Source organism: Sceloporus occidentalis, unplaced genomic scaffold (assembly GCF_023333645.1).
Source record: "Sceloporus occidentalis isolate IW3139 unplaced genomic scaffold, rSceOcc1.0.p SCAF_247, whole genome shotgun sequence".
Lineage (NCBI taxonomy): Eukaryota > Metazoa > Chordata > Lepidosauria > Squamata > Phrynosomatidae > Sceloporus > Sceloporus occidentalis.
The window spans coordinates 472,130-544,218 of record NW_028317227.1 but is presented as its reverse complement, the minus strand read 5'-3'; the positions used below and the strand labels follow the sequence as shown (position 1 = coordinate 544,218).

The 72,089-nt window shown below is 40.7% G+C and overlaps 1 protein-coding gene across 1 annotated transcript; it reads left to right on the top strand.

Annotated features, from left to right (window-relative positions):
• Positions 1 to 17,999: 17,999 nt before the first annotated feature.
• On the top strand, positions 18,000 to 45,195 carry LOC149276097 (TSC22 domain family protein 3-like). The gene is made up of 3 exons (XM_089503907.1): positions 18,000 to 18,319; positions 43,548 to 43,599; positions 44,947 to 45,195. Exons 1-3 carry the CDS (start codon positions 18,000 to 18,002, stop codon positions 45,193 to 45,195), a joined length of 621 nt encoding a protein of 206 aa, XP_089360033.1.
• Positions 45,196 to 72,089: the final 26,894 nt, after the last annotated feature.

The following is a 72,089-nucleotide window of genomic DNA, read 5'->3' as shown; positions in this document are numbered from 1 at the left end:
TATAACAAGGGGACATCCTCTACGGCTGGAGGAAAGAAGGTTTCTACACCAGCACAGACGGGGGTTCTTTACAGTAAGAGCGGTGAGATTATGGAACTCTCTGCCAGAGGAAGTGGTAATGGTAAACTCAATAAAAGAGTTCAAAAGGAGCCTGGACGTGTTTCTTGAAAGCAATGATATTACAAGTTATGGATATTAGATTAATAGGGACAGAACGTTGATCCAGGGATTTATTCTGATTGCCATATTTGGAGTCGGGAAGGAATTTTCCCCCTGGTATTAGGCAATTGGCATCTGCTTCATAAGGGTTTTTTTGCCTTCCTCTGGATCAACACAGTAGGGACACAATATGTATATAGGTTGAACTTGATGGACTTTGGTCTTTTTTCAACCTTATGAACTATGTTACTATGTTACTAAGCAGAGTAACGGCAGAAACATTGCAAGCAAGGGAGACAGAGCAAGAAACATAGCCAGACAAGTCATATATGATACAGGACACAGCAAAGGACGGAACAAGGAACGCAAGGGATTGAGTGAGGAGCCGGGATCCTCAGACGCTTCTCCTTTAAGCAAGGATAGGATATCTTAATTGGGACATGGGGAGAGGAAAGAGGAACCAAAATCCTCAGATGATTCAGGGAAAAGAGGGCAAAGGCACATAAAAGACTAACACACAGAAAAACAGGACTAGCCTAGGACATTATGATAACAATTGGAGATTTAGTCACATCTTATGGCCATAGTATGCTTAGCCCACCACTATGCCAATGTACTCCAATACACGGAGTGTAATGCCTACTGAATCACTAATAAGCTAAAACTAAACATTAAATCTATACACAGAACAGAGCATACTTTTAGACTGCAGACTGAGACAAACATAACAAACAGGTGGAGCACACCTTATAAAGGAAACAGCAAGCTAAGAGCAGGACTGGAACCAAAGAATCAGAAGTGCAGGACAGAGCATAAAGAAATCCAGTAATGGATTACAGCAAAGGAGTAACAGTAACAAAACAGGGGAACTGTAGCAAGACAGGGGAACCTAGAGACAAGCAGCTCCACAGCCTGATTGGGGCACGACACCCCTGCACTGATCACACTATAATCAGCAAGCAGGGCTCCAATGATTTGCATTGCTGATCGTAATACGTGCAACCAGCCAGCAGGGCTGGTTGCAATCTGAGACCACACGGGGTCTAGACCAGGGGTTCTCAAACTGCGGCCCTCCAGCTGCTGCAGGACTACATCTCCCATACTCCTCAGCCAGCCCCTTAGCTGAAGGAGTATTATGGGAGATGTAGTCCTGCAGCAGCTGGAGGGCCGCAGTTTGAGAACCCCTGGTCTAGACAGACCATGGTGAGTCTTTCCTGTCCTTCAGTGACCTTCCGGTGAGTGCCTGCAATGACACCTGCCAGAAGTTTATGCTCCATCATGTCCAGGTATTCCTTACATAAAGGTGGACCTTTTATTTATTTTTTTAGAAAAACTATTTTATATTATTCGCATGCATAGTACATACATTTTAGTCTTTACATAAAATTAACTATGGTTAAATGAATCTAATGGTTAGAGCAGATTGCCAGAAATTTTCCATCTTAGAGTTTAATGTCTCATGTGACAAAATGTTTAGGCATGGCCCTCCCTAAGCCACACCTCTAATCACACCCCTAAAAAAAAGTCTCCCTCTGTGGTCATTCATAGCTATGGACACATACTGTACAACATGATGTGTTTTTGCACTACCATTGTGTGAACTCTCCCGGTCCACACAGGTTCTGACGACATGCACAGGGTGTTGGTAAAGTGCCTTCTGTGCTCTCTGAGGGTCTTCACAAACACCTTATCTTCAAATGGAGACTTATTGTATCCCAGACAACTTAATCATATAACACTAGCAGATTTACAGAGTTCCATCTCTGGGCAAAGGTGTTTTTCATGCATCCACCACCCTTTATTTAAAGAACAGTTTAAAGATTTTTGTCCTTTTTAATATTTTGTAACATTTTCTAATATTCACCCTAAATATTCCTCCCATAAAACTTATAAAATGTTTCTCTAAAATGTTTCTGAAACATCTCCTTTCTATTAAAAAAATCAGTTTCTTGGTGTACTAATTTTGCTATTTGAAAGATTGCTTATTATTATTATTACTACAGTGTACTTGCACCAATCCGCAAGTTTTCCATTGTCTTTTTCAGCCAAACACTGGCAACACATAATCGGAACAGTCAATGTGACAGCCCCATCTATTTTTCCCCCATGTTATGCTGGATGGCCGGTTTCCCCCTGCTCTACTTTGCCCTGGACAGTATGAGAGGGTGTCAGGGCCCTGTTCCTGTTTGTGTGGATTTTATCTGGTTCCTGTATTTTACATCAAAACAGTCCTTTCAGTCAAAGGAGTATATTGACTGACTTTCCCAAGGGTTATGGATTCCTAGACTGTGTTTTCCCATTGTGTTAGCTGGACTCCGTTTCCTTCCTGCCTGGCGCATGACCGGGACAGCGGCAAGTCCATAGAACTGTGTGTTGGCTAGGAACCGCGGCGATGCCCACCGAACTTTGGAACTGAGTCGCTATGGACATCCTTTTGCCTTACCACTTCGCTCTTTTGGATTTATGCTGTACTTCTGGTGGGTCACATTCGGAAGTGGTTACTGAGAGGGAGCTCATTTGGGAAACCTGGTTTTACTACCCATCTTTAGAACTGAGGTTTACCCAGCTGTGGCTCTGGAATTCTGGCCCAGCACTGAGGGTCCCGACTAGTGATCAAGTTGCTGTTTGCATGTTATATCCTTGGATCCTGGGCTCTTCTTTGGTACCCTGGGATTGTCACCACTCCCTCTGGATCACCCTGAAATAACTCGTTACCTGGTGGACATTGCTGACTATGCAAACTGTATGGAGGCGGCCGGCTGTCTGGTAGTTGATGGGATTGTACTCTTTATCTGATTGTGCTTGTGTATAAATACTAGTGCTGTTCTCAAAAAACTCAGTTCTGTTTTGCACTCTACACAAGTCTCGACTAGTGTTTGGGAAATTACAAAGGGTTAATCCCTTGAGCAATTGAGAAACAATCAGATTCTATAGAACGCTAACCAAGGCAGGGCTTACTAAATAAACCTCCATGGATACTGACTACCAAGCTTTGATTTAAACCAGTCACTGCCAATCGTTGGTTTACTTATGCTTTTTCCAAGTAAGGTGGAATCATCATGACAATTTTAAGATATAGAATCATGGTGGCACCCACATTTCTGCAAAGAAATACACAGAAAACTTGGACGTTTCTACATTTTTACATTGTCAAGATGAATGTGGGTTGAGAATAGGGTTACCAGTGACATGGGACAGTTCCTTTGATTTAGGGAATATTGTGAGAGGAGTTGTATTAAACAACAGGTTTTTAAATGTTTGAAACATAACAAATGTGGCAGTATATAATATAATGTGACAGATGTGTGTCTGGCTAAAACTGGTATGGGGCTGAAATTGGTGTGTGTAGTAGAGTGTGATCTGTATTACTGACAATGCTGTGTATGTTATCCATGTGACGTAGAGTGATCTTTTTGGGGAACGAAGTGGGCAAAGGAGGATTGGAGCGAGTCATCATACAATGGATTCATCGACTGATCTCTGAAACCGGGCTGTTATGGAGCTACTGATGAGCCCATTTCTGAGGAGGGCCGGTCATGAGGAAAATGGCCACTCTGACATTGATGTAGTTGGTAGCTTAGGTCCGAGATCTGAGGGAAAACAATAGTTCACAGGAGGTGATAAAGGCTCTGTAGGAGGCCCTTTTCCCAGAGAATTTGTCAACAAGGCAACTACGGGTTCTGAAGCTACGTGGCCATTACAGGAACACTGGTTGTAGGAGGAGAAGGTGGCAAAGGTGTAGCCACAGCCTGTTGTTTCTCTCTCTCTTTCTCTCTGTAGCACAGCATCCTGCCCGGCCTGTAGATTCTGTATCATAGTAGCCAGGGAGGCCAGCTGTTGTACGATAGCGACAAGAGGGTCCCTAGGTCCTGCGGGTTCCATGGAGGCTAGGTTATTATGTCACACCCGGAGGATAAGTTTGTGGCGTTTGAGGATGGAACCCAATGGCAAGGACCCAAAACAGGAGGAGTAGACAAGCCGTACTCGTGGACAGAATCAAGGTCAAGGCTGGCAGCAGGTAGCAATATCAAAAAGGATAGCTGAGGTGAGGTACCGAGTAAGCCATATAGAACAATTGGGGATCAGGAGCAGGAGCAGGAAAGGCACAGGAGCAGGAACAGGAAACAGCAACCAGGAAATGGTGTAATAATGCTGGGATATCTGTGCACAAAGGCTCAATAACCTAGCACCGAAGGCATGGTGCAGAGGGTTTTTATACGTCCTGGTATCCAAGGCATGCCAGGGGGATAGGAGGAGGAGCTGTTGTATGAAGACTCCATCTTGGATGGTGGAACGCATGAATCCGCATGCGTTTCACTATCCAAGATGGCAGAAGCAGAATCTACAATCTTGTCCCTGACATCCTTGGACAGCTCTTTGGTCTTGGCTATGGTGGAGAGTTCGAAATCTGATTGATTGCTTCTGTGAACAGGTGTCTTTTATACAGGTAACAAGCTGAGATTGGGAGCACTCCCTTTAAGAGAGTGCTCCTAATCTCATTTTATTTCACTGAGTAAAATGCAAATCAATTCATAACTTATTTGATGTTATTCTGGATTTTTTTTTCTTATTCTGTCTCTCACTGTTAAAATAAACCTACTATAAAAATTATAGACTGATCATGTCTTTGTCAGTGGGCAAACATACAAAATCAGCAGTGCTGCAGGGGACCCGGATCCTCCTCTATGGCAGCATCTGCTGTGGCCGGCACTTCCTCTGGGGGCTTCTAAGATGGAGCACCAGCATCACATGACCTTCCGGTGCTCTACCATAGAAGTGCCGGTAGCAGTGGAGGTTGTCTGTGTGCATCCCGCAGCCAGTGAACGTTTGCGGGATGCGCACAGACAACCTCCCCTGCTGCTGGCACTTCCGCTGGGCTTCTATGGTTTAGCATCAGAAGGTCATCTGATGCCCGCGCTCCATCATAAAAGCCCCGGCGGAAGTACTGGCCACCAGCAGCAGAGGTCTACATAGCACAGACCTCCACCGACTGCCCCACTAGACACCAGGGAGTATGAAGCACAGGTCACAAGTAAAGGGATGCACTGGTAAGTCGGGGGAGGGGTTAAGAGTGGCATGGGGAGGGGTTCAATGGTTTTCTGGAGGCAGAGTGGCATATAGCAGGAGTGTCCAAGTTTTTTCTGCAGTGGGCCACTTCATCAGAATTGTATACGTGCGCGGGCCGCACTCATTTTTCACTGTGACAAAAAATATGGCCTTTAATAAAATATGCAGATTAAAATAAAGTAAAATGACACAAAACCTTTACTCTTCCTCTCACTGATTTCTGGGCCTTGAAAGTTTTGCGACTACAAATTCAGGATTCCCTAGATTTATTCTAGGGATGAACTAAAATGAAAATTCTGGACCAAAACATTCAGGGTTCACTTAGCCAAAACCGAAAATGACCCCCACCTTTAAAAATAATAATTAAAACTCACATGTTTAATAAAAGTAGGTAACACACAATTGGACAAAATTAGCAATATGACTTGGCATGATAGGAGTGTGATTGCTAACAGCAATCACACTCCTATCATACCCAGGCAACCAGTAAATGCTGGTACCTAGGCATGATGGGACTGTGCTCGCTGTGATTGCTGTTAGCAATCACACTCCTATCATGCCAAGTCAGCCAGTACATGCTGGTACAGGGTGGCTGTAAGTGCAGACCCCATACTGCTGGCAGCATCACTACACAAGGGGGGCAGCTGGCCAGGTTTCAGCATGTACTGGCTGACTTGGCATGATAGGAGTGTGATTGCTAACAGCAATCACAGTCCCATCATGCCTAGGTTCCAGCACTTACACATCCATGCTATCACACACACACTCATTTATTCATATAATCATTCATTCACAGATTCATTCCCTCAATCACAAACACCCTCCCCACCCCCTTATCTGCACTGCAGCTCCTCGATGCCGCTCACAGTCTTCAGCAGGGGGCGCGGCCTCCCTCTGCCTTCTCTGCTAAAGCACAGAGGAAGTAGGATGTCACGTGAACTCCGCTTCCTCTGTGCAGTCCAGAAGACCCTCCCACAAGTAAGTAGCAGGGCTTGAGGTGCGGCTCGCGTAAGATCGGTTGCCCTGGCTGCCGATCTTACGCGGGCCGCACCTCGAGGTCTCGCGGGCCGCATGTTGGACGTCGCTGGCATATAGGTTGTTACAAGGTATATCAGGGAGGCAGAGTGGCTTATTTGGGAGGCAGAGTGGCATATAAGGGGGTATAAGGCATTTCTGGGTGGCAGATGTGCAGTGGCAAATAAAAGGAAATAAAACCAAAAAAAATAATGTGGTGGAACGGGAGATTTGCATCATGGGTCTGCAGCCGTCAAATCTGCAGCAACTGCATGATACCATCGTGTCCATTTGGACCAAAATCTTTGAGGAATGTTTCCAGCATCTTGTAGAAAGTATGTCATGAAGAATGAAGGCAGTTCTGAAGGCAGAAGGGGCCCAACCCCAGGGAATGGCTGGTAGCCTAAGGCTAGTCAAGTGGCCCATTGCGCCACCGAATCAGGCCACTATCCACGCCCATCTTTCTAATGCATATTGCGGTAATGTGATGGGATTGGGAGTACACCAATACACCAGACACCTGAAGCTTTACTGCGACTATTACTAGACTATTACTACTCTATAACACCTAAATAAAACCTTTACTTTTCTGCTCACTGATTTCTGGGCCTGGAAAGTTTTGCATCTTGACCACGTCTACATGCCTAAATGCATTGAGTTGCTGCCATGTGATTGGCTGATTAGCTAGATGTGTTAACAAGCAATTGGACTGGAGTACCTAATAAAGTGGCCAATGAGTGTATATGTATGGATGTGTGTGTGTCAGCATGGAAGTGTATTTGTGCGTGTGTGTGTATGAGCATGGATGTATAATTGTGTGTATCTGTATGAGCATGGATGTGTAATTGTGTAAGTGGGTGAAATGGAGTGGATGTTAGTGAGTATGAGTGTGTGTTATGTGACAGGGAACAGGGCATTGTGGTGGATAACATGTACATTTCCCACAAAATACTGCAGTGCAATGTATTCGATAACCCCAGGGAGAATGTTTTGTTACCAGCAAAGTAATGGTAATGTTGTAGTTATGTTTGGGTCCCTGGGGTGGAGCATTTGGAGAGAAGGGAGGGCCAGTGCTCCACTCCACAGTTTACTTGCAGCAGGTGATGCAGCCAGTCCAGGAGTTCTGGTTCAGAGATTTACTCACCTGTTACCAATGAGCAGCAGGGGGCTGCTACAAAAAGGAGCCCTGTAAGTTAGTCAGGTGAGAAGCATACAAGCAGTGAGTGAGACTGCATTTTCTCCTAAACAAATCTGCTGAACGGTTCCTAAACGAAAAAGGTCTGTGCTAAATGTTTTGTGGTATTGTTTCCTTTTCCAGACTATCAATGTGGTGCCCGCATTCTCCACCATATGTGAGCTGGGATCATGTAACCACACAGTCTTAAGGTTTGAAATACCACATAAGGCTGAATTATTTTTAGAATTGTAGTCCTTTTTATTAAAAGGTCTGTAAACAAACATAAATAAAACAAACAAAAAGAAAAGCCTTGCTCTCTGACAAACAAAAACTAACTATCGTTGGACGGCTTACCCGCTACCAACAAAAAAACATTTAGCACAGACCTTTTTCGTTTAGGAACCGTTCAGCAGATTTGTTTAGGAGAAAATGCAGTCTCACTCACTGCTTGTATGTTTCTCACCTGACTAACTTACAGGGCTCCTTTTTGTAGCAGCCCCCTGCTGCTCATTGGTAACAGGTGAGTAAATCTCTGAACCAGAACTCCTGGACTGGCTGCATCACCTGCTGCAAGTAAACTGTGGAGTGGAGCACTGGCCCTCCCTTCTCTCCAAATGCTCCACCCCAGGGACCCAAACATAACTACAACATTACCATTACTTTGCTGGTAACAAAACATTCTCCCTGGGGTTATCGAATACATTGCACTGCAGTATTTTGTGGGAAATGTACATGTTATCCACCACAATGCCCTGTTCCCTGTCACAGTTATCTGTGTGTGTTTACATATGTTGTATGTTGGAAGCGGGTGCAAAGAAGGCACAGACCACTTTTGTGGGAGCAGTTGTATATCAGTTTGTCTTAGTCTGTCAATTCAAGTCTTGTCATACCGCTTGTGTATATGTATGGTAAGAAGTGCTACGTAAATTGTTGGCGCTATGAATAGAAGATAATAATAAAGAATATGTAAATTCATAAGTATACATATACGGCTACGATTGTATATGTATGAATGCTTATGAGCAAGGCCCTCTAATGAATCGCTTTGTCATGTCTGCACTATATAAATAAAATATATTAGTAAATTAATGCATATTGTATATAAATGTAATATAAGCAAGTCTAAAAGAAAACAGATTAATGACACATGTACTGTACATATAAATTCACATTTCCACCATGTCTGCAGGTAAAACGTTGTATATGTTAATGTTCACATTTGTGTGCATGTGAAAATGTATATATATTTCAGTAAAATAAGAAAGTTTAAAAAGTAATGGACAGAGACATCGGTCCAACCCTCCATAGTGTGAATTTGCTAGCTGGGGAGATCGGTGATCTCCCTTTTAACCTGCCCATTGAGTAGTGGTGTTATAGGGAGCCTGAACCCAGTATACTAGTACATTATGTAAGTAAAGCAACGTGATGTTTATTTGAATGCTCAGTATTCTCCTTGGAAGCTTTAATCAGTCTGCCAGTGTTCTGGACATTTTTTTTAACTTCCTAACAAAGAACTCCACCATCGCCTTTCCGAGTTAGATCACTGGACATTCCTTGAAGCTGTCAAGGCCTCACTTTGCCTATTATTTTATTATTATATTTTGTTTATAGAGGACAAGCAGATTTAATAGTGGTGTTCGAAGAACACACATGCTTTTGGTCTATTAGGAGGTTAAGAGGTGATGAGATGAGGAGAAGCACTGCTAGGACAAGTTTAATTTGATTGCAGCAAAGGTCAGGTGGAGAAATTTGTGGTCTGGAGAAAGTGTGGAGGTTGCGGGTTTCCTTCATCATGCAGATTGTTGGTATTTAGAGGATTGATTGTATGCTTCTGTGAACTGGTGGGTTTTGGATGATAAAGCAAAAAAAATAGTACAAGTAGGCCAGAGTCTTAGAAAATGAGGCAAAGAAAAGGGAAGCAGTTTATAAATGAGAGAAGATGAGATTCCTCTAATCATTTTTGTCTAAATCTCTGGAGGACTTATTTATTTTAGCATGGATAAATAAGGCCCCTCTCCATCACGACTTTCCATTCATGCTACCAAAAGCTTGTTAACAAAGGAACACTTCGTTACAGAAACTCATTGAAGCCTCTCTGTTTCTGAACCCCTGCTCTCTCAGAGTAGAGAAATTACTGGATTTCCATGGCAACGCCAATTTTTTTTTAGTTCACTTATCTTCCACAACATCCCTGGGGATTTCTATCTTTTTCTTTTTCAATGTTCAGAACAAGATGTTCATTTATCCATGGTTGTGCACAAGTGTTTTTTTCAGCAGAATTCTGTATTAAAACGAACAAAGGGTTGAGATGAATGATACATGTTTCTGTTTTGCAAAGGCATAATGTCTTATTATTTAAAAGGCATATAACAGATATTTAGGTATTAGCATGTTTGTAAATTAGTACTGTATGTCCAGGTTTCAATGTGATATCACAAAATCCACTACAATTAAAACAGATATTAATCTATCACTTCATAAATTTTTTTACAACCAAGATAACACTGAAACATAATAAATGCTGTAATATGTTATAGTTACGTGCAAAACAACAAGGAAGCTCACATTTTTTCCAATCTGAGATACACAGTGCTAAGGCAAGTCTAAAACTAATTTGCCTGAAATAGCCACCTATTCAATATTTCAGTCCATTGTAGTTGGAAGATACTAGTAGTTGGAAGTCATAGTTGGAAGATTCACTTATATGGTCCCCATCAGAGTCTGTGGTACCAAAGCAAGTCAATGTATCCTCCGGGCGCTTGATGACAACAGTATATAGAATGAGCCTTTTTCTGGGTGGAACATGAGGAGTCGAGGGCATCATTGATAGGACCTTAAAAAGTAAGTGACCATGATTTTTCCCATTACATGCACCCTTTAAATGCCATGGGATTGGGCATTAATTTTTACCCTCCTGGCACTTGAGAATAATACCCTCTTTGAGGTTCATTTTATTATTCCCCAAAAGTTTGTGTGGGGAGAAATAGAGTTATCTTTAGCTCTAACTTGTTTTTTATTAGGGGCCCTTCAGTCCTGAGCTTTGCGGTAGTTGTGTCCTTCATTTACAAGTTTTAGGTGAGGACATGTACGTTTTTATTCACCTTGCATATCTACACCTGAAACCGACAAAATGTAAAGTCTCAAACACTTGCATATTAGTGAATATACAAGTGTAGCATCAAAGGGCATGAAACATTTATTGAATATACTCAAGTGAGGTGTGCTTTAAGAAGCTTGGCAAAAGTTTGTAGGGTACTCAGAATATAATATTCATCTATGTTTGCCATAGATATAAATGTGGATACAAACGCTATTAAAGACAAGAATGGTAATGAGAGGCATTTCGCAATTTAACTGTGAAGGACCCTCCGCCTCGAATGTGTTCTATGTCAAATACAAATAAATATATTTCCATTTTCATTTATTATGGTTCCAGTAATCATTTTTTGTGTTTTTCAATGAACATTTTTGATAAATAATCTTTTTAGCAGTAATACGGTAATAATAAATCTTGATCATTTGCTCATTAATAGTTACTGGTTGATTTTATAATAAATGGAAATGTGTAGAAGTGGATGTTCTGTTGCAATGTTCAAGGGCCGTAACTTACCACACAGTGCAAGCAGCCTCACTTTTACCATGGGGTCACTTACCGTGATCATTCTGTGTCTCCCCTTGCCCGTCCAAAATTGTTCCCCTGGAGAGAAAGCTGTGGCTGAGGTAAGGGGTGCGAGAGGGAAGGAGTGTGTATGAATGTATGTTAGAATGAGATTGAATGTATAAGTGTGTGTGTTAATATGAATGAATATGTGTATGAGGCAAAGATGGACAGGCAGGCTGTTTGGTGAGAAAGATGGTACATTTTGGCTGTTGCAAAGATGAAACTGGCAGGGTATTAGAGGGCAATGACAAGATGTTTGGGGACAGGTTCCGGGCATAACATGGGGAAAAGCTGGCACTCCCAACTGTTGCTTGTGAAGTCGGGGGGCCGTGTGGTTTCTAGTTACGCCCCTACAATTAACTATACATTATGCAGGGTCATCAAGCGCTTCCTGCAGCAGAGGGTCCTTTTGTTTACATTTAACTTCACATTGCTCTGCTTTTTATGAGTCCCTAAACATACATTTGCTAAAGTTCACTTTAGCAAATATAGTGTAGACTAGTATATAACGTATGCCTCCCAAACAACTGCAAAAACCTGGACCCTGGATTAAGCAGTGGCAGGGAAAAGTTTAACCCCCAATCTGCCACAATATGTAAGGGTGGTTATACTCTGGTTTTGAAAAACAAAAATGGAGAAAAGAGTGTGAAGAGATTTGGTGCCAGTAGATACACATGTTTATTTTTGTATGTGCAAGATAGACTTGACGACTGATAGACCTTTTGTTTTTTTAGTAGTCTGTGTTCTGGTTTACTCGTGCTATTAATGCAGTTTTTGTAACTAATGTACATGTGTGTAAGAAGATAAAATGAAACTGTCAGAGCATATACCGGTATTGTGAACTTATTACTGCAGGATTTTAGTTTGCTGATACAAGGCAATAAATGTGTATAGTTTCCATTTATATAAGAGGTGTAACAAGATGGTAAGTAAATAATGGTGTTCTAATGTGATCATGAAGTATTCACGCGTGTTCTTACACAGCACACCCCAGCCCATCCCATACTGATTAGAGGTGTGAAGCCTACTGCAACATAATTCATATGCATGTTCCAGATGAACAGCATTATGCGAAGCGGGATCCACACACCCAAGCCAAGTCCGCAAAGCATGTTTACTTCACATCAAGTTAATCTGCTAATTGTTTAATGTTTTAATCTTCTTCCCTGTGTCTGTTTGTTTAGGCTCAAGGTACATCACGTTGACCTTAAAAGACTGGTTCCTCTTTAGGATTGGAAAATATGCAAAAAAAAGAGGGCTATCATAGTGGCAACTAAGTCCTTACATCTTTATAATGATCATGAGATTAATAAATAATTGTGAAAGGTTATAGATTGCTGATGGAGAGGCAGAAGCGAACAGAAAAAGTGTGTGTGTGTAGTATAGGGTGAGCAGATGGCTTAAGGTTTAATTCAGCCATAGGCGATGTTCTTTCTCTGAGTTGGATAAATAAGCTTATTCTTCCAAGAGTGATAGTTGAACAGGTCAGTTATTGGATGAAATGGCCACTTTTTAGAACAAAAAAAGGTTTGATGACTGGTATAAATATTCAATACCCTATCGAAAGATGTGAAAGTCTTCATAACAACTTTGTACATTGGTGCATATTACCTACCACCCCTCTATTTATTTATTTTTTTAAGGTAGTTATATCTCTGCAATAATAAAAGAAAATAGATTTTTATATTTTATTATTGCATTAGTCTGTGCAGTTGCCATCTTCAAGGAGTGGCCATAGAAATATAAAAAAATGTTTAAAATGATCTATTCAATATCCTAGTTTCTAATACATATGTTTTGTCATCTATCCATACAACTGATCCAACTGGTAAAATTAAGAGATTGCTGAGAGAACAGCCTTCTATTTCTGAACATGCAAAAGCTGCATTGCCAGGACCACTACCTTCACCACCACAGCACTAACCACCCCTGTCTTCCCGTGACAGATCATTGATGCCTCCATTGCCAACCCCATGGGACCGGTGACAATAGTTTATGTTAATGTAGGTGTTTCTTGCTTGTATATCATATTTTTAACCTACTTCGCTATTTCGGGTGATCACGAGGAAGAGGCATCAATCCCAGGGTACCAATGGAGAGCTCAGTGCCCAAGGATGTTATGTTCAAAAAAGTGACTTGATCCATCGTTGGGATCCTGACGGACATCATCTGGAACATCTCTGGGAATAGTCCACGCAATAGCCGTGCCAGAGTTCCAGAACCCCAGTTCTAAGGATGGGTGATAAAACCAGGTTTCTCAAATGAGATGCCTCTCTGTAACCACCTCTCATTGTGACCTACCACGAGCCCAGTATAACCCCAAAAGAGCAACATGATAGGGCAATAGACGTCCATAGCGACTCAGTTCCAGACGCCGTACAGCCATGGATTCGAGGCTAGGTACTAGTCAGACGCGTGAAGGGATTTTGGCCATGTAGTGGCTAGTCCATGGTGTGTGTTGTATACTGTCATGTAGTGAGAGGAGCTCGCTGTAGCTTACAAAACCTATACATGTGGGGTTTTATATGCAGCTGAATACGTTTAGTGAATTGCTCTGTACTGGCATGTATGTATGTATGTATGAAAATTGCTAACCAACATTAAAGTGGTTTTGAAAAAATTTCATATAATGGCTAACTTTGGCAGATATTGGTGACCAAATGTCAAGTGCCTAAATGCGCCTACCCTGAATTACCTTGAGTTGTCTGCTTTCCATAAATATATACTTTGTGGGTTATTCATGGGTTATTTTTGTTCATGATTATTGTTACAAACCAGCATACTACCTATAAAAAAAATGCAATTAATGGCTTTAAAATATGAATACACTGTATACCTTTAATATTTGTCCTATCATTGCAAGAAAGATGCAAAATTCAATAAATTTTTATACGTCAATGTTAACATCTATAATAAGAGATAAAGATCTTTTTTTGAATTACAATGGGCTGAAGACCTGGCCCTATATGTGTTGTTAATGTATTGTATTGTGCTCCTAACAGTTAGGAGTGACTTCCCTAATAAAACTGCCACTGTTATGTGAGGTATCACATAAAATGGTTATGGTTAGTAATCTAGGCCTCTGTAGTTAATTTACGGGCATATTATGTAACCAGTTATAATATCTTGGGCTGAGCAATCTTTAAAACTCCTTATCCAACGTGTACTATAACTTGAAGACACGGGTAACAATTTTGTAGGCATTTGGTTCAAATATAATAACTCAGTAAGGGTTAGACAGGTACAAAAATGCTTACATAAATGTATATTAATAGTATTAAACTATCTGATATATGAGTTATTAAGCCCTTCAGGACCATGATTCCCCTTTTTCATTTGTAGTATACCCACCTTCTTTTGAAACCACATAAATAAAATGTGATAATTTGTTGTACTAATATGCACAACATGTGCTATCATTTTGGTTTACAAATTCTTCAACAGAGTAGGTGCTGCTGAAAAATAACCCAATTTATGTTCAGCAACATTTCACTTAAAGACATGTTTTTTTATGTCCGACAGGTCTGTATGGATCCCTGGGTGTAGCAAACATGTTTTAACATAATTTTCTGCTTCTAGTGGTAGGTATAAAGGGTATTAGAATAAATTTATATAAGGGTTTTTTGACACTGTCTCTATCCAATGCAACATGGATAGAGATCCACTTGGGCTCGTATTCTTTGCTAAGGCCAGTGATGTAATGCTGACACCATTTGGCTCAATATACATTTTTTTATGTTTTATTTTATGTATTTTTGGCACAGCAACTGTGGTCAGCCAGCAGAGTGATCTTTTCAGCATTTACACCTGCTGGAAGAGAATGCCAAGTCTTCCGACAGCCTGATTTCCATCATTGAATACATTATTGTTTCATTTATGCCCTATTTACATTATCTAGCTCTGGCATCATTTGCCTAAATACAGATGGGGCATTTCATAGAACTATCACCTTCTTTTCCCATGATAATTTAGTAAAGATTGCATGATACAAAGTTGTAACATACTTCTTTTTATCAATGGTCTGCAACAGGTTAGACGTTCCTGGTCGATGTCTACCCTGTTGTAGATCTTTGTATTACCTGCAAAAAAAGACATACCTTAAGATTAAGGCCTTTGGTGATACCGGTAATAAAAAATTTCTAAAATGATATATGGATCCCGGTACTGATTCCTGAGGTAACCCATTAGTAACAAGACCTTCATTTAAATATACACTATTAACTACAACCTGCTGTTTCCTGTCCATTCAACTGAATTTTAACATCCAAACTAAACATTTATTTTTATGGGCTTTTTTATGAGGGATAGTGTCAAATGACTTACTGAAATCTAGATAGGCTATAACTACTGCTCCTCCCTGGTCTACTATTATGAGTTACACAGTCAAAAAAAACAGCTTGACAAGATATCTCTGCAGTAAATACATGCTGTTTTTGATCTTGGAAACCATTTATATGAGGATATAACCCTTCCTTTAGCATGGTTTCCATGAACTTCCCAGCTAACATAAGACTTTCAGGTCTGTAGTTACTGTAATTGGTAATACAATTTCCAACTTCCAATCTTCTGGAACTACTCCTGTCAATAGGGTATGGTTAAATAGGTCTTATTAAATTGGACAGTCCAAAGCTCATTTAATAACCTTGGGTGTACAGTATACCATTGGTTTACCTTTTTTTTTACTCTAGAGAGTTCAGGTAGAACTTTCCCACTGCAAAGATACATATTTCCGTTTTCTCTTTCTAACTGAAACCTCTTTCCTCGACATTCCTCTGTAAAAAAACACAGGAAGTAGAAAATTCTCCCAGCACAAGTCGTTGAGGCTAAAACAGTAAGGGAATTTAAACATGCATGGGATATCCTCTTACAAGCTACATACTGCCATATTTACACATAGCACGGCATGTCATCTTCACGGCAGTAGAATAGGTCGTACTGTTGAGCTCAGTGACTTTAATATGGCACTGTCATAGGAAGCCATCTTTGCCACAAGTCAGTTCATGGAATTTCTACCCTGCTAGATCTGCACTGATCCACTGTAAATGCTTTTATTGAGAAGTGGAAATGTCTAGGAGTAAAAAAAGCTAAGCCACGGAGCAGCAGATCACGTAAACTCAGAGCAGGGCTGCTGAGCACTAGAGCATGCTATGTGCCATAACATCGCCTGTCATCTGTAGCATACTCACCACAGAGTTTCAAATTGCCTTTGGTAGTAATAGCAGCACAAGCATTGTGCATCAGGAGCTTTATGAAATCGATTTCCATGTGCCATGCCAAGCATCAGCTGGAGTTGTGTAATATTCAAGTAATTGCCATTATGAAATTTATTTCCCTAAGAAATATACTTCCATGCTTTCTCAAGGAACGATACAAGACAAAGAATGGCCTCAGTGAAGGCCCGGAGAATAGGAAGTTAGTGACAGACAGGTCTGAGGCAATATAAAAGATATGTAGGGATTGTAGGAGGTAACACCTGAGATATGTAAAGTACGCTTTTGAAGCATTTCAGGAATTTACTTAGCGGATATTAAAGAGTAGACATTGTACCCCATTGTAGCCACTTTAAACTATTATGATAATACCAAATAATTGCTACACCAGGCATGGTTTGCTTACACAGCTAACTAACTTGCTCTGAGGCAAAGGAATTATGCAATTGTGCCTTAATTCGTCTAGTCACACACTTAATTATGAAACTGTCTAGGAACATTTTGTCCTCAAGTGAAAATTTAAGGAACTTATTAAAGGAAAAACACTATATGATTGCAAATGTCTACATAATGGAAGCATTTATGTCAATTAGTCCCAATCTCGATGGCTAAACATTCAATGATGCAGAAAGTATATACAGGCAAACGCTATACTATGAAACACATGATTAGCATAAACACAGGCAAACACTATATATTGTACAATATAATATTCTATTTTTGGTATGAGCCCCTTCAAGGATCATCATTACATATAGCAAAAAGAAAAACATACCTCAGTACTCAGATAAAACAGATACATATGGTAAAAACGTAAACTAAAACGCTGTAAAATAAAGTAATTAACTGTTAATATCAGACAACTCTTATACCAATTACCAGTTTGTGATACTTTTCTAATCTTAGTAAGAATATCACAAAGCATGCAGTACCCCTTTACTATTTATCTCCCCTTTAAACCTCTTGCAGTCCCAGTAGAGAGGAAAAATACCCTGAAATATAAAATTCATTGAATCTATATATGATTCTAAAGCTCCCAAAATACAATCCTCATCAAAATAAGACTTTGAGTTGATGATGCCTTGTTTGTATTAATGATAGTAGTGTGTAGCTTGCTGTAGAAGCAAATGGTTGTTAAACAAACAATTAAAATAAAATATTATTTTAGCTGTATTTTATAGGTATACACAGGAAGTGTCACTTCTGTGCTTGCAATCTTGTTTACAGTCAGCACAAACAGAAGTTATCTGCACGTGCCTTGGCAGGGGTTTCCTACTGAAAGTAACCCTTCTACTAAACACTGCACAGCGCTGATCTTGCTCCCTAAGATCACAACACATGCATTTGTTCTTTGCTGCAGTGCAATACACAGTTGCTGATCTCCTCTCCCCTCCGGCGCTCACTTAAGTCTTCTTACGTAAACTCTTACACAGTAGCGCAGCCTCTAGGGGAGTAAGAGGACTGCACTCCAGCCTCTCAGAACTGGGATGTGCCTAGAAGAGAGGCAGAGGTTTGTGTCGAGAGGTGTGTTTGCACAATAAACTGCTCTACATATATCAGATAGTGCTTCAGTCTACATCTGCTCTGATAGGAGCCAAACCAGGCAGGACACGTTTGTATTCTAGAAAGCAGTGAAGTTCTAAGTTTGTGTCACTGCACTAGTTCTGTCCCTGGAACGTTTACTTGATTTTTAAGGATCTAAGAGATCAACATGAGCATTTCAGAGGAAGACGAATGCCGCTCACCTATTGGCCTAGACTGTTGCAGCTGCTGTCTTGACCTGGCCAACAAAAGTGAGATGGAAGAAGGGAATGGAGACAACAGCAACCCAGGAAGCCCAACTGTAAGCAACTTTCGTCAGTTGAGGGAAAAGTTGGTCTTTGAGAACCTTAATGCAGATAAGCTGAACACCATCATGAGGCAGGACTCGCTGGAGCCAGTGGTGAAGGATCCCTGTTACCTTTTGAATGAAGGCATTTGCAACAGCAACATTGACCAGACAATGCTGTCCATCCTCTTGTTCTTCCACAGGTGGGTCAGAAACAAAATATGTATGATAGAATAGGCTATGTGGAAACAGAAAACTGTTCTAACGTTCTGATTTCTCTTTAAACGGCGTAGACAGACTTCTAGTGTACCCTATCAATGAAAAGTGGTGTAAAAGGTAGAGGATATCTTCTTAAAATATACGTAATGGATTTGGAGAATGCTCTTGAAAAGCATGGTGGTTTTGGTAACTGTTCAATGCGTTGCCAAGACGTGTGTGGCTTTTTTACCACAATATAACGGTGTTAAACTAGAAAGCAGGTATATACCATTTGGAATAAAACTCAATAACAATTTTTTAAATATTTCTATGCTATATTCTATTTTATGGAATTTATTAACTCTAGTAAATTGTGTATGTATGAGGATCAAAAAAGCATTTGTACATCTAATAGACCAGTACCCCCTGATCTGATACTGTTTTGTCTTATCTGGTAATACTTTTCTATTTATTTGTTTCATAATGTATATATTACAAGTTATGAAACATCACAAATAAAATAGCAACAGAGAAATGTATACAGCAACAGTGATGTCATAAGGGCCAAAAAAGGAACATTACCATGATGTACCCTTTAGCAGGTGGTTTCCAGTTCCTGCTGAGGGTTCCCCCAACATACTGCATGTTACTTGTTCTTAATGCAGGCAAAGTCTTCTTATGGACAACACAAATTTCTAGCTATATGTCAGATCATCACTTTGATAAGGATAAATTGCTGCATATCTTGGAGCGGTGAGATACTTAAATACTTGGTTGCTGAAATCAGTCCAGAATGGATGGTCCCGGTATTAAATCAGTATGTATGTCCTTCATGTTCACCGAATTTAACTACAATATATACCATTGAATCACTAAACAGTTGTGCAATTCATCGCCTAGTCTTCACTGTTATTCATGGCATTCTAAGTATGGTCACAGCATTTACTGCTCTTGTCCCTAGAGCTCCAGTAATATTAATAATTGTCAACTGCTTCAAATATTCTATCAAAATCATATTAGTTATTAGATTTTTAGTACACATAATGTGGACTGTACTGGTTGCACTGTACTAGCCATTATTAATAACAAGCCAGCTCCACATTGGATGACTACTGGTTTTACAAAAAGATACTGCAAATAGGAAACATAACAAGTACAATCTAATGAGATTTTTAAAATTTTAATTGAAGTCCATGTATTACCAAGACAGCGGAGTTGTCTCGATATGATTGCCTTGGGGGCAAACTTACACCAAATTGCAGATGCGGCTGGACTAGTAAAGAAACATTTTGGTAAAAAAGGTACAAGCTCTTTTTAATTAATTATTTTATGAAGAGCAAATAGGTTGCAGTAGCAGGCTACTGCGTACACAATGATAAAGAGCTTTGAATAATATAAAGTTGCTTCGGGGTAACAGGTCAACAGTAAGCAATGATAAGCTTGATAAACTTTCTATATGCAGTGAAAGGTCTCTAATACATATATTATATTGTATTCAAGCTTGTTTTGAAGGTTAATGACATTTTACACAGTTTGATATGAGGTCATAATGTAACAAAGTAGTGTGGTTATTTCTAACTTATCACTTCAATACATCTTGTTGTAAAACTATATTATGACAGCTAAGTGCTTTACACTGCAATACAGTTATATAAATATAGATTTTAAAGTCCATGGTTTCTAGCTCATTTAATATTTTATGACATAAACATACCTCCAATAACAGATAACATAATTCCACAAAGGTAAATGATTACCCTTCCAATGTAATAACTGTCAAACAGCAGGTAGGGGCCATACTTGGAAATACCATAGAAGGTCTATGCAGCCTTGTATCTTTCTACGCTCTGTTGACATGATACTGAGAATCTGCAATATGCATTTAAACTAAGAAATGCCATGCAAATCACATCCCGTATATAAAAATACATCCCGTATATGCTGAGAGGTCTTCTTATTATTATGGCTATTGGGAGGGTTTGTGGGGGTGTGAATGACTATTGGTGTGAATGGATGGAGGTAATTTAAATACAAAAATATTGTAGTATCTTACCAACTTAAAGGGGCACTCCAGCTTTAATGCATTTTAATGAATATGGTAGCCAAGGGAGAGCTGGTGTATTCTGGTCCAGTGAGCAGGTAAAGCCAGGTGGCCCCATCAGCCCCTTATCCCCCAATAACCAACATACACATAACATATATTTACTCACACTACCCTCTCACCTTCTTACTCCCACCCTCACTCACTTACCCATTTTCCTTTTTTGAAGTCTTCTTTCTACTTTTACCACAGGGTGATGTAACATTCTACCACTTCCACTGCATACAATTTACTGCAAGAATTTAAAAGAAGAGACTACCTCTACTGAAACCAGGACTTTCTAAGCAGGAGACATACTAGAGTACTAGAGTACACTGCAGCACTCCCATGGATATCTGTTAGAGCTCACTTGAAATTAATAGGAGTAGTGAAAGCCAATCATAAGTACAAAGTCTCATTTCACTCCAGTAGCTAAAGAATGCATGTATTGATTTGCATGCAATAAAATACATTGGAGACAATATCAAAATATGCATTTTACATGATAATATGGCAGGAGTAGACCTTTGAAGTTTTTCCCAACCCTTACCACTATGTCCTTACCTGTAAGTAAATAACTAAAATACAATCCACAATTTGTCAAACCTTTTTTTGCCAAAACCTAGCCATTTTTGTGATGGCATAATAAAACAAAGTTTTATAAAAAACATGATATTGAAGGTGTTGGTAGACCCATGGTCCAGTTTATTTCTATTCCACCATAGACAATATAGAGTTAATAGCATATTGCACACACCCACAATCCCTTATGTCGTGTGACAGCATGCTTTGTGTACAAATACCCACACAACTTCTTTGTGACAGACGTCACTAGAGGAACATTGATATACCATTACTTTACAACATTCTCCATATACATGTTGGTAGTATGTTCATTTCAGGGGGCTGTCATCCAAACATTTGAGAATGACAGGTCCATATTGATGGTATTAAATGAACTTATTAAAGTACCTATAACCTGTGCTTTGTATTTCAGTTCAGTGCAATTGTTAAGCTATTTAATGTTAATTTAATAAATATTTTACACAACAAACATTTATGAGGCTTTTGTTGGAAAACCTGCGTAACTAATCCATAATTAATTTTGTTATTAATTGTTTCCTTACTTTATATGACACATTATACCTACCAGTTATAGAAAGAGGACAAAATGACATTAAGATTTGACTGTAACATAAAATTAATACTAAGCAAATATTGCTCCAACACTGTGTACATCAATACTGACATTCTATACAGTGAGTATGGGGCAATGTTAGCCAGATGCCTGATGTCTCTCAAGGCTAGGGTGAATACATCAGCCATTTTCTGTAGGACATATACAGTACATTTAACATGTTACTGATCAACACATGTAAAATGCTACCCTGTGGTATGTGGTCTGTGTAACCAATTCCTTTCTGTGGTTTTTACACACCAGGGCAGCACTTTGCATGTTGTGGTTAGTAATTGGCACTATTGCCAGAATAAAAAATATACACATCTCTCTAGCTAAACAAAAGTTTCATTAAAATAAACAGATCTATTAGTCATGTGCATTTTTAATGTGTTAATAATAACACATATCTGCACGCTATGCACTTCCAGCATGCGGCTGTGTGTATCCAGCTAGAAGCTGCACACAGCAGGGTTTGCTGCACAATGGGCAATAAAGGTATGTTGGAGATGCCGTCAGATATCAGCCCACCATGCATTTGGTTTTAGACTGTTTGTATTAGTGTATGTGTTAGAATGAGGGTATAAGTGTATGGTTTTAAAATAGCATGAGTGTATGGTGTCATGGTGTTAGTATATGTGTGTGTTAGTGTAAGGTATGTTAGTATATAGTGTTTGTCTATATGTGTGTGTTGTAAGTGTATGGTGTTACTTTGATTTGGTGAGTTTCAGTGTGTGGTGTAAGAGTGTATGTGAGTGTATGGTGTTATAGTGTGTGTGTGTGTGTTGGAGTGAGTTTACATGTTAGTATGTGTGTGTGTTAGGTTCACTCCTGGATGCTGCACTGATGTCAGTGTAGTGTCGTATTTACATGGGTTGATGTAATATATGTGACCTAGGGCAACACCCCCAGCCACTCTCGGACCTCCGGAGCTGTATTGGATCTTCTCCTTCACAGGGTCTTCTTCCTCTTCTTCCTCTATGCCATAATTAATTAAAATATACTATGTAATTACTCACCGGAAACAACCATATCTGGTCAGGTGTCAGGCTTTGGGTAGAGAAACTCTCTCTTTCTTCTCCAATGGATCTGCTAAAAGGCTTTTACTAAAAACACCCTTTACTTTCAGTTCAATATGGTCATAAAATTGTAGCATTTACCAGGTAGCATATTGGTCTCCGAAACAACAGGTTTATATGGGCCTGATGATACTTGCTCAAAATTGAGCTGCCCTATGACACTGTTTTTGGAAGTGTCCAAATCCAGCGATTTAAAAACTCTAGAAACAGGTGAAAAATTATACAGTATCCAGGGGACTGGGTTCCCTCACATTATGCCCAGTGACATGCCTTTTTGGAATGACATTGGGTCCCTTGGGAAGGGTTTTAAGATCATGGGGAAATAATGCTGAGTAGGTGAGAAGATAATTAGAAGTTAGGGGGAGAGAGATAATTATCATGCACTATGGGGTGACAATGGTAGGGGATGGAACTTTTGGTGGTTGGGGGATAATGGTTGTGGTGGGAGCTGTGAATAAATTATGATGTGGTATGATGATAGTCAGGGGCAGCTTTACATTTACACATACATACACATGTGCTCGCTTTTTAACACCTTACATATATATACACACCAAGCCACCCAAACACGTGTCCATACATACATAAGTACATCCACACATCCACTCTAACACCTTACAAATACATGTACATACAGTCTTACAACATACATACATACATACATACACAGCCACTCTAACACCATACAACAAGGGGCTAAAATATGCTGGTTGCCAGCTGCACTTGTATTCACCTTGGGAGCTGCCCTAGGCCTGTCCCAAGGCAGGCACCCCTGCACGGCTGCTGTCCTCACTGCTAGCTCTGTGATATGATGTCATATCCCAGAGTTCAGTGTCTTAAAGCCATGAAGCACATCTTCATTTTATGGAGCGTTTGGTGGCTTGGCACAATCCTTCACAATGTAAATGAGCTGGTGAACCCAGGAACATTCACATCCTGTGAGCATCTGCAAGAAGAGCTTGGGTGTTACTTGATAATTCAGAGTTAACATGCTGTCATCTCACTGCTTTACCTCTACAATATGTTGTTCTACTCAGCCCTTCTTGCAGGTGAGGCTTATTGGAGTTGGTCATGAAAATCCACAAAGGAGTCAGGGAATTTAAACCCTCAGTTTAATTTATATAATTTGTGTTTATCTTAACATATAGAATTTTGAAGGGTATTATATGTGTGACAGTGAATGTTATTACCTGTTGCAAGAGAACCAGTTCATGCATAGTTTAACCAACCACCTATGGGACCAATACAGCTGAAACTCCAATCACATTTTTGATGGTGAGTTATTATTTCTGGGATTCATAAAGCATATAGAGAGTGCAGACACATGACAATGTTTGCGTGTCTGCAAATAAAAAGTGTCTGTATGGTTTCAGGCAGACGTAACTACTTTTGTTTGTTGATGTTATTTGCATGCGCCTACCCAGAATTCCTTGTGGTTGTGGCAGCACCATGAGATTTCTGAGGGAAAAAACAAGCCTCCTGGCTTGTCTGGTGTCTGTAGATGAGTGTTTAATAATGCTTCTACTACCCCCTTAATTTTAAGTAGAAGAGTTTTCCATCACCTTTACCCACCATAACTTTGGTTATTGGTATTTCTCATACAACAGACAGAAATATCTATTAACATACGCAGGAATGCTTACCATAACACCTTTATAGTCAAAGTAATACAGTTAAAACATACAATAACAACACATTGGTGCACACACTTTCACACACTCACCTGAACAAAAAAGATGTTAAAACATAGCGTGCATGGGTATTAGAATGGGAGGGGGCATTTCTAGGTATTTGCCTAAAGAAAAAAATATATTCAAACGGAATTTGCAGAACGCTATTTAGAGTATGCCGTTTAGCCAGTATAATATTCAGAATCATCATCTGAGAAGTTGACACCTGCTTCTTGTCATGCCATGAAGCCACGACTCTGCATTGATGTGATTTGTTCTGCAAAAATGATATACCTATCTGCTACCTATACTGAACGCAGAGTGTCTTGTACTACAAACATTTTTTAGTTTATTAAAAATCAGATTTCTTCAGTAGTAAAATGAAGCAACTGTACATTATATAGTAACAGTGTGAAACATATATATATACATGTGAATAGGACACAACTGTACTCCTGGTGCACATGTTAGGAGTGTAACCACCATTTTATTGCTTAGGTTTAGCATCTTATTCTGGGATGCCACCTTCAAGTCTTGGTACTTCTGACCTTGTTTGGGTCTTTTAAGATATAGTATACCATTTGTTTCTCTTCACCTCATTCCCTCTAGAGTGTAAGCTTGCGAGCAGAGCCCTCCTTACCTAATGTATGGGTTTGCCTTAGAGTCTGTTTTATCATACCCCTTGGATATTTGTATTCTAAGAAGTGTATTAAAATTAATCTAGTATTAAAGGTTTATTGCAGATGAGACTTGTGAAGCAGGTTGCTCTCAAGGATGAACAGAGATTCAGGATGATCACAAGAGATATTCAAGGCTATACAGTGGGGAATAGGACTCATACTCATACAGGGCTAACATGTAATATAAGCAGTTTCCTCTGGATAGTTGTGATGTCAGCTTTTTACTGCTCTACAAACTAAAAAGACAGATCCCTTTAGGAAAGGGCTGGTTTGGTTACTGTTGCGTAACATAGAGTAATATGTTCATTGATTAATTATACTACATCTTAAATCTTGCCGCTGCCCACTATATGCACTGCAACACACTCATGCACATTAAACCATATATCAGGGCCAGCTGTACCATATAGGTGGCTTAGACAGCTGCTTATGACTCTGAGTTTGTGGAGGGTGCCTCTGTGAAGCTCTCTTCTATGTTAGCAAACAAGTTCATGTGGGAGGGGGTGTTAACGGTATGGCTCTGTATATGATATCAGTGAATCCAGCGGTGCAGTTAGGCAGACATTCTAAGCAGGGCAATTAAAACTAGGTATGCTTTGTGATGTGTTGTGTCTGATTCTAGCATCATGTTACAGAACATTACATACCATGTATCAGTTTTCAACGCCTCATAAATCTTGTTTTCCAGGCATCTCCACACCCTCTGTAGGTATAATTACAAAACCTGAGCATTATAGCTCATAACCCTAATAAGTGCAAAACACTAACACAGGACACATAGTTACATTTGCCTCACACTGTTAAAGTCACCACAGATGGTTTATTTCCAATGAAGTTATATTACTACGTTACAAAACTGCTCAAGAGATGCCAGAGTTACCCAATCCATTAACAAAATAGTTAATAGATGTTAGTAACCTGCATCCTCAAAGACATTATCAGTCTGATTTCATATTAGTGAATAAAATGTCCATCCATAAACTGATTTGCTTTCAATATTAGTCAAGTAATGCTAGACGGCTTCTAGGGTTGTCTATTGGTTCTAGTTTAGTGAAAATGATGTGGAATCGTACATGGAGAATGCGGCTGTACACTTCATGCTACACTGCTAATATTTCTTGGGGAGCAAGGTCACGAAGATGGCCATAGTAAAAGTTCCCTCAAACTCCTTTCATTAAGGATTTTGGTCCTCATTAGCATACAGATACTTGCAAAGACTTTCCATATCTTGCAGGCAAGTCTGGTGCCAGGGTCAGATCTTGCCATGCGCCTGGTCTAGGTGAGGCAATGGCAGGGTACAAAAAAAAATAATATGTGTGTGTTTTACACCAAATGCCTTTCTGTGTCGGGTTCAATAAACCAAGGCTGTGAGACATTCCCCAAGTTTTGGATATTCCAGCTTGGGCACATTCAGCTCATTCTGTAATGTGAAAATGTATTACCGGTAAATCACATTTTCGTAAGAAAGTTTATGCAGAATTCTGTTTTGTTCCTGGTGCTCAAGGCCAGGAGTTTGATAACTCTTCTACAAACCAAGTTGCCTAATATACATTAATAATGTATAAAGAGCTGTAGTTATATGGGAAACCAGTAGTTCTTGAGGAATAGGATGAGGACAAATTAGTGGAATTTTACGGTATTAGGCATCCATCATGAATGTTACAATTGATTCTGGTGGTTTGAAGTCAGTAGAATATTTCACTGTATAAGTTGTGATAGTCAGCAATGACAATGATAATTGTTTAGATTTTATTTCTAATTATATGGAAATATACCTTTGGTATGTAATGAAATATACCCTATTTGACTCAGACCTTTGTGATCTCAAGAGAGAAACAACCTTCAATTTTTGCAAACAGGCACGCCTGTTTGGATTCACCATTAATAAGGCCAAATGTAGCAATGGACACTAAACACAACAGTATGATGTTGCCTCTATGCTTTACAGTAGCATTTCACCCCGTAAATGGTGAACTCTCACTTCCACAGGAAAAGAACATGGGTTTCTGCCACAACACTTAATACTGATCTATTTCTATTAGGCCTGGACTTGCCATCTGGTGGCTGGTGGCTATTAGGGCCACATACTTATATGTCACATAATGTGTGGCTGCGATCAATTAGTCATAGGCCATACATACCTCAATGCTTGTATATATTTAATATCTTTAATATGGCATCAAAAGGGTTACATTTTCCATATAATACATAACTATTATTACATTCTCAAGACTGTTTCAGCTTTATATGGTGGATTAAAATTCTATAATGTATATTTCACATTTATTCATTTAACTTCCAATAGTTTTCTCATTGAATCACTAAAGTTAAGTTGCTTCTTATTGCTTTCAGGTTTTTTCAGTGATCGTGGTCTCGATTCTACAACCGCAAAATTCTTTTAAACATGTAGTTGAATTGCAAGCCACTCATTTAACACATTACAAACCACACATTTAACCACATTTAGTACCATTAAAATGTAGACAGCTCATTGAATCAGTCATGAGCCCAGTCTGATCGTGTTTTGCTCAGTAATGTATTTAGGGAAAAACGGAGCTTTAATTTTTTTCCCTTTTATCGTGTATAAGCGCACCTTCTTCAAATAAGAATTTACCACTTTATGTATTTATCGGGAAAATGTATTTCTCCTTGGGTCGGCAACTTTAAAAATAAGCTTTGTTAAACTTAGTACATTTTGTTCATGTAAAAGAGAAACTCAGTAGACATTTCTTTCAATAGTCAAGGGAATTCCTTTTGAAGTGGGTATATCTGTAAACAAGACTTTAATATGGGGAGAGTGGGTGTCAGATTCCATCTCCCACATGCCTGAGAATGTACTCAAGATAATTATACCAACAGTATGTGTCATAACAATTCAACAGCATAACAAGGGGTGTTTGGAATCTAATTATATATGAACTATGTTGTTTTGACAATTAATGTGTAATTGATAAAATACAAAAAAAATAGAAAATATTGTAATTGCTTCAAGCCTGAGGATTGACAAGAGGGGGAAATAAGCTTATTTTTTTTATTAACTATGCAAAACAAACCATGTAGGGTTTTATAATTTGAAATTGTCATTGGAGTTATGTTTCAAAGTTGTTTTTCCAGTTTGAATTTTACTTATCTAGTAAAGGGAACACTATCCTTTAAAAAAGAATAAATTAATGATACATCCATATATTTCATAGCAACATTGCTGCAACCAAAATAGAGCCTGCTAATGTTTTAAATTTACTTTACATATGTGATTGTGGCATTGTTTTCAACTTCTTTCCATAGATGTAAAGTTTGTAAGCACCGTTGAAGAGTTGTATGCTTACAAGATGCAGATCAAAATTCTGTATCTTACACTTTATTACACTAAATGAACTGTCCCTAACATTATTATATGTAATGGGTACCTTTATATATTGGTATTGTATGATTAATAAAATGACCATAATATGACTAACATTTCTCCAACTCAAGTTTTTGGTTGAAAGCTAAGTACATACTTGAAAGGAAGAAAGTCGAGCAGAGGAGGCCTTGTCCCACATCCCACTCTAAAAATAATTAAAGTTATTAGAATACAGACACACTCTGAATTAATTCATTTAAGGACAGAGAGACATCTCTAGATGACAAGCAGATGCAAAACTTCCCACTGGAAATTGTAACATTTCTTTTTAGCAACTCGGTGACAGTAAGATATAATGCATGAAATATATAGTAATAAATAAACCAGGCATCTCTTCAAATGCCACGGCAGATTATAAATAGACCTAATTTGCTGAGTCTATGCCCCCTGCTGCACTTCAAAGGTTAACATGCCATTGAGGGACACAATCCTTGCCAGAATATTATAAGGGGGTCCTCAGTTGACTTTTAGCTGACACAAAATAGAAATATATGCAAAAATACAGCAGGATACAGTGATATACGCAGAACACAGTTCCCAGCAAATGCTTAGGAATTCCATATTTGATGGGGCCGTTTTGCCTTTCTGTTAAATGTAGCTGGGATCTTGGGCTGGCCCAACAAACTGTGATGTTAAAGCACAAACCTCTATTGCAGCTCCCATATCGCCACATTGCAACATCTTGAAACTTATTGCCACATTGTCGCTGGGTAAAGGAGGCCATGGTCCCTCCCTGGAACTGTCCTAGCCCTCCAACAAAACGTCTCAATTTGGATACCTGTAATGATGGACAGTGTATGAGAAACCAGTAGGTATAATGTGGTGTGGGAGTAATTCCACACCTGGGAACTTGCTAAATGAGCTGACCCTGAGACTCCTTAAATTAATACACTTTAATTTCCCATGATGTAGATACTTCTCCTCATAGAAACCTGGACTTGTCCATATTAGCATAAGTTTATTTTCTTTTACTTGCTGTAGTATCTATACTGGCAGTCTTTTATCCTTTTTTGGCTCACCATAACCACACAGAATAAGTGGCTATATGCCGTTCTCAGTATTATTAGCAGTAACCAGAATAGTTAAAAAGATCAAAACAGGTGTAGGTGGAACGATCAAGTCCACACTTATTCTAAGCTGTGTCTGAAGCAGCATGTATATGCAGATGAGTGAGCACATGTAATATTGTATTAAAGAATCAAAAAGTCACATACCTTGTGTGCCTATATTGGCATAAGCGTATTTTATTTTACATAAAACATGACATTTAAATGGAATGTATCGTATTTGCTCGATTATAAGACGTTTATAAGAAAAATACCCCTCGTCTTATAATCGGGGTCGTCTTATAATCAGACCTCAAATAGGTCTGACTATGAGACGACTAAGATCCAGATCCCCCACAGGTGCAGGGGACCTTGATCCTCCTGTCTCCCACCCACCCCGCCCCACTTAACGGTGCTTCTGAGTCCCGTGTGTAGCCGGGGCAGCGTGTAGATGTCTACGAATTCTCTCTGACAGTCGGGGAAGGTCTGCACGATGGACGCAGGCAACCCCCGCTGCTAGCCACACCTCCTTCCGGCTGCAGCGTAAGTTGTCTACGCGAATCGCGTAGACATCTACACGCTGCCCCGGCTACACACGGGACTCAGAAGCACCGGTAAGTTTGGATAAGGGAGGGGGAGGGAGTGTTAAATGGGGGGCATAAGGCATTTCTGGAGGCAGAGTGTTCTATGAAATGCCTTTTAACCCCCTTAATGCCACTCTGCCTCCAGAAATGCCTTTTTAACGCTCTATACGCCACTCTGCCTCCTGAAATGCCTTATACCTCCCTATATGCCACTCTGCCCCATAATATGCCTTTTAACCCCCTTAATTCCAGAGTGGCATATAGGGGTATAAGGCATTTCTAGAGGCAGAGTGGCACATAGGGGGTCAAAAGGCATATCATGGGGCACAGTGGCATATAGGGTTAAAAGGCATATCATGGGGCACAGTGGCATATAGGGGGTATAAGGCATTTCTGGGGCAGATGTGCATAACTGGGGGCGGGGGGCAGGTTGGAAAATAGAAGGAAATAAAACCAAAATATTTTTCTCAATCATAGCTTTTATTAAAAAAAATAGTTTACATGAATTAACATTTACTGGTAAAACTTTTTTCCTATAGGGTCGTCTTATATTCAGGCTTTTTCTTTTTTCCTAAATTAATATTCAGATTTGGGGGGTCGTCTTATAATCGAGCGAATACGGTAATAAAAAAATTAGCTTCATTGGCACATACAGTTGTATTGTATGTATCATATTTTTCCCTTTTCTTATAAAATTATACTCATTTTGAGTGCTGGGAACAGACTTGATTTAACTACTGTGATATGAATGTGATTTACCCCTCCTATTTAATGTTCATATTAGCTTCACCATTATGCCCTTGGAGACGTAGGGTTCTACCTTTCTGCAGTGTTGTCCTCATACTGATTCTGGTTAATTCCTTCCAATACAGCAACCATACAATTGTCCAGGTGCTCCTTAGTACTCATGATATAGCAGTGTTGTTTCCTTACCACTGATAGGGTATGGGGTGGACAAAAACTCAGCACCAGCTGGGACACAAGGGCACACACAGCCATTGTGGAATGGTTTGGCATGGTATGCTACCCCTTTTGTACTGTAGTAAAAAGCCAGTCCTGGGTGAGAATTGTATGGGAAGCAAAAGAACCACACAGTGCACAAAGATAAGATAGAATGAGACATTCATTAATATGAATTTATTTTTGTGCTTTCATTTCCTGCTACTAGTGACATTTCCTTTATTTCAAGGTCACACAGCCATTTTGACCTCTAGCAGTCACCAATCTACAGTAATAAACACTCAGAGTTATTATCAGTAAATCACTCTCTGCAAACCCCAGCAGTTGCTGAGGTCTTTATCACCCATAGCAGAGTGTCTTGGCAGACACCCATGAATTGTATCAAGCATTATATAACTATTCACCTGCAACTGGAAGCCATTACACTCATCACATTGTAGAATGTCCCTTTCTGGTTCTCTGACTGACAGGCCATCTTCTCATAGTAACTCTGAAACAGTTAGAAAGACCCAGTTTATATAACCTAATTCAAAACAGTCATCAACGTGCCCAGATCTGCACTATTGTGCTGTTGTAGCCATACAATGTTTTGGCTGCATTATGAAATTATCCAATGCTATCAGAAAAGCACACATACAGAGAGCCTGTTGATTTATTAGGAATGGCTAATAATGCAGACGTTTCTCTCGTGAATAGTATTAATTAAACATTTAAATTTTATTCGTTCATATATTGTCTGTATAAAAATATTTCATTGATTATATCTTTACACGCATACGCCTACAGAGCATTGCAAGGTGTCACGGGAGTGATGCAATTTATTTTATAACTCCTTGGGACAGTCAGGGGAGATCAGAGAACCACCACCATGATCCCCACTGCCCACAAAAATGGGACAGTGTCTGAAAATTGGGTCTCTCCGGTGGTAAACAGGGCACCAAAAATCTTACCGTACAGTGCATAGTACAATGCATATATGTAATGTATATATAACTACCGTTCAAAAGTTTGAGGTCACTTAGCTATTTTCAAGGAAAAGAGCCATCTATCACTGCAATCAGCTGTCAACTGTTTAGAGCTTATGGCAATGCCGTCCTGGCAACTTGCCCAGCCTTCCCATAACACAACTATCTATATAAACAAAAGGCAGCCTTTATAGAGAGGGGTGAGAAGATAACAACTACAAACATTTAAAAAAAAAGTATGCAATTTGAAATGTGTTATACAAGAACATAATACATTGAATACAAAAAAATAAGTAAAAAAGGAGCTAGAATGTGGATATAACAATGTTTTGATGATACATTTGACTTTGCTTTCACTTTAAGAACCTGTTTCTTCTATAGATTGTAAGCTCCAGGAAACAGTGCTCTTCTCACAATCTGTATGTGTTCTGTATATGTATGTGAATATATTTAGATGTGCTATTATACGATTCACAATGTCAAGTTCTTGAGCAACTGTTTGCACTGTATAAGTAAAATATATTATGACACTATCCTTTATTATTTAGATGGACATTGACTTGCTGACACCTGCAATTTTAATATTGACTCTAAAACTATAACTCTATAACAGAAAGCACATTTTGCATTTTATTTAAAAAAAAACAGTGATTTTTTTTTTTTATAAAAATGCTTTTGAAAAAATTTACAGGTATATACAAGTACATAATAAATCAAATTCATTAGCGACATTGACCTACTTGTACTAGAATGTCCAATCTGGTATAAATTAACTTGCTGACAATGCAATTTTAATAGGTCAACCCTAAATCACCCCATTTCCTATTTACATAATAGATATTGAGCCCTACCTATATACACACCCCTCACATTCTCACAAAAGTCTTATTGTTTAGCCAATTCCAAAACATCTCTTCTTCATAGCCAGCCATGAGATAGCAAACAAATGGGACTTTCTACTGCGATTTTTTAAACCGGACCTGTATGATTCTGTATCTCTGTGCCTCTGTTTATTTGCGTTGTCTTCACACTGTACAAAGGCCCATGGGGAGGAGGGGAGTGCTTTGGACAAGGGTTGTTCTTGTCTGGGGCGTAACTGGGATGCCAGACATTAAGAACTGGGAGTTCTGCCAAGGGCTTTATCAAAGGAAGCAGATCGGCCGACAGCTGGAGATGGGAGCTTGCCAGCTGCCTCTCTTTCTCTCTGACTCTTATTTTTTAAATATTTTCTTTCTTTTCTTTTGTTCATTCACTTTATACATACTATCCATATTATTTTTCTTTTGCATGCCCTGCTTTCATATAAAGTAGTTTAAATTTTTTTTGCTTCTGTGGTTAATTCCATCAATTCTCTCCCTAGACACAATACTCATTTTCGGTGTCCCTATTTTGCTGTCCCTCTGTTTTTTTTTTGTTCACAGTACTCTAATCTTGTCTTCCTACATAAATAACCTCATTTTGCTGGTGTTACTCATTTGGATCAAAAGCAAATTCTTAATAACTACATCTGCTTAGTGTATTGTCCCCTGGTAATCAAAGAGTTAGTGATATTAGTTTTTTAGGACAGATTTGTCTGTAATGAAGTAACTTTATATCTGCTAAAGGTGACGTGAGAATAAATTACATTAATTTTTATCATTTGTTGTCTTATTTTTAACACCTGCGAATAAAATGGTTTTACATTGAGTCACTTGTGTGTGCAGCTGCGTATAATGTATATAAATACAGTAGATGACTTGGTTGGAGAGTAAAATTTACAGACTACGGAGCTGTGGCGTTAACACAACTTCCTGTTTCCTCTAATAATGAATGTTGATTATGTAAGTGTATATAACTGGGCAAAAACATGAAGAATGAAAATGTCAGGACAATTATACAAATATTTCAACACTTATTTTTATCATGTAGGAAAAGAGAGAACAATTCATTGACTGATTTGAGTTGGACTTCAAGTTGCTTGCTAACTTTACCACTGTGTGCCTTGCTAAACACAGCAATTTTTCATTTAGGCAACTTTTTGCCCTAAACCAGAATTTATTTATTTTTTAACTTTCATTAGACTATATAAGGCAAAAGTAATAGAAACTTAAAGTACTTTGTTTCCAGATTCACAAATAATTAGGGGAAGTGAATTGCAGAAGACTTCACATTGGTGTACTTCTTCAAACATTTCCAGTGGGCACTTTTCTAGGCACTAGGTGTGGTTAGGGAGCATTTCCCAAGACTGCCTATGTTACTGTGACTTACTGATAGCTATTGATGTATGCATTTAAAATTAGAATGTTGCATTTGTTATGCACAATTTAATTTATAATTATTTTATGGTTTCTATGCACATTTTCGAAACAATTAAGGCTGTTAGAACAACTGTGGTACACTTATCCCTTAGGAGTCCACAGCAGCTGTCCTTTGGGACCCAGGTTAGAGATCCAGACATATAGAAACCATGGGGAAAAAATCATTTTTCCCCTGTTTTTTTCCAGAGAAAATGTGGAAATTTTTGAAAACATAAAAAAGTGCAGAATGGAGTGGCTTTTTAAAAATTAAAACTAATTTTGTAACACTGGGAACATGAAATATAGTGTATATAAACATATTATGCTTGAAATAAAAGTACAACTTATTCAGTAAATATTTGCTATACATGAGGATGTTGGTCTCACTATTTTACTGAGAGGAAGAAAAGAAAATACAATTTACTGGCCAGACTCAGACTATGGATAAACATTACACTGTGATGGGGGAGAACATTAATCGGAATCATTTAGATAAAGGTTCAAATGCCTTCCCTAAATTGTTACCACAAAAGTTGGAAGCATAGCATTGTCCCAAATTTCTCGGTATGCTGAAGGGGACATACCAAGACATGTTAGACATTGCTGTGCTTCCAACTTTGTGGCAACAGTTTGAGGAAGGCCCTTTCCTGTTCCAGCATGGCCATGACCCAGTGCACAAAGCAAGGTCCATAAAAACATGGTTGGATAGGTTTGGTGTGGAAAAACCTGACTGACCTCAACCACATCAAACAAACTGGAACTGGGATGAACTGAAATGGAAATTGATAGCCAGGCCTTCTCATTCACAATCAAACGCTCTACTGGATGAATGGGCAAAAATTCCCACAGAAACACTCTAAAATCTTGTGGAAAGCCCATGTATTTATGTCGTAATACTTTTGTCCATGTGGTGTAGCTTAATACCATGGCATAAATATATTATTACATTTGAACAGTGTTGTGTGCACTGCACCTTTCACCACACCAGCTGCCCCTTCCCTCCAGTTGTCTCAACCAGAAATATAAAAAAGTATATTAAATCAATTTAGGATATGCGCATCATACACCCAAGTATTAAAAATGAAAAAGGTGACACCTTAAAAATTCCAAGCATAAAACATATATATGTATATATAAAATATTAAAAATAGAAAACACAATATACCGTATTTGCTCGATTATAAGATGACCCCCCAAAAATGTGAATATTAATTTAGAATAAAAAAGAAAAAGCCTAAACATAAGACTACCCTATAACGAAAAAGTTTTACTAGTAAATATTAATTCACATGTAAACTACTTTTTCATATTTAATAAAATCTATGATTGAGAAAAAATTATTTTTTATTTCCTCTTATTTGCCAACCTGCCCCCACTTATGCACATCTGCCCCCAGAAATGCCTTATACCCCCTATATTCCACTCTGCCTCCCAGATATGACTTATTCACCCCTATATACCACTCTGCCTGCCTGATATTCATTTTGACCCCCTATATGCCACTCTACCTCCCTGATATAGCTTTTAACCCCATATATGCCACTCTGCCTACCTGATATTCATTTTAACCCCTATATGCCACTCTGCCTCCAGAAAGCCTTTATACCCCCATATGCCACTCTTACCCTCCCCCAACTTACCAGTGCTTCCCTAGACTTATCCCTAGACAGCACTGCGGGGGATCTGGGTCTTAGTCTTGTAGAAGATGACCTCGAATATAAGACGATGGTTATTAAACCTTGTCTTATAATCGAGCAAATAAGGTAGTTTAATATAGTCAACAACAACAAAAAATTACAATTAAATGTGGGCAATGGCAATTCACTCTTTGTTGAGCAGTCTACTGCTCATATGTTTCACATGTAAATGAGACCTTTAGGGTAGCTGTGCTCTTCCTTTTCTGGATCCAATTCCTTAAGATGGATGTGTGTTCAATGAAGGCAGAGAAGGGTTAATAAATAACATATATTTACTTTTAAAGATATATAAAGGTATATAAAAATATTTTTCCTAAATGCGAAAGTGCTCTCATAGAGCTGCAGATTGATTTAAAAGAGTTAAAAAGTATCTCAAAGTCTACTCTACTCTACTCTACCCAACTGGGCTTTTTTAAGAAAAAAACAGCTTTGGAAAAAACCTGTTTTTCCATTTTTTCCAGGCCTTACCATCTCTAACCCTGTTGTTGTATGCATGAACAACATCAGTATACTCCATACTTTGGAAGGTATGTTGGTGTAATCCTTCTGTCAATCAAGTTTGCAACATGTTGCTTTGCAAAGAATTACTCAGCCTTTTGACCTTCAAAGGGTTTTAATCTCGTGTTTGAGCACAAACACTAATTTTCCACGGCGACTTACATAATAAGAGATAATAGGTTTTTGTCTCCCTCTAAATCAACACAGACACCTTCTAGCAAAGCTTGATATGTCCATGTCTAGACTAATTCACGACAGGTATGTAACTGAAACACAAAACTTATCAAAACTTTTTCTACACTATATCTAAATTCTAGTTACCGTGTAAGGTTTATTATGGATTACCTGGAAAAAAGCAAAAAAAATCTAGATAATAAAATAAAAAAAATAAAAAAATGTAATACGTAGATTTACGATTAATGGCTTTTTAATAGTTATAAGCAGAAAGCACAATGCACTGTTATTATTGCCAATCACTATGTAAGCAGTCTTTGTTTCTAATATACCTGTCAGAAATCAGCAACTTCCAACTTTGGTACTGAATAATGGCAAACATATAACATCATTTATCAGGGCATCACTATACTAACATGTTTTAACCTGGAGAGAAGGCAAAAAGAAATATGATGCAATCTTCCAAATACATTAATGCTTTTAAAATAGGTCAGAGGGAGGAATGGACTACATTTTGAATAGAGAAAGATCTAATAATGAATGTACTTAATTCCAAACAGCAGTTTGACTTTTTTTGCCAAAATTTCCAAAGATTTCAGGAAAATGTGTGGATCAATACTGGTAAGGGAGTCTAATATTCCAGTCTAGAAGGTGAGCAGTATGTAACCAATTAATTAGTATAGAAAACGTAAGTGTAATAAAAAAATCACTACTTGCGACTTGATCCCTTTCATTTGTGTAACTATACTGCATGTACTTTACCAACTGTAACCACTAATGTATCAGAGACGCCACCAAGCCCATTGAGTCTCAACTCTGAGATATGATGTAATTTCATAATTAAATGTATGTTCATATAGGTTAAACTGGACATATGCAATCGGGTTTTATTTTGGCACGAAGTCATATTCTTTATGAAAGGGAGCCATTATATTTCACTGTCAAGGAATGAGGCTCAATTGAGTTTATTCTGTCAGGGGCGTACCTAGAGTATTGGGCACCCGGGGCGGATCCTGTATGTGGCACACCCCCCCCCCACACACACACACACAGACATAAAAAATTAATGTTGGCAAGAATATTTATTTCACAAATTTTTAACTGTATATCAACTGGAAAAAATCTAAATCTGGAAAAATAAATTAATTCAATTATTAATTTAAATAAATAACATTTACTGAACAGATATGGTACAGCATAATTCCCACTGCTATACACTGAGCCAGATGTTGACAGTAGTGAAGCATAACCCCTATTACTATATACTAAGCCAGACATTGACGTGGTATGTCTCTGCCCCTAAAACAGCCTGCCAGTGCCACCACTGCTCCTTTAGCAGCCTGCCTGTGCTAACGCAGCCCCTTTAGCAGCCTAACTGTGCCATTGCTGCCCTTGAAACAGCCAGCCAGTTCCAAGTCTGCCCTGAAGCAGCCTGCTTGTGCCACTGCTGCCTCTGAAACAACCTGCCTGTGTCAACTTTGCACCTTTAGCAGCCTGCCTATGCTACCTCTGCCTCTTAATCAGCCTGCCTGTGCCACCTCTGCCCCCCAATCTGCCTGTGCCACTTCTGCTCCCAATCTGCCTGTGCCCTCTCTGCCACCAAAATCAGCCTGCCTGTGCCATTTCTAGCCCCTAAACACTAACTTACTCACTATCAACTCCAACTACCAGTAACTCCAACTGAGGCTTTTTATCAGTACAAGGAATAGCGTTTCTTATGCTAACTGTAAAAGTGTAAAATCCAGCAAAGTAGGTGAGTCTCTCACATTCTAAAATCATTCAATGTAACACATTGATAATGATGTGCCAATACTACCGTAAAATGAAAAAACCAAGCGCATTTGAAACTCTCCATGGATGTTACTTGGGGGACTTTGATTGTATCTTCATCTTCTTGCTTCTGGTACATTTGAATGGGGTGTTAGTTTATGATAGGTTAACAGTTTCTTTATGGATGTTTTGCTGCACCCTCAGTTTTTCATGACATGAAATAGCCCCTCACTATGTGTGCATGTACTCATTAAATGGAGCAGTCGGGTAGATGTAAGGAAATTCCTGGAATCCACCGGCAGTGGTAAATCGAGTTTCCCTTCCTGCTGCTGCTGTTTGCATTCTGTGCTTACTATTTATAACATCTTCACACAGGGCAGAAAATGTTTTTGTCCTCCACTAACAGTCTGATGACCTCTATTTGTTTACGTCTAAGGAAGTTCTTGTAAAGTCCTGAATATGTCCACACAATAGCTTAATCCCAGAAAATAGCCTGTATCAGTTTCATAGTAGGTTTGAAAAAAACATAAATCTAATGAGTTCACTTACTTGAGACTAACGAATCCAGATAAAGGCCAAAAAGAAAACCTTTTTAAGCACATGCTAATTTTGTCCAGAAGAGAATTTTTTAGACATATTTCCAGTATACAAATGACAAGAGATTCTTCAAATCAGAGATAGCCAATAGTTTCAGCCAGTCATCATTCATAATGTGTATTGTTGAAAAGTCAACAATTAAGCAGAATGCAAATCAAAATATTTGTTTTTATTTATAATGTAGAAATACGCTTTTTTGAAGATTGTGTTCCAAAAGGAAGAGTTCCGTTGTTGCTATATGTAATTCATACACACATACTGTATGTACATTGTAAAATAGTGCATTGCCAATCTTTACCAGCTGGTGTCCGATAAAGATATAGAAGGCACCTCAACACATGTCTAATTCTTCACAGTTTGTGGTCGATTTCCAATTATAATTACTTTTGAAAAATATATACTTCTCAAACGGTTGCACAATGTCTAGCCTGGTGTTTTATAATGCAGGTGCTATTGTTCAAGCTTCTGGAGCTAAAACAGTGACTCAATTTAGAGAACTTTCCCTCGTTTCACTCTAGATAAGGTTGCATACTAGAATTTAAATCTTCACTTGTAATTAGATATTTTAGAATATAAGTAAAAACTAATACTACTGTTTCTACTATTATATTTATGGGTAAAAAGCAGTTATCAGATCTAACAGTGGTCCCTTTTTTTGAGGATCTGGTAGAGTCCTGCACTAGATGGATCTGGTGGGGTCCTGCACACAGTGGATCTGGTTTGGACAGAAAAGAAAATCTAGTTCTTGTATATAAATTATGTTAACCCTGCTGATGATCCCTCTTTCAGTGTTCCAGTGAGGTTTGCCAAGAAAGCTCTCAGTTATTAAGTATGGACACTTTGCACTTTAATCGGGAAGACTTTAAATACTTTAATATGAACCCAACATAAAACACTACAAGAACTGCAGAGGATACTAGACAATTTTTGACAACCGCATATGATAAGCATGTTGAGGAGGACATCTTTCCCATGGTTTCTTAAATGCTTTCAATGTATTAAACTCTACCACTCTACTTGAAAGTTATTCTAGTTGTCCACCACCCTTTCAGAGAAGAATACCGTATTTGCGCGATTATAAGACGACCCCCCAAATCTGAATATTAATTTAGGAAAAAAAGAAAAAGCCTGAATATAAGATGACCCTATAGGAAAAAAGTTTTACCAGTAAATGTTAATTAATGTAAACTATTTTTTTAATAAAAGCTAGGATTGAGAAAAATATTTTGGTTTTATTTCCTTCTATTTTCCAACCTGCCCCCCAGTTATGCACATCTGCCCCAGAAATGCCTTATACCCCCTATATGCCACTGTGCCCCATGATATGCCTTTTAACCCTCTAAATGCCACTGTGCCCCATGATATGCCTTTTGACCCCCTATGTGCCACTCTGTCTTCAGAAATGCCTTATACCCCTAAATGCCACTCTGGCATTTAGAGGGTTAAAAGGCATATTATGGGGAAGAGTGGCATATAGGGAGGTTTAAGGCATTCAGGAGGCAGAGTGGCGTATAGAGGGTTAAAAAGGCATTTCTGGAGGCAGTGTGGCATTAAGGGAGTTAAAAGGCATTTCACAGAGCACTCTGCCTCCAGAAATGCCTTATGCCCCCCATTTAACACTCCCCCGCCGCCCCCAAACTTACCGGTGCTTCTGACTTCCCTGTCATGTAGCCGGGGCAGCGTGTAGATCCCACGCACTTACGCTGCAGCCGGAAGGAGGCGTGGCTAGCAGCGGGGGTTGTCTGCGTCCATCGCGCAGACCTTCCCCGACTGTCAGAGATCCCCGGTGCGGGGAACTCTGATCTCTGACAGCCGGGGAAGGTCTGCGCGATGGACGCAGACAACCCCAGCTGCTAGCCACACCTCCTTCTGGCTGCAGCGGAAGTTGCCCCAGCTACACACCAGGGACTCAGAAGTACCGGTAAGTGTGGCGGGGGGAGACAGGAGGATCCAGGTCCCCTGCAGCTGCGGGGGATCTGGATCTTAGTCGTCTCATAGTCAGACCTATTTGAGGTCTGATTATAAGATGACCCCGATTATAATACGAGGGGTATTTTTCAGAGCATTTGCTCTGAAAAAAACCTCGTCTTATAATCGAGCAAATACGGTACTTTTTCAGCTCAGTAGAAACACAACATTTTACACCAGTGTCAGGGATTTGGTTATATATTCGACACGTAAAGCCTTCAACATGCTAGTAATGAATCCTTAATGGAAAATTTTAAAATAATAATAAAAGAAAGATAAATAGTTTATTTAAATCTTAGACTAGATAATGCTGAGTTCATATTAGAAGGGGACACTCCTTTAAAGTAACTAAAGATACGCGTGAAAACAAAATGTATTGTTTGTTTGGAAAATTACAAACTCTTTGAGTCTGATAATGTTTTGGCTATACCATATCACAAGAGGACACTGTGTTCTTTCAACCCAGTGTAAACATGACATGGTGTTAAGCGTAGCTATAATAGCGGTGACCTGCCAGCAGAAGGCGCCATAAACCATAAAATTATTGTGAGTACAGATGGCAAAGATCTAGGAATCTATAATAATAATAATAATAATAATGATAATAATGCCCCAAAGGACACTACACAAAGTTTTTGTGTCTTATTTTCAGACGACAATTAAAGCAGGCCTGGTGGTTACAATGCAAATGAATAAACATTTCATAAGTGCAGCTATCTTTTGCATGCTTCTCACCATGCACACCTTTATAGCATGTGTGCAGTGTTCAAAATGATAGCAGTTCTCAGTACTGCAGCATTCAAGCAGCGCTGCCTCCACCTTTTCTTCAGGTATGCCTAAATTTGTAGTATAAACAGCACCTGTGTTTTGTAAATGTCCTTTTTGGTGATGTAGCTATGTAAACAAATTAATCAATAACATCAATGAAGTAACACGTACAGACCCAGAATTTGGGGCATAATTTGTATTTTAACACAGAAAGGCAGAATACACAAATTGATTGATTTACTAAAAGAAATACTCCAATGTATCTACATTATTCTTGGAGCCTCAAAAAAATCCCCTACACGAACACTGAGGTTTTCACTGCCTAGTATTACACTTTTCAAGTAATACAGGTGAGGAGGGACATACATGGGGTCACTGGGGATGCTTTGGTGGAATATAACAGGCAAAAAATATTTCATAGCAAGCATGGAATAATGCACTGGCTGAAATCAGATTCAGATCTATCTAAAAAGCTAATGGAAAAACAAGCATGCAAAACACCCAAAACTTTCCATAACAACCCTGATTCATATTTTGCAATTGCATGTTCCAAACGTAGAGAGTGGCGCAGCAACTGAGGTTGTTTGTTGGCTTTGAGGTTTAGGGAGGGGGGGCGATCGCGATGTCAACTGATTTTGCATATCAGGGGTGACACCATATGATGTCAGCAGAAACTATTTAAAGAGGTGGAGCTCAGAAATAGCAGTCAGTCTGTAGCGAGTTGCATCAGCAGCTGCACGAACCTTAGCAAAGCAAAGCAGTTCCACACAAACACCGAAGCATCCACTGTAGGATTTATATCACCTAAAAGGATATTTTTTTCCGTGGAATTAAAAAAACCCAAAACTCTCCAGCAAACATGAGCACAGAGATGTACAAAGTTCCAATGGAGGTAGCTGTGTATGAGCTGCACAATTTTTCTATTTCATTTTTCTCTTCCCTTCTGGGAGCAGACGTCGTGTCTGTTAAGCTGGATAACAGGTACATATTTTAGAATATTTTATTTTTTATTACTTTTAATTTATTCTTTACGATGTATACGCAAGCATAGTTCGCAAAGTGTTGAGTTTATGTGCCATAAAAAAATATGTAAGTAAAGACGTTGCATCTGTTTAAAAGAATTGATTATTTCTAGGACAGCAGTTACACCTGCATAGTCAGCTCATTGTGGACCAAATCCATTCCTTGACATACTAGGTTTTGTGTAACATATAACAGCAGAATAACCAATTTAAGACACTTGCAAATCTCTGTGATAAATGAAGCCTTACATTTTTATTAATTTTAATCTTTACCTATATATATATATATATATATATATAGATATATATGTGCATTTTATATACTGTAGGCATGTGCAATGTTTTTTTGTTTATTGTGTCACTATATACAAGTATCATTTTATGGATCTTTGATATGTCTGTGTTTAAAGTTGAAATGGTTATTGAAATAACAAAGTTATGCTATATACATTGTATTTGTTGAAATCCATTTGGGTGATATAGCACGGCTTCAGTGCTTGTTCAGGGTGATGTTTCCTGGTCGGTTTGAGCAGGATAATCCTGGTTTGTGCTGGAACAGCCTGGTCTGTTTCCTCCTCCTTGTTTGTTAGAGAATTGTAGGCGACTGTTGCTTTGTCTGTGCTGCTAAGACAGTATAACCTCCCCTCCCTTCCCCTCAGGGCACTATACATGCAACAGTCATACCCAGGTTGCATTTCAAAGACAGTTACTGTATTAAGTAATACAAATAATAAATGAGACTCAAAAACAATGGTAATGTTTTTTATAACCTAGTGAAATTATTGTTGATTTTAACGAAAACTTGTTCTCTTTTTGCAGTGCATCGGGTGCCAGTGTGGTTGCGATAGATAACAAAATTGAGCAAGCCATGGTGAGTATCGCCACTTACACCCATATAGATAACCTGCTTCAACTTGGTAGATCTAGTATAATGATTATTGTCGTATTAGCCCTAGAGATCCGAGAGTCCTTAGTCAATGTTGATACCTTTTATTGGGCCAACACAGAAAAAGATCTAAAGTCACATAAGCTTCCTGGACCTCAGAGGCCTCTACCTTGGTAGATAATAACATATCTGCTTTTTCTGCAACATGCAGAAAATAATTGCTGTTAATATGCACTTAGTAAAATCAAAGGCTAATGTTTCTGGATTAATGAGCGCTATAATTTATAAATATTAAATAAAATTGTTTCCATGAATATTGCAAGGAAAATGAGAAAAAACAACCAGGTCTTGAAAACGGTATTAAATGAACTAAATCCATAGGAACGTGGCAAGGTCTTTGTATAAGAATACAGGCAGTGCACAAACAACCCATAGACTGCATAGCATGTGTGCAGACTGGGGTCTTGGTCCCTCCCCTTTCCTTATGGATGTATCCTGTGGCTGGCCTGTTGTTGCTGAGCAGATTTCCCCGTCGAAACGCTGAGACCTCATTGGATGAAAAGGGACTGCAGTATAAACTGCAGAGTGCCATGCTAAGGATGAGGGAACCCCATTCCATCAGATGAAAATTTGCTTTGTATCAAACAATAGCGTGGTTTGTAGCCAACCCCTGTACTTGCATTAAAAGCTTAATACATATTTCCACATGCATTAAAGTTTTAGTAAGTATACTGTGCAAATTATTGGCAAGTGGTAATTCCAAAAGATCAACCCACTGGAGACAAATTCCAGTGAATGGGTTAATGTACAAGTGTCTGATTGCTCAGGCAGGTCAGTGTTACAGAGTGGAAACAGTTTCATTAGAAATTAATTTAAACATTATGAGATTTTAATTTTTGGAATAATTTTTTTATACAATGTCAGCATCTTCTGCATGTACGTCATTTGTTTTTGAAAACACATTTAACTGAAAAAAACTAAGAATATACATGATGAAGAGTACTGTGATGTATCGGAGGTGCTTGTCATTCTTGATGGAATATATTCTTGATTAGAATATATTACACAGTGCACCTGTAGCAAAGACATGAATGCATTTGATGTGATGTTATTGTTCAAGACAGTGAATGGCTGGTAAACAAAATAAATTGCACTGCGAGATGTCCAGAGGTTTTCTTGTTTTTAGAAAGCGAAAGTGAACAGTAAACTGTTCATGTTTTACAATTGTATTAATGTTTGGTACTCAGTATTCCTTCTTAAAGTAATTGGTTGAATTGTGAAGATGACTGAAAGTCTGGCTTTCTTCTGATGTATGTCCTATGTCTTTTGCAGGATCTGGTTAAAAACCATCTTATGTATGCTGTACGTGAAGAGGTAGAGGTCCTCAAAGAACAGATTAAGGAACTGGTAGAGAAGAATTCTCAGCTTGAAAAAGAGAATTGTCTACTCAAGAACTTGGCCAGCCCAGAACAGATGAAGAAGTTCCAAAGCAAACTGCCTTCTGATGAAACAACAGGAATGTCAAATCGGGATTTCCTACATACATCATCCCAACCACGCTCAGCCGGCTCTGCAGTTTAAGTGGCTCTGTCTTTGGAGTGGGCAGAGCCACTGAACTTTCCTACTTGCCTCCTTTGATCAATGAGAAAAAATGTAATTTTTTTCCCCCCTCTTTAAAGTGTCATTATGGCCTGGAGGGTCATTGACTAGCCTAAACTGGCATTAAGCACTGTATCAGGGCTAGCGTGGGTCTTCTCAGAAGTCTTTTCTTAAACAGAAAAGTAAGAGAAGCCATTCTTGAACTCGTTAAGAGTTCTAGCCAGAGAGAGCTTGTTCATTATGGAACTGGCCTTTCCTGGTGCAAGGCTTTCTATGTGAAGCCAAGATGATAGCGTCAGATTCTGAAGAAGACCACGGAGTGCTTTAGCCAGAGTTCATCAGCCATGGAATACTAAGTCAATAAAAGGGTCTCTGTGGACCAACATGGACTGTTCCACTGTTGAAAGCGGAGAGACGTGACCTTCAAAACAGGGACTGGTGAAGAACAGTTGCTCTGTTCTTGGTTGCGTTACAAAGCATGGCTTGATCAGGGCTTTGAAATGGAGATCTGACAATTGCTTTTCTGAGTAATGATGGGTGGTAGAATTTTAAAACCCCCATACGTGTGAGGACTTTATAGTATAGGTTTATACAGTTATTAATTATGTTGATTAAGCAGTTACCAAGATGTTATTTTGAAGACTTGCTACAATCAACATGGACAATATTTTCTTCTGTATTCATTTCTGTGTTTTTATACATGTCTAGTTTAGAATATCTCTTTGTCTTTCTGGTTTTCATCTGTCTCCATGCCAGAGCACAATGGCTGACAATTGGCCTCTTGATAAACTCACACAAGACACTTTAAACTCCGGGAAAACTAATAGACTTTGGACTTTGCTGCAATATTAATGACTTCAGGATTAAGGTTCCAAATGATTACCTTACAAGGTTCACTTGGTTAATATCTCCTGCTGTTTCATTTTAATACCAGAGGGATAACTGCAATGTACATCATTTAACTGAACCTGCAATAAACCATTTTTTACAAAGTATACATGGCATTCCTGGATTTATCTCTTTGTAGCCCCTTACAAGCAAACTTGCTTTTATTAGCTATCAAATTTGAACCTGTATATAGACAATATTTTAACAAAAAAACCCATTTGTAATCAATGTATTCAGTGCTTATTTCTCTTAAACCCTATATATTCACATTTAAATACCAGTGTATTGCAAAATTAATATTTCAATATGTTTTTTTTTATGAATTTATAGAAACATAAAATATGTCAGCAGATAACAACCATTTGGCCCATTTAGTCTGCCCATTTCTTCTGTTGAAAAGACTTGGACTTTAATCAGTCCTTGGTCTTATCTTAGATTAAAGATAGCTTTATGCGTATCCTATAGGATATCCTATCCTTAGCTTCTACCACTTTTGATGGGAGGCTGCTCCATTTATCCACCACCCTGTTAGTAAAGTGAGACTTCATTAGATTACATCTAAACCTTTGACCTTCTAATTTTAGATTATGACCACTTGTTCCTTAGAAATAAACGTCCCTCCTGCACCTCATTAAATCCCTTCAAGTATTTAAATCTTTATATTACATATCGCCTCGTTCTTATTTCCTCCAAGCCATACATATTGAGATCCCTTAGTCTTTCCTTTCATCCTGCAAACCGTTTACTATTTTAGTAGCCTTCCTCTGAATTATCTCCACTATGTCAATGTTAACTCAGGTGAATGACTGGAATAATCATATTTAACATCATCAGTGCCCCAACATGATCACAGATTCCCAAAAACAATTTACAAAAATAAATATTTACACAAGCTCTGTCCTTTTTATCTGGCATAAGACAGAACAATTTCTTCATGAAGACAGTAGATATTTTTCCATAGCAGAGAGAACTGGTGAGTAATACACTTAAGAGGGCTGCATCTAGTTTCTTGAAAAATATGTTTAAAATTAGGTTGCTCTTCTAGCAACGCCAGTATGAGAGAGGTGATGAAGTGGGGTGTGGCTGCAATGGGAAACCAATATTACTAACTCCAGCCTTCCAGAGATGTCAGATGTTATCGTAAAGTCTGTTTGTATCTTTGTTACCAAGTGAACTGGAGTTAACACCAGCATTTAGGCAGACACGCAAACAAGCACGCTCCAAATGGGACTTTGACCTTTTTCGGAAATGTCGATTATCAGTTCAGAAACCTAGCTGGACACAACAACAGAGAACAATCTGAGCAAATTAAGGATTTGAGTAGGTTTAAATAAAGCTTTTATTACATAATTAAATAATGTTCAACATTTAGGCAATACACACTTGCATATTATATATTTCTGGTGTATGAGATGTCTATGATTTCATGATGTCCTGCACTCATCGGGAATTTTGGTGCACTCGGTATAAATAAGAGATGTACAGTTTTTGTCATTAACAAGGAAAATATACTTTTTTTTTTTACAAAAAGCATGTGTATGCACACATACTGTACATTAAACACAAATGACATTATAGGAAGCGTTGCTGTAAATACCTGTGATATATTGGGATTGCGACCCACACAACAGTTTTCAAACCTGTGAATTTTTTTGCTAAAGGAAATTCTTGCTTTTCTCTTACTTTTGAAAGATTTAAACAAGCGATATCTTGTGAGCACTGCAAAGCAATCCAAGCAATTAACTTAAGACTTATTTGGCTAATCTAATAAATATAAGGTAAAAGTTGAATGCTTAAAAGAGAAAATGGTAGAGGATAATACAGTTTTAAACATATTTACTAACACTTCTGTTCAAAGTGAATCTCATTTCTCTGAGAAAGGACATAGTTTATGTACCTATAAATCCAGATGAACTTGTTGGGTTTGTATGGACTAATAAGGCCCAGACAAAATAGGATTCCCTGTTAATTAAAAAGAAAATGATTACAATCAGAATGTGTATAAACAGGTTTAATCGCAATCTATTTAAAGTTTTCTTAAACCATCAGTTGTGTTTGCAACATGCAGGCCAAGATGATGTGAAAGCCCTCCAGCCATGAAAGGTCATCACAATAGTGACAATATCTGGATAATGACTGATCCCATCCCACTTACTAGATAGATAGATAGATAGATAGATAGACAGATAATAGATAGATACCAATAAATATTCATTGGGATCTATTCAATAAAGGTAGAGTTGACAGGATTGTTTGCAGAAGGTTTATTGTTGTGAATGCTTCTTTGGAAACATGCTAACAACGTATTATTGAAGTGAATTAGGGATTAATCTAGCCTTGGTGCTGTATTAATCTAAATTTTATGAAAGACAGGAGGCGAGTATTTTGCATATCCTTCTTTACTGAAACCTCCAGCAGCAAAGGAGTTAACAACAATAATAACAACAACCAATCAGAAAGAACAGGACCCTATAACAGTCCAGGCGTCCATCAACTCCTCTTTCTTTGCAGTGGCGCCGAACAGGTGTACCAAACGACATGAACCAAAGGCAGGAACAGCAGCCTCAGAACAGGCAGAAAATCCATAGGCAACCAGGAAATGGAAATCGGAACCACTCACAGGGCAGCAGAGCGACCTGAAAAAACAGAGATAACATGACAATACCAGGCGAACGAAGTAGTCACCTGGAAGAAACAGCATGAAAAAAGGTACAGCAAATCGGCACCTACCAGGACCCCCCAAGATACAGGGAGGGAAAAGAAAAGGGAGGGAAAATACTCGCCTCCTGTCTTTCATAAAATTTAGATTCATACAGCACCAAGGCTAGATTAATCCCTAATTTTACCACAAGACAGGAGGCTTCGTATTTTGCAATTTTAACGCCGCAACAGCGCACAGGAGGCATGCGGCAGAGGACGAAAATAAAAAGTGCGAAACGTAGACTCGCGCGACCAGTCAGCTGCGGACAAGACATCAGAGAGGGAGCTCCCAAGGGACAAGGCCGCCGTCGCTGCGGCGCCCCGCACCGAGTGAGCCCCAAACGAAGCCTCAATGCCAGCCAGGCCAAGGATCCAACGGATCCATCTTGCCAACGTGGGAGAGGAGACCGGCCGAAACGGACGCACATAGGAAATGAAGAGGGGACCCGAAGAAGAAACACGAAACTGACGAGAGGCCGCAAGGTAAGCTTGAACACACTGCGCTACGCAGAGCCTGGGCCTATCCGGGAAATAAGGGTAGGAAACAGAAACCGACTGAGATTTAGTCCTCCGAGAGACTGAGACTGACACCCCAACAGGAGAAAAGGAAAAGGAGTCAACATCGAACGCCAGAACGTCAGCCACCCGCCGAAAGGACACCAAACACAACAACAAAGCAGTCTTGGCAGAAAGCTGACGAAAGGAAAGGCGGACATTATCCGGCCAAGCCTCGATGAAATCTAGGACCCGTGAGACGTCCCAGAAAGAAGAGTACCGAGCCGCAGGGGGACGCGCAAGCCGAATCCCGCGGAGGAGACGACACACCGACGGGTCCTTGCCGACACCCAGGCCCGCCACAGGGACATGGGCGGCGGAGATAGCCGATCGGAACAAATTAATAGTCCGATATGACTTACCCAGGGAATAAAGGTGCGCGAAGAAATTCAACACGGCAACAATAGGGGCCGTAGTGGGATCGCAACCGTGTTCCACACACCAGCGACACCACACATTCCAGGCCTGCAGATAGGACTTACGCGTTCCCGGGGCCCAAGAACCCCAGAGAAGGTCTCTAGCCCCCGACGATAGTCCCGACACATCCCAGGATCCCCGGAAACTAGCCAGGCCACCAACGACAGGCGATCCTGGAGAATGAGAGGATGGGAATTCCCCTCCGGGTCCAAAAGCAGATCCGGAGAGGCGGGAAGGAGAAGGGGATCGGCGCAAGACAACTCCAACAGCAGCGGGAACCACGGTTGCGTCCTCCACAAGGGAGTGACCACCAGAACCGTAGGCCCCTGTCTGCCGAGGCAGTGGAGAGTGCGCAGGATCATAGAAAACGGCGGGAACGCGTAGGCGCCCCGACGAGGCCAGACCTGCAGAAAGGCATCCGCCGCCTGAGAGAGCGGATCCGGCAACCAGCTGAAAAAGGCATCGGTCTGGCGATTCAGCCTGGACGCAAAGAGGTCCAGACGAAAAGGACCCCGCGACCGATCCAGAGCCAGAAACACCCCCCGAAGAAGGCGCCAGTCGCTGGCGTCCCCCCAGTGGCGCGAGAACCAATCCGCCACCAGATTCTCCTTCCCGGGCAGATACTCCGCCCGAATGGACAGGTGATTGTCCAGACAGTACTGGTAGAGGTCCTTGGTGAGTTCCGTAAGGAGCCTCGACCTCGTACCCCCTAACCGGTTGATATACCGTACCGCGGACACGTTGTCCATGCGCAGGACAAGGGAGCAGTGGGTAACATGTTTGGTAAAACTGCGGATGGCGAAGGAACCCGCAATTAGTTCCAAACAGTTGATGTGGAGTCCACGCTCCCCGTCGGACCAGAGACCCCCCGTCGCCGTCTCCCCGCACGCTGCGCCCCAGCCAAGTAGGCTGGCGTCCGACTCCAGGACGAAATCCGGAACCGAGCCGAAGATGGCCCGACCGTTCCAGGCGTCCATGTGCGAGAGCCACCAACGAAGTTCCAAACGCGCTTCGTCGGACAAAGGGACGAAATGGTCGTAAGAGCCCGCCGCGCGAAGATGACGAGTCTTCAAACGCTGGAGAGCCCGATAGTGGAGGGGTCCGGGAAAAATGGCCTGAATAGAGGCCGAGAGAAGACCGATAACGCGAGCGAGAGCCCTGAGGGAAACCATCGAAGATCGGAGCAGTCTCCGAATCTCCTTCTTGATGGCCAAAACCTTGTCCCGAGGTAACCGGAGAACCGCCGACACCGAGTCCACGGTGAAACCCAGGAACTGAATCGACTGGGTAGGGACTAGGACCGACTTTGCCTCGTTAATGATAAAGCCGAGGTCCTGGAACAAGCGGACTGCTAAGACCGTGTCCCGGATCAGGGATTCCCTGTCGGAGGCCATGAGGAGCACATCGTCCAAATAGACGATGCACCGCACGCCGCGAGCGTGAAGATACTCTAACACCGGCTTCAGCAACTTCGTGAAGCACCAGGGCGCGGAGCTGAGACCGAACGGAAGGCACGTGAACTGCCACAGACCCCCTTGCCAACGAAATTGGAGATATCTCCGATCCCCCGGACGGACTGGAACCGTCAAATAGGCGTCCTTCAAATCCAGCCGCGTGAACCAGTCGTTCTCGCGGAGGAGATCCCTCAGAAGGTGGATACCTTCCATTTTGAAGTGGCGATATACCACTAGCGCGTTCAGGGAGCGGAGGTTGATCACAGGGCGGAAATCTCCCGATTTCTTGCGCACGAGGAAGATGTTGCTTAGGAAACAGGGAGGGCCGGGGGCCCGCTCGATGGCGCCCTTCACGCGGAGAGAGGACAACTCGGAATCTACCAGGGCCCGGGAGCTGCGCGCTACGTGGGGGGAAAAGGGAGGGGAAACCTGACACGGAGGGGAAACAAACTCTAGACGAAAACCCGACACGGTCTCGAGGACCCAGGGGTCGGAGGTGAGGGTGGACCAGGCAAGGGTGAAATGAGCCAACCGACCCGCAACCGGAATAAGGGGAAGGAGAGGACAAACACTTACCCGCAGCCGTCTTCCCTCGGAAGGTGGAGGAGCCTCTGCCCCTAGCGTAGCCACGGCCAAACGGGGCGCGGTCTTGGGCCCGGTAGGTCGTCGAAGCGTGGGGAAAACGGGGTCTGGAGCCGAAGGCGACTCTGCTGGCGGCACGACCCCTCTGCCGGCCAGCCCTGGAGGAAAAACGCTCCCCGGAGCGAAAGACACGTTTCATGGATGTTTGCGCTTTGTTAAGGGAAGTGAATACGTTGACATGCTGGCTTAAGTTCTTTATGAACTTCTCTCCGAAGAGGAGGCCATTGGCATCAGGGCCCAGTTCCTTTGGGGCGAGATCGGCCAGCTTCGCATCCAATTTGAAGAGGGCGGCCTTGCGCCGTTCCGCCGAGATGGCGCAGTTGGCATTGCCCAGGAGACAAAACGCCCTCTGGATCCATTCCTGAACCAGGTGGGCGTCCAAAGGAGAGCCTTCAGTTAGGGCCTCGTCGGCCATCTGGAACACCTGAGCTAGCGGCCCGGTAGCGTCCAGAAGTTTATCTTGCGCTGCCCGCAGCCCCAATTCAATACCCTTCCGGGGGTCTCTTCCTGTGCCAGAAAGGAAGGTAACAAATGATTGATCGAATTCTGGCGTATTCGATACCTTGGCAGGCAGGGTAGGTCTAGGGCACTCAGACCGCAAGCGCTGACGAACCTCCTTGTCCAGGGGGCGTCGCAGCCAAAATTTCATGAATTCCGCGATGTGAGCGGACGGTGTCCACTCCGCTGATCGTGGGTGGCGGAGAGCCCGAGGATCAAAAAGTGGGAAGCCGAGGGCATCCACGACCTCAAAGGGCTGGTCGGGCCCCGAGGATGTAGGCTTGGGGAAATCAGGTGTCACATCTCGCCCGAAGTCGGTGGGAGGTGGCGAGCCAGAAGAACCAGCACGATACTCATCCAAAACTTCGTATTCTTCGACCAACTCCCTGGATGGAGAAGCGTCGGGATCAGACCCCGCAGGGGGAAGGGCGACACAGTGCCTCTTGAGAGGGGCTTTGCCTTTGCCCGATGTCGAGGGGGCATCGCCCCAGGGGTGCTTGCGAGGGTTCTCTCGCTCAGTCAGGGGAGGAGAGCTACCAGCCTCTGAATCTTCAGCCCCAGGTAGAGATGACACGGTCAGTGTCGGGCGGGCTTGTTGGGTCTCTGCCAAAGCCGTAGGAATAGCAGCTGCGATAGCCGAACGAAGCCAGGCCTGTAGGGCCGCAGGAAGAGGTGTGTCACCTTCATCAGCCATACTGCCAGTACTGTGTTTTTGAAAAACACAAATGGATAGAAATGAGCGGATGTTTCTTGAAAAGAGAGGGGTCCACCCAGGCCCAACAGAACACAAATCCGCAGGGGGTTTCACCCCCGAGACCCAGACAGGTACGATACAATAAAGGTGGAGAGGGAACACCCTCAGAAACCACCAACCAAGGAGCCCTGGAAAGGGCACAATCAGGGTAGAGGGGGGTACCCTCAATCTCAAGTTAGAGGGGGATACCCTCAATATAAGTAAGGGGTTCACCCAGGATTCAGAGTGGGGCCAGTGCAGAACATAAACACCTATGCATGGTGTGTCCAGAACCCAGAAAAGCAGCTGACATATCAATGAGGAGGGGTTCACCCCCATACAAATCACGAGTGTCTTTTTTTTTTTTTTTTTTTTAATTATTATAAACTTGCTGAAACAATCCCCAGCAGAAACGGAGGTAAACCTGAACGGAGCCGGCAAAAAACAATCCGACCGGCCAGGGACTGAGAAACACGTGGTGTAGAGGGGAAGAAATCCCCTCGCGCCACAAACATCCAAGGAATTTCTCGGCCGGTGAACTGCACCGCGCCGAGATGAAGGGGACGCGTACGCGGCTGGCTTTCAAAGAAAACCGCCGCGTAACGTCCAACAGACGAGACGCGCGGCGAACCGCCGCTCACAAACCCCCGAGCGGTACACGCGAGCCGCAGAGAACCAACCCGCCCCGCGAAAAGAGACGCGCACGCGGTCGGCCTCAAAGGCGAGCCGCCGCGTGGCGCAGAGGAAGGGAAAACAAGAGCCGCGAGGTCCGCCGGACCCGCGGCACGAAGGGAAAAACCCAGCGGAGGGAGGGGGCGAGCAGGAGATAAAGGCAGCCAGACAGCGCCAGAAGGGACCCGCGTGGAAGGCAGGGAGAAGAGCAAAGACAAAAACCCAGGTAGGAGATAGAATAGTACAGGCCTAACAAGGCTAAAAGGCACAGTCAAAGAGACAAATAGGCAAAATAAACTGAAAATGACAGTAACGAATATGGATGAATGAAAATAAACACCAATGAAAATAAGAGAAAACTCCTAAATCATATAAATAAAACGAAATAGACCAAATACAAATAAAAAGAGCTATAATTCATAATTGGAAGGTGCTCACCTGGAGGTCAAGCAGCAAAGAAAGAGGAGGAGTTGATGGACGCCTGGACTGTTATAGGGTCCTGTTCTTTCTGATTGGTTGTTGTTATTATTGTTGTTAACTCCTTTGCTGCTGGAGGTTTCAGTAAAGAAGGATATGCAAAATACGAAGCCTCCTGTCTTGTGGTAAAATTGATAATTGTGACAAGGGTAGCACGTTACAAGTTACATTACTGTCCTTTAGTATCATATTGCGTCTGCATCATGTCATACTAAGAAGTGTAGGAAGCAGACTATGAGTCAGGCAGTATAATAATGATCTTTCTATATATCTTGTTTATGATTTAATTTCCATGGTTACTAAATAATGTGGTTTTCTGGTCTCCTTTCTTTTTCCAGGCCTGGCCTTTTATTCGATTGCTAAAGACCATGACAAGCTTGTGGTCGGGGGCTAGGAGATGTACTGTATTTTGTGTCTAAATAACTGCACCATACCCCTCTTGCATTACCTGCATACTCTTACCATACCATTGCGGCTAAACTACAGTGATGAATTTCAGTAACATTAGCACTGCTTCTGTGCTACAGCTAACTCGTCTACATGTTCTGTCATTGCCCCATAAACATCTGTTTTTGCTGAGTTTTTTTATCTGCTGTGGTTAGCCGGCTGTTCTAGTCTTTTCTTGTACCCCGCCCTTCTCTCTCTGCCAGATCGGGAGTCTGGGCAGCCAAACTGAACACAGTGTTCCGTCTCAGCCTCCTGCGGGGTGGGACAGACTGACAGACAAATACTTCCAGATTTTTATCATTCTATCTGTATCCCTCATCCAGAAGTTCAGATACACAGATTTTCTGCTATTCTGTGTTGGAATTTTCCTCTTCATCACAATGCCAGTGTAATATTTTGATGTCTATTTGGCATGTGCAATTATTTGTTTTATAACTGATTGAGTAACATCATAACATTAATCATCAAAAATATTAATATATATTTATGCTTCATGTAGAAATTAGTCATTTCATCTGCTCTTGCCGCTTGCAAGAATAAAAATTGGGACATAGTAGATACATGCCAGACAAATTCATGTAACATTTTTATGAGCCAGCCTTATTTTCTCATGAGCTGGGGAGGTAGTTATCTATACAGATCAGTATAAAATTCCACAAAATGTAGGTGCCAGCGGTAAAGGTTTATGAGCCATTTTATCATTTGTCCAGTCCAGCTTAGCAGTACTCAGGAAGGTGTGCCAGGGAGCGACACATCCTGTAGTAATACTGTTTGAAGTCAGACCCATAATCTGGGTGCATATGGTAAGGTCTTCACCTGCAGCGGCCTCACCTTCACCTCCGATGTAAAGCCTCAAGGTACTCAGTTACTGCCATCTATTTATGCACAAGGAATCCTGGCATGTATCTACTATGTCCCATTATTATTATTATTTATTGTTTTATATAGTGGCATCAGATTCCGCAGCTCTGTACAAAAGGTAGACAGGACATAAAAATTAGAATATAACATAACAAGATGACATACAAAAAAAACCAGATGAGGAGGGCCCTACTCAAATGAGCTTACAGTCCAGAGTTTATCTTCTTAAAAAAGAAAAAAAGGTTGCAACAATATTCTTTCATTTTAAAAGAGACACATTAAAACAATTAAATAACATAGCAAAAGAACATGCATTCTTTACCATATGCGCAAACACTAAATATCTAATTATCTCTATGTTATGAAGTGGCCTCCCTCCTTTTTGTTTTTCTTTCTAAGGCTACAAGATTAATTGAATTTAATATAATATTAAGTAATATACTGTAGTATCGAGAAAAATGTTCTTTCTACTTTTCAACTTTTGAGTTTGTTGCATTTAATTGTTTCTTGTATGAATCCATTCCAGAGATTAATCTTAAAATGATTAAGATAAATAAATTAATATTATTAGTATATCAATAACATATTCCAAGGTATTCATTCAGGAACCACAAATAGAAGAACCACAGTTCAATCACCATGATCCTACACACACATATATGTCATTAACGCCCAGATAATGTCATAATGGTCATGAAACAGGAAGTGCATCAGCAAATGTGTTTCCTGTAGTTGCCCATTGTGTGACTAAACGTAGGATTAGTGTCATATTAAACTAAAGCCAGGCCTATTATGGCAGTTACTAAGGGACAAAATCAACAGATCAGTATCTCTATAGAAAATGATTTCCCTATTCTGCACATTAGATTGCTGCTTTCACATGTCTTTATATCCCTGCCAACTAGTTTTACGTCTAATTCCTTGTTATTATCACATTTGGTTAAGAGGCATCTGTGTTTTCAACAGAAAATTTGAACTGATTACAATAAATTGCATCCTGTGATGTAACATATTATTTTAAGATTTTATTTCAACCTAAACACAGTATTTGCTACTTAATGCAGGGAAATTCTTTATGTTGAAAGGTAATCATGTGGCATCTGTTGTATAATCAAAATCATCTAATATGTGAAAAGACTTGGCAGGTTTGGTTATAGAACAATGTATGCAAGTATATATATATATATATATATATATATATACACACACATACACAGATCAGCAATAACATTATGATCACCTACCTAATATTTGGAGGCATGGACTCCACTAAGTGGGGCCTCCATGGATGCATCCTGGTGCCATGTGTTCTTCAGGTAAGCGACGCACAAGCACCTGGCCATCCACCTTATGTCAAAGAAAATGTGATTCATCAGACCAGGCCACCTTCTTCCATTGCCTTTATGCTCACGTGCCCATTATAGGCAGTGGACAGGGGTCAGCATGGGCACTCTGACTAGTCTGCAATGCACCTCATACGCAACAAACTGCAATGCACTTTGTGTTCCGAAAGCTTTCTATCAGAACCAGCATTACCTTTGTCAGGATTGGGCTGGGAGCATAAGAGCAGAGGATAGTTCAAAGCGGTGTAATAATAGGGAAGCCAAAGGTCAGGTAACGAAGAATCCAATAGAGGGTCTGTAGCAGAGCGAGCAGAGGAGAAAAGGAAGCTGAAGTCCACGGACATACAGGAACCAAAGTTCTGGAACACCGGAGTAAAGTGTTCACAGTTGGAGGGGTTTTTATAGTGCTGCAGGTATCTACTCCTCCCCTGTGCTGAATAAGCTCCTTACTGGATTGGTTACCAGGCAGAGGTAAATCCAGAGGTAATGGGGATTACAGGTGTTACCTCCCTTCTACAGTTATACTGCATTGTGTTGATGCTTGGGCAACACCTGGGGTTTGCTGAAACTCTAGGCCACGGTTTTGGCCTACCGCGCTATCGCGGTTAGACGCCGCTACTACAGGCTTCGGCCTACTCCAAAAAGCAGAGCTTTTGGATGGCATGCCGTAACGGACGACAGCTGGGGAGAGCAGGTAAGGGTGAGAGGGGCATGACAACCTTTTTCAGCAATTTGAGCTACAGTAGCTCATCTATTGTCTTGCCCATATTTACTGCTTCTAACACATCAACTTTGAGGATGAAATGCTCACTAATTTAGCCTAATTTATCCCACCCACTGACAGTTGCCGTGACCTGCTCCTCCAACACCCTAATCTCCTGAACCTTTAAGATTTATTCTTTAATGGTGGGGCCCTCCCACATTTCAAATATTCTGGCAACAAACATTTGCCTGTATTCAATAAGTATCTAGTTGTTCTGTAAGAGAAGGTTGCAAAAGGTCCTCCACTTCTCCACAAATAGAATGGAGGAGGTGTGGTATATGCTCCTAGCTGGAGTAGAGAGCTGTGTGGAGACTAAATTAGTTAATTCCTGGTTGGAGTATATAGTGCTTAACCGGCAGTGATGCTACAAAACAGACCAATTGAGAATACCTAAGAACCAACATAGTTCACCAGATGGGGAAGAAGGGGGTAGTATAGGGAGGGAGTTAATAATGTGGGGGGGGGGAATTATACCCTCTTTTCATTTTGGGAGCAACCAGTGAACATTTCCACCTACCCTCCTTGGTTGTTTTTTGTGAAGAGGAGGTGTGGGGTATTGGTGGGCTGGAGGCAGAGCTGGCCTTAGGTGTTCCGGCGCCCTGTGCGAACTACTCCTCTGGTGCCCCCCCTCACTACCCCCCCTCTGCCCCTTCAAACTACCCCCCCCTCTGCCCCTTCCTTCAAACTACCCCCCCCTCTGCCCCTTCCTTCAAACTACCCCCCCCTCTGCCCCTTCCTTCAAACTATCCCCCCCCTCTCCCTACTTCTCCTTATCCTAACTTACCTTGAGGAGTCTCAACATGAGATCCCGGCACCGCGACGGAGTCACAGGGAGTAAGGGGCGTCGAGCGGTTGCTGAGAACTTCACGAGCAACCGCTCGGTGCCCCTGCCCGTGATATAAATGAAAACATTGTTGTTTTTTGTTGTTGTTTTTGTTAACTTTATTTAACATCCTCCATGTTAAATAAAGTTAAAAAAACTTTATTTAACATGGAGGATGTTAAATAAAGTTAAAAAAAACCAACAACAAAAAACAACAATGTTTTCATTTAGGTGTAGAGGGGGCGGCAGCGGACCCCGCGGCGGCGGCGGAGGAGGACCCCGCGGCGGAGGAGGACCCCGCGGCGGCGGCGGAGGAGGACCCCGTGGCGGCAGCGCCCCCTGGAGTGTGGCGCCCTGTGCGGTCGCACAGGTCGCACACCCCAAAGGCCGGCCCTGGCTGGAGGAGAGAACAGCCGACTAGTTTAGGTTGAATAGTTTGGGAAGTTAGTCAATCGGGAGTACAGCAAACCCCAGGTTGAGACTAGATATGTCAGTGATGGGAGTAATCCATTGGTCTGTAAGCAAAGTTTGATAAATAAACACTAAAGAAGGGGCTGCACAGAGTAGTAGTGTGAAATCAATATATTAGGTAGGGTATAATATAATATATAATATGAACAAACATAAGACATACTGTTAAAAAGGAGAAGAGGCCCTTGCTCTTGTGAGTTTACAGTCTAGTAGGTGATTCAGGGGGATTGAGAGATAAGATGAGTGACTGCTTGGGTGAGGATGGCACTATAGGGGTAGTAATATGAGTCGCCGAAGACTGCCTTTGTTTGCATCATGCGGACAGAGATTTCCGGAACAGAATGTCTTCAATCCACTTTTGAGGTTTGTGGTTTTTCATGAGCTTATTTTGTGTGAAACTGAGATAAAATAGACAGGTTTTCTGGATAATGATAACACAAACACAACACACTACACCTACTCAGGGCATTCATGATTCCTTTTCTCAACTTGTCCTAAATGTGTCAAGAAGAATAATGTAATGACAGACTAGTGGCATATTCTGACCTAGGCCACTAGGCCTAGGGCAGCAGTTCCAGGAGGGCGAGAGCCCTCTGCTGCTTAATTGGAGGGCAGATTGGCCAGCCAGCATTGCAATGTTCCATGGAGCTCCATTGTCCATATACACTATAGGATATCATGGTACTCCTGGTACTCACATATAGGACAGCTCTCATCCAAAATACATATTACAATACAAAATTAACATATAGCTTAGAAAATGTGACAATGATTTATCTTTCGTCTGTTTAACATGGTAATTATGTCTTGCCAATTGTAGTATCTTACATCACACAAAACAAATAATTAGCATCCCTTAGCAGCTGTATAAGTACATAAAGATCCATAGTCATCAAAAGTTAGCCACATGACACCTATACTATGTAAGTAAAATGTGCTGTGACAGAAACATCTATTTGTATTAAACGGTAAATAACAGTTTTTGTGTTGTTTTCTCTGCGTAGCTGAATATTTAGAGATAGATTGTGAAATGTGGACACATGGTTAATTTTGTTTTTTTTTATACGATATTTATTTTCAATAAACATATTATACAATATACAATTTAAATATTGGCATTATAAATGCCCATAGGGTGCCTAGTTTTAAAAAATGTATGATTTGATGGGGTAAATTGAATTGGCCGCCTTCAAAGATGTCCCAAATATGGGACGTGGGCACAGAGTGACCAGATGTCTAAATGGCAAAAAAATACACACCTCCCAAATAATCCACCAAATCCATGGATGTGGGGTATCACTGCGCTCAGGAAATGTTTGTGAACACATATTGGGTGACATATACCAGACACATCCAGTGACATATACCAGGAGCGGTAAATTCATACCTGAAGTACAACGTGTATGAAAAAAATGCAAAAAAGATTTACTACTATAAAGGCTGGTAATAGAATTAGTGCATGGAAAGGGTTACAATACCAGCATTTAAAATACCTTGGGGTGTCTAGTTTTCAAAAATATATGGTTTGATGGGGTAAATTTAATTGGCCGGCTTCAAAGATACCCGAAATAGCACATGGCGCAGAATGACCAGCTTTGGGGAAAAATGGTTTTTAAATAGCAAAACACTACTGCTACTTATTGCCCCGTAACGTGCAGAAAAAAGCAAAAAACACATGGAAAAAACATTGGGTATTTCTAAACTCAGGACAAATAGTAGAATCTATTTAGCAGGTGTTTTCATTAGTTTTTGCAGATGAGTAAAATATTTAAAAAGAGAGAAAAAGTCATTTTTGAACAAAGAATCATCATATTTTATCATTTTTTTATAGTAAATTAGAGGATATAAAAGAAAGCACTGTTTGTCCTGAAAAAAACAAACCAATATATAATGTGTGTGGGTGCACAAAATGAAAAAGAAGAAAATTACAGCTAAACAGCAACACTGAAAAATGTTAAAAGAGCCTTTGTCCCAAAAATGTACTACGAGTAAGAAACGGTCTTGTCATTAAAAGGTTAATGACAAGATACAAATATAACTGAAAGATAAAGAAACATGGTAAACATAAAATGTAGCTGGAACATGTATTGCTTTTATTTGCACCAACAGCTTTTAACCACTCCTCCTTATTGGATCTATCCTCATTTGACTCAAGTGAAATTCATCCAAATGTCCTTTGTAACTGCTTCCTTGCAGTGCCTGACAAAAACAAAATGGATGACGCACACATGCACCCTTGTAAAGCGTATAATACATGAGATTTTTAATGACCAAATATATTTCTAGCTGATAGGCAGGTGTTGCATGGGGGCATACTTAAATATTTCCTGTATTGAAGATGCTACTTGTGGCGGATCAGAGCAGAGAAAGCAATTGTATTGTGTTAATTTTGCCTGCTTTATCGTCTGGCAGATTTTCTCTTGGAAAGTGTTTGTAAGAATTGGCAGAGCTTCTATATGAGAGGGAAGTACAGACTGTTCTTGCCTAAAACAAAACAGGAAACTTTGGAAAGGCTGATCTGGACACTCTCCACATATTATGCACCAGTATTGCCGAAGTCCTTCCTAAGGTGAAATTTGGTCTTTAAATACTCTAGTCATCTAAGCATTGAACTGCCATGAATATAACTTGGTTACAGAAAAGATTAACCATTAGAATACTTTGCTTCCATTGCTATAACTACTAAAACAGTACGGTCCCATCAAAGAATTTCAAAAAAGCTACTGCATGACTGCTCTAAGGTTTTTGAATGTTTTCCATGACCCTTTTTCCCCCAGTGTTAATGATGATATGTGAATTATTTTATAGATAGAGATAATGGTGATATATTTGGAGGATTGCAGCATAAGCTGACTTGTCACCACCCCCTGTGGACACAAATGAATGTCCCAATGTCTATAATAGGGCACACAATAACACATAATGTGAGGAAGAATAACAATCCAAACATAAAATACTGGGAGGCTACCCCACATAAATACATCTCTGCATACAGCATTTAAAGAAACAAATGGACCTTCAATAAGTAATGTTTACATTATATCACAGTAAAATATGCTTACTTCAATAGATTCAGGTGGGTACAGTGTTTCCCTTTATTATTCTAGATTAGAGTAAATTTGAAGAGATCTGATGCCTTTTAAACTAGACCTAGTATGAGCGCTCTATTACATAGTCCATCATGTTTACCCACTCTTTTCTTCAAAATCTCCAATGAAGTCTAACAAAATCCCATAAAAAAATGAAACTCATCTTGCAGTATGACAGATGTTCTACTTTAAGTGTATATCTCATCCATCCATCTGTCTGTCCATGCCACTGACTTTGCCCCAAACAGCTCTTACTTGGCAGCTACTCAAGTGGAGAATGAAATGTCAAGAAATAATAATTTGGCAAAGTCCAGAGACTGCAACTTCTTGATTTAATAAATACACACAGTGATGGTTTGGAAGGATTACTCTCATGTTCTAGTCAGCTACCAAACCTCCTACAGTACATTGGAAATTGTAGTAAGAAAACTATTTTTGTTACACAAATATGTATTGTCCTTAAGGCAAGAACACATTTTGCATGCAGTGGCTGGAAACTCAGTTTCAGGAAAAGTAGAACTCTGTAAGGTTATGTTACTAGATTGTTATGTAAGCACATATCTGGTGGCAGACTGCTTCATTATGTAACTACTTATATAAGCCTTAGTTGAGACAGAGATTATTAACACCCACATTGTCATAGTTACAGAGACAGTTTAACATCCTATGCAGTCCCATCAACAAAGAATGCATACAAATGCACTAAGTAGTTTAAAATACATTATTCTTTAAAAAAACACACCTTATGGAGAAACTTCCTACTCCAGAGCTTAAAAAACCCCACTTACCGTAAGGAGAAACTCCAACTCCAGAGCTGCAACATATTGATCCTTTCAACTTTATTGGTTTCACATCAATATTTAGCTTCTTAAAATAGCCAACACATGTCAGAAAGCACTCTCATTGAAATCACTTTCTGCACATGAGGGGTCTAGTGAGAGACACTCAGAACTCTTGCACCAGCCACCGCTATAGACAGGGGCGGGCTGGGCCGGGGGGCAATTGCCCCCCAGGCCGCCCTGAATCTACATTAAACGGCCGCGCTGCCGCCCATTTAAGTGGCCGATTCGGACACACCAGGGCCGTCTTTAACGCCCGCAGCATCCGCGGTAGGCCGGCTGAACTGGCCGGCACACCGAAATGCCATTGCAGCCGATGTGGCTGTGACTCTTAAAGCGGCCAGCGTGTCTGCACAGTGCCGCCCAGTGTCCTGTGTGACTCTGCCCCCTTGAGTGGCACGTCACATCGTCAATATAATGGGCAGCTCCTCGTGACAGCTAGAAGAGCACGTTGGAGCACAGCAGCATTGAAGGATGGCAGCAAAAACGTAAGTATTAAAAAAATAAAAAAAAATAGTTGGGGTAATAGGCGGAAGGGGAGCCATATTCAAAGGGGGGGGCTGCATTGGGACAACAATTAAATGCAAAATGGGGGTGGCTAGGGGGTATAAGTACACAACAGGGTGGTTGGGGCACCACATAAATCAATACACAAGGGAGGGAGCTGGCTGGGGACATCACATAAATCAATACACAAGGGTGTTGGGGCATAATGTACAAAGGGGGCTGGCTGTGGGCACAAAGCCACATGGGGCAATACACAAGGGTGGGGGGGGAAATACATTAAAACCAAAGGGGGGGGCTGGCTGGGCATCAATACACAAGGGGGGGAAACAAACAAACAACAAACCATTGTGGAAAGCATTTTGGATGTGGTTGTCAGTGTCGCAGAGCCTGTACTGGTGTGTGTGTGTGTGTGTGTTTGGATATCGGTGTGGCAGAGCCTAACCTGGTGTCTGTGTGTTTGGCTGTCTGTGTGGCAGAGCCTGTCCGTGTGTGTGTGTGTGTGTGTGTGTGTGTGTTTGGGTGTCAGTGTGGCAGAGCCTGTCCTGGTGTGTGTGTCTGGGTGTCGGTGTGGCAGAGCCTGTCCTGGTGTGTGTGTTTGGGTGTCGGTGTGGCAGAGCCTGTCCTGGTGTGTGTGTTTGGGTGTCGGTGTTGCAGAGCTTGTACTGGTGTGTGTGTTTGGGTGTCGGTGTTGCAGAGCTTGTACTGGTGTCAGGGCAGGCTGTTTGGGAACAAAATTGGCTCACCCTAGGCTGTTTGGGGGACAAAGTTGGCTCACTCTGGACTGTAATATGTTATCTTGGTGCTGGTCGGGTTCTATGTGGGCAGTGTGGACACCAGGGCTGGCTTTGGGGGTGTGCATCCTGTGATCTATGCTTGTAATTTAGGGGGTTTTATCTATACCTTTAATGCTTAGTTGTTATGTGATTTCCAGTTGATCTGTACCTGCAAAGCTGGGTTTGTGTGTTATTCTGCTATGCTATGCTTGCATACATTATTTATGTGTACCTGCAAATACAGAGTTTGTATTTCTTATTCAGTTGATCTATACATGCACGTGCTGTTTACATGTGTTGTTTATTTGATCTAAGTAAAACAAAGGTGTGGCTTAGTGAATGAGGGACAAAGGGACTCTGGGGATAATTACAGGCAGGGGCCCAAGGAAATGCCTAGGGTCCAATTTTTCCATATTTAAATTTTATTTTGTTACAAAGATTAGCTGTTTTTTAATGTATTAAACATACTTTTTTTTACTCCCAGTCCCATCACATTACATCAATATGCGTTAGAAAATCAGGAAAAGATGGGCATGTATAGTGGGCTGATTCAGACAACGGGCCACTTGACTAAACTTGCCCCCCAGGCCTTAGGCTGCCAGCCCTCCCCTGGCTATAGAGCTGGCTGGCAGCTAGTATACAACATGGGTACAGGCAGCAGGAGATGTGTTTTCCTGAACACATCTTATGCCAGTGAAGAAACTAGTGAGGAAAAAAGCAAATGCTTTAGGAAGATTCTCACAATTCATCCATGCATTTGCAAGGGAAAATGTGGGGGGTTTTCCTTAAATAATAAGATAATCAGTTAATTTGTGGTTTTGTTAGTTTTGTTATTGTTCCATTTCGACTGGCAGATTGCAACGGACAACAATTATGTACCACACTTAATCAGACATTCAGAAGGCAGTGGGGAATCTTTAATATATAAATAACAATTTTGAATTAGACAACTGTATGCTTCCAACTTTGTGGTACCAGTTCCAGAATGAATGTGTCACTGTGCACAAGGCAAGGTCCATTAAAACAGGGATTAATGAGTTTGGTGTGGAGGAACTTGAGTGAACTGCACAAAGCCCTGACCTTAACCCAACACCTGTGGGATGAAATAGAACACCAGTTGTGAGTCAGGCCTTCTCTTCTAACATCAGTGCCTGACCTCACAAATACTTTTTTTTGGCTGAATGGGCACAAGTTCCCACAGACACATTCCAAAATCTAATGGAAAGCCTTCCAGACAGGGTGGAGGCTGTTATAGCCTCAAAGGAAGGCCCAACTCAATATTAACGGACTCCATATTGATGTCCATGGTTTTGGAACAACAAGGTCATATAGATATGATGGTTAGGTGTCCACATACTTGTGATCATATAGTGGTTCGCTGCTAACAAAAATGTATGTGTATACATTACCCTTTACTGGAACTAAGGGGCCTAACCTAAACCATGAAAAATAGCTTAAGACCATTATCCCTCCTCCACCAAACTTCACAGTAAGCACTACACATTCTGGTAGGCAGTGTTCTCCTGGCATCTGCAAAACTTAGATTCGGCCATCAGATTAGATTCGGTTTGAGATAAAGTGTAATTCATCACTCCAGGGCACACATTTGCAATGCTCCAGAGCACAGTGGTTGGTGCTTTACACCACTCCAGCTGACCCTTGGTATTATACAAAGTGATCTTTAGCTTGTATGCAGTTGCTCAGTCATGAAAACCTATTTCATGTACCTCCCAACAGTGCTTGTGCTGAGGTTGCTTCCAGAGGCAGCTTGGAACTCTGTAGTAAGTGATGCTACAAGAGAAAGATGAACTCTGTGACCCTGCTAAGTGAGTGTGCATGGTCTACCGCTTCATGACTGAGCTGTTGATACTCTATCTAGATGCTTCTATCTAACAATAATAGCAACTACATTAGAGCAGGTCAGAAATTACATGAACTCACCTGTGGTATCCTAAGACAGTTTCACATTTACAGTCACTGAGCAATTCAGTATTCAGTAGTATTCTACTGGAAATGTTTGTCTATAGAGATGGCAAACCTATACGCTTCATTTTATATACCGGCTAGCAATGAATGCAGCTAACACATAAACTCAATAATTAGAGCAGGTATCTACATACTTTTGGTCATATATTGTACTTGTAAATATTACATTACTTCCTTATACCAAAGGAGACTGTTTAAGTGGCATCTCCTCTGTATACATAAGTGTCAGTCCAACCTAAGGAAAGCCATTGTGTGTATCATTATTATTATTTATTGTTTTATATAGCGCCATTAAATTCTGTTGCGCTGTACAATGGGTGGACAGGACAAAACAAGTAGTATGTAACATAACAATTTGACTTACGGAGACAACAGGTGAGGAGTTCCCTGCTCAAACGAGCTTACATAAGGACACAAGGAATGCCACTTCATGATTCCTAATACCGTATATACACACATATGTATACATATTGAGATATGCAATTAATCTAAAATTAATACAAATCCAAAATAATAGTATTTGACAGGACCTATAAACCTGGAGAATGCGTCATAGTTTTTGATATGCCAGCTGATAAGAAATGTACTATTCTATGGAATGTGTTTTTTACGTATATATTTTTTTTTTTTGCATGTGAACTTTGAACTGAAGAAAGGCAGTCTCTTGATAAGTGTAGCAGCTGTACTCCTGGTATCACCTCTCCCTGTGACCTTGCAGAATGATTAATTTCCTGAACAAAGGCGCAATTTATGTTTTCATTCTTTTATATTAAGTACATAAATAATTACAAACACACTTTGCAATGCTGCTTTTGAACAGGGGTATAACTAGAAACCACGGGGCCCTGGTATGAAAATTTCCCCGGGCCCCCCAACTTCAACAGCTAGTCTGTGCCATCATTGCCTCCACACAACTAGTCTGTGCCTTCTTTGAACCTTGCCCCCTTTCCAACATACAACATATTTAAACACACAAATTACACGGACTTACTCATACTCACTAACACACACTCCATCTCACCCCACTTATACAATTACACATCCATGCTCATACACACACACAAAAACACATGCATGCTCACACACACACACCGAAGAACAGGGGTCACAGGGGCCACACCGGGCCCCCTGGAGGCACAGGCCCGGTCACAGCAGTTGCAACCTGTAGTTACGCGAGTGCTATTCACAAGAAGCCTTGTCTGTTTTAAACCTTGCCTTGAATAAAAGAGATCTCTAAATACTTAAGACTAATAATTGTTAATATGCACAAAGGTGGAAATGGTTAAAAAATTATCTTTAAGAGTCTTGATGTTCATCAGCCCATAGACAAGTTGCCCCTAAATAGAGACATTTCAGCATAGGTATTAAACAGCACTACTTGGCATAGTATCATGTGGACAGAAGAAACCACATGTGAGTTGTTCGAGAAGAACACAAAATCTATTTGTAGGAAAAAAGCAGAGCACAACAATATAAAAACCTCATCTAAACTGCAAAGCATAGTGAATGCGACATCATGGTTTGAGGCTGCTTTGCTGATGATATCATTGATAGAAAAATGAATTCTTAAGTTTATCAAGACATTTTGCAGGGGAATGTAAGGCCATCTATCCACCAAAGTTGGGTGACAACAATCCAAAGCACAGGAGTAATACAACAACAGAATGGGTTCAACAGAAGGAAATGCAACTTCTGGAGCGACCCAATCCTTAACTTAACCCAATTGAGATGATGTAGCATGACCTCAAGAGAGCGTTTCACACCAGACATCGCATGGATATTGCTGAACTGAAACAGTTTGTAAAAGGGAACGGTCCAAAATTCCTCCTGACGGTTGTGCAGGCCTTATTCACAACTAAAGGAAACATTTAATTGGGGTTATTGCTGCCAAAGGAGGATCATCCAGTTATTGAATCTGAATTCATATGATTTTTCAACCTTGCAATGTGAATGTTTACACAGTGCGTTCAATAAACACTTACATTGTTTGAGTGCTATTAGTTTGAGAAGACTGTGTTTGTATATTGCTGTGATGTAGTTTAATGATCAATATATACAGAAACCCAGGAAATTCCAAAGGGATTGTGTTTATGCTTTTACATATTTTTGCCGAGGGTTTGCTGATACATTGCCTTGTTGTATTTCTCATATACCATGATGATAGAAGAGTGTAATGCCTGTAATTTTAGGTATGTTACCTGTGAAAAACTGACACTAAATGGAACTTAGTCATCAACCTAAAATGTCCCTGCTCAAAATAAACACTTAATTCAGCACATGCACTACCCCCCCCCCCACAAACATATTTGATATGACCGTCACCATTTGTCGTAAAGACTGCGTTAACTCTGTCTGGTACTAATTCTACAAGCATGTGCAGAATTTTACAATCCACATTATTCTAATGCTTTTTCAGAGCATCTCAGAGAATCCAAGGCTGCATATTACTAGTCGTCTTTCAACTGGGTTTAAAATTATAGCTGTTGATGCTGTTCTATTCTGTATTTATATTAGCTTGGTATACTGCTCTTCTGGTAACTTTAGGTCTGCCTGGTCTTGTTTTGGATGAAAATGATTTGGTTTAAAAAAATCTATTTGCGAATGCTCAAAATAGTTTTTCAGCACTTAGGAGAACAACCTGTCCTTGAAACGCTTCACTTAGCTCCTTTCTCATGATTAGAAAACATTTTAATTGATGTCCTTCTCAAAGGCCCCAACAGGAGTACAAAACCCTTAGCAGGACCACACTAATAGAATTATTATCAATTAAAACTCATAGAAAACTCTAGGGCTGCAACTAACGATTATTTTAATAATCGATTAGTTGGCCGATTATTTTTTCGATTAATCGATTAATCGGATAAAAAAAAACAATATGCAAATTTTTTGTTTATTTAAAATAATTTAATGAACTGGATGTTAAAAAACAACTTAAAATTTACATTAACATTCTTATTTTGTTATGATGTAATAAAAAAACAATATTTTCAAAGTACAAAAACCCAAACACAATATTTATGAAACAAAATAACCCCAAACATTCTGAAAAGAGGTATACTGTTCAAGAAACTTTGCACCCAGCACTTTGCACCCGGCACTTTGCACCCGGCACTTTGCACCCAGCCCTGGCACTTTGCACCCAGCACTTTGCCCCACCCCTGGCACTTTGCACCCGGCACTTTGCACCCGGCACTTTGCCCCAGCCCTGGCACTTTGCACCCAGAACTTTGCACCCAGCACTTTGCACCCAGCCCTGGCACTTTGCACCCAGAACTTTGCACCCAGCCCTGGCACTTTGCACCCAGCCCTGGCACTTTGCACCCAGCACTTTGCACCCGGCACTTTGCACCCAGCCCTGGCACTTTGCACCCAGCACTTTGCACCCAGCCCTGGCACTTTGCACCCAGCACTTTGCACCCGGCACTTTGCACCCAGCACTTTGCACCCAGCCCTGGCACTTTGCACCCAGAACTTTGCACCCAGCCCTGGCACTTTGCACCCAGCCCTGGCACTTTGCACCCAGCCCTGGCACTTTGCACCCAGCCCTGGCACTTTGCACTGTGCCCCTGCACCCAGTCTCCAACTCTGCCCTGCACCCAGCCCTGCCCCCACATTCTGCCCTGCCCCCACACTCACACCCTGCACCCACTCTGCTCTGCACCCACACTCACACTCTGCCCTGCACCCAGTCTCCAACTCTGCCCTGCACCCCCACCCCCACTCTGCCCTGCACCCCCACCCCCACTCTGCCCTGCACCCAGTCTCCTGCCCTGCCCCCACACTCACACCCTGCCCTGCATCCCCACCCCCACCCTGCACTCAGTCTCCTACCCTGGCCTGCCCCCCCCACCCCCACTCTGCCCTGCATCCCCTGAAACCCCACCCCCACGAATCGCTCTGTGCGAACGGAGCCACTCGCACAGAGCGAACCGCTCTGTGCGAACGGAGCCACTCGCACAGAGCGAACCGCTCTGTGCGAACGGAGCCACTCGCACAGAGCGAATCGCTCTGTGCGAACGGAGCCACTCGCACAGAGCGAACCGCAACTAAAAGAAGGCGCGTGTAGCGGAAGCGGGGAACGCTCGCGGAGGTAAGTAAAAGGAGCCGAGTGCTCCAACAACGAATCGATCACTCGATTAATTGATAACGGAAATCGTCGACAACGATTTCCGTTATCGATTATTATCGATTTTATCGATTCGTTGTTTCAGCCCTAGAAAACTCATGTGTGCCTGGATGTTACTCTTTGAATTCAATATGTAGTGTCACAACACAACACAAGGTGTGTAAAGAGGATATTCCTATAAATGACAATTTCACAAAGATTTAACAAAGTGCTTAAAAATAGATTTGTTTCAGTGTTAAATAATGCATTCCTGAATAATAAATATCAACTGATAACAATATTTTATTACTTTTTAGACTTGTGCAAATGGACCAAAATGATCTGAATGAATTTTTTGTTTCGTTTTTGGTCAATTCAGCATCATGTGTGCATGGACCTGCATGACAAGGAGACAGAGACACAGAAGTGGTCGGCAGAGAAGGTAGGAAGACATACAGACAGCGTGTGAGTGAGTGTGAAAGAGCATGGGAGAGTGAATGAGGGTGAGTGAAAAAAACAATAAAAGAGCTCTTAGCTTCATTTTCATTGGGGGCCCCACCTCATTTTTTTTATTTTTGCACAATTTGACGAACTTTGTATGAATCCAAACGTACAAGTCTATTACTTTTCACATAATATTCATTTTCACCTTATTTTGTTTGGTTGTACCAGCACTTGGGCTAGAAGGCTTTTCACAGGGTTCAATTCAGAGTCCTACTTCTAAAAAAATAATGTATGGTAGTGAAATGTGTGCCTCAATACCTGTGCAAGTGCACTCAGCATCATGTGTGCATAAGTAAAACAATAAATGGTTGAAACACTACTTGTTTTGCTAAATTAAGGATTTCAGTGAGGTAAACTGTTTGCTTCACATACTTTAGTGTGTAAATGAAATGAGTAGATAATAAAAAATATAGCTTACATTCTCAGGTGATATGGTTCATACATCATAAAAAAGCAATTTCTGTAGGGATGATAAGGAAAATAGGTGCTTTATTAGAGATATTGGTGACATAAATAATCATAAATGAACAGAGAAAAAAAATAACAAAAATTGAACAGATTGACGCAGATAAATTACACATCTGTCAGCAGAATATTTTAAATGTGAGCATGCACTGGCTATAAAACCTACCTGTAGTTAAGAGTGCAAAGGTAAACTTCCACACTAACTTCCATTAACATTATCTGTATATCAACCCTACATAGTCTCAGCTGCAGCTGTACTACAGCATATAAAATTCCTAGGTGTCCGGGTTTTAAATGCAAGCTTGAGACACTGGTGGGACTGCATCTTTACTAATCAGGTTTTTCACATGAACAGTCAATCAATTTCTACTTACCTTAATCTACCACCACATTCAATTAAATGCATATGATAGGTGGGGTCTCTTTAAAATTTTCATGGCACCACTCATGGCAAATGTATGAGGGTATTAGGTATATTGAAGCAGTCAATACAAGTGGTGTAAAGCTGCAGCTTCCCCTTTAGGTATGTTTTTTTTAAAACTTTGTACAATGCATATAAAATTTATGTTATATCCATTGTTTATTTAGGGGACTTCAAGGGATGAAGGGGTTTCCCTTTAATCCAATCATTTTTTTTTTCTCATTGTGAGCAATTAGATTCTGTAGCACTAGCCCATCTTCTGTCCCTTCTGTTTGATTTAGAAACTAAGAAGACCTGACCCTGACCAGCCAGACCTATGTTTACACTGGTATCGCACACTTAATATCAACAAGTGTGATACCACAAAATGATTGCTCCATATACCTTTAAGTCAAGCATAATAACAATCTACGGTTGCTATACCTGGAAAGTGGGTGAAAAGC

What these genes read in the sequence shown, in the direction of transcription:
- LOC149276097 (XM_089503907.1), top strand. Translation starts at nt 18,000, where the DNA reads ATGAGCATTTCAGAGGAAGACGAATGCCGCTCACCTATTGGCCTAGAC. An exon ending in ATCCTCTTGTTCTTCCACAG is followed by an intron (nt 18,320 to 43,547) that starts GTGGGTCAGAAA and finishes CTCTTTTTGCAG; the next exon opens with TGCATCGGGTGCCAGTGTGG. An exon ending in ACAAAATTGAGCAAGCCATG is followed by an intron (nt 43,600 to 44,946) that starts GTGAGTATCGCC and finishes TGTCTTTTGCAG; the next exon opens with GATCTGGTTAAAAACCATCT.